General features: G+C 36.6%; 1 protein-coding gene across 2 annotated transcripts; it reads right to left on the bottom strand.

Moving 5' to 3' along the window:
• Positions 1-15,941: 15,941 nt before the first annotated feature.
• On the bottom strand, positions 15,942-53,085 carry LOC306872162 (vascular endothelial growth factor C-like). 2 transcript variants are annotated; one of them, XM_079420594.1, is made up of 7 exons: positions 52,558-53,085; positions 42,417-42,627; positions 42,016-42,206; positions 38,684-38,823; positions 23,747-23,850; positions 18,039-18,357; positions 15,942-16,990 (listed from the first exon to the last, which is right to left on the bottom strand). In XM_079420594.1, exons 1-7 carry the CDS (start codon positions 52,672-52,674, stop codon positions 16,876-16,878), a joined length of 1,197 nt encoding a protein of 398 aa, XP_079276720.1. In that variant the 5' UTR covers positions 52,675-53,085; the 3' UTR covers positions 15,942-16,875. The 2 variants fall into 2 exon arrangements, with proteins under 2 accessions (XP_079276720.1, XP_079276721.1); XM_079420595.1 differs by having other exon boundaries at positions 15,953-16,990; positions 18,149-18,357; positions 52,558-53,028.
• Between the last annotated feature and the right edge of the window lie 19,004 nt (positions 53,086-72,089).

Below are 72,089 nucleotides of genomic sequence, written 5' to 3'. Positions count from 1 at the left end.
TTTATGTAACTCCATCATTCTTGTTATGCGTCCAATCGTGGGATGGGTGGGACTATATGCTATATTTTTGACTGCCCACTCCTGCCTGCAGCAAACTATTTGGAGCCCCATCAGTGCAGCCCTCTTGTCTTGACCATGGCTTGAATATTCCCCAGAGCTCAATGTGTGCTTTTGTTTTCCATGTCGAGTGTTCGGTGTTGCTTTCTCTGAAAATGATGCTTTCATTTGACAGGTTTTTGAAACTGGACAGCAACATTAGAATGTGACTGTGGTCTTCAAAAACATGCGTGTAGCAAGGCTCATTTACAAACCTCGACTGCATATACAGAGTTTTGACAACAACATTATTTTGTAACTATTAAATAACTTTGTATTTTGATAGGCAATATAAAGCTACAATAGTTTCAAAATAGAACAGAAAAACAGTAGAACATTAGAAGAATATTCAAAAATAAGAAAAAACAACACCAACACCACCCCCCTCTCCACATACCCCCGTCGCATCTGGAACATCACTTGGCCCACCCTCATCTCTTATCTGGAGCCAGGCCTGATGTATACTATTTATATTTTGTATTATATTAAATTTGTTCCATGGTACAATTGGGTTGCTACTTATTATACTGTGTTTTTAAGGGGCTTGTTTTGTTCTTTGGCAACCCTTCACTTGGAGCATTAATCAAGAGAGGGAAGAGTTCAGTAGTGACTAGAAGGAGAGCAGCAGTATGCAAACTGAACATCAGCTACAGTAAGTGCTAGTAGTTTAAATTATACACACCATATAACCACATCATTAATTGACTCCAGGCCAGTGAAAACTGACACACCGCTCAGCCATTCATTCACTTCTTCTGCATCATTACAATGTGATAAGTTAATTTAAGCATCAAGTTGAGCGACATAATCACAGGAGGTTATTATCAGCTGGTTTCCGATCAGTGTCCGATCATTGGGAGCTAGCAAAATATAATATGCACTGTTGCATTCTCAATATTTACTAATTTTGCGTCAGATACAGGATTATGTACATTTGTTTTAACAAGCAAGTTGTTCATATCCACAGCCATAGATGTGTAAGTAGATGCCCTATTAGCAGCTGTTTCTGTGGGCTGGTATATGTAAGCCGTCTGCCATATTGGAATGTCCGTGAACATTCAAGAGCAATCTGCACTGCAACTGTAGTTATAGGCATGTATGAATATTTATATTTTTAGTAGACTTCAGAAGAGGTTTTTGCTAAACCAACAAAATACAACAAGATGCTGTACAATGTTGTTGCATCTTGAAACTCATTGATTGTTATTGTGAGTGACGACAGACCATTCCAAGATGGCCGACACGTAAACAAAGCCACTTGAAGGCATGCCTGCAACCATTAGCCAAAAAAGCATAACAGCTAATGCTAACGGAAAGGAGACAAGAGGCCGTTTTTTTGAATGGACAGCTTTTTAGAGTAAACAGCTTATCATTTAATGAATTGACTGCCTATCGGCTAATCTTCAACATGTTTTACACTAAGCAATACTTTTGGTTTGAACTATTTTTAGAGTTTACCACGAAAAAACGACATTTTATAAGAGAAGTCACTGACTTTTTGTGACAGGTGGGATTCAGTTTACAGCACTTCTCATTCATTCCTATTCGTAAACGGTGATTGAGTGTCACACAAACTCTTGACTGAAATTCAGTGACGTCAAGACTATAATGTGATTGGTTATTAAGGGGCACATGATCCAAGTTAGTCATTACGCTTTCTCCAATAGTAAGTTAAACAGACCCTCTCATCTCCCATGTTAAGACAATCTCTGACGTCCACGCATCTGGAGTGGTCGAATGTGGCATACATACATATGACCATGGAAACCACTTGCACAATTATTGTGTGTAAAAATGAACTAAACATAAACGGCGGAAAGACGCCTATACATTATTTAACACTATTTCTAGTTGTTACGACATTGACATATAAACTGTTGTAGTCAGTTAATTCATAATGCTTCCTCCAGGTTAAGGCTAGATGGTATACAGATTCGTCTACTGGGCATGCGCAAACCAATATAGTGTAATTTTTGTCACACTGTACAACAATAATTACTGTTTTTGCATTATTGTAAGGGCTAGGTTTAGGGTTGGGGTAGGTGTAGATGTTAATAAAACAATGTAATAGGTAATGATTTTGTTAACTTCCGGTTTTAGCTGTATCCCTTGTAGCCACACTCGGTTCCTCCGTTGTGAGCCTGTCTGCTCCTCTAAACAGTCTGAGTGCTGCAGTGCTTTCGCGGTTGACTGCTGCACCTTTGTTCCTACAATATCACGTTATTAACTACTCTTTTAGAAAATCGAATCCTTTGTGGATCCTCCTGATCTGCTAGTTCGTCTTTGTCCCATCCATGTTTCTTTGACAAATGCGCATTTATTTGCATGTCGTGGTATAGGCCAACATGGAATAAAAATATCTGTTACCGTTTACATTTTATACCGTGGTAATGATATATAGGCCCAACTACCCATTATATCGCCCAGCACAAATTAATTTACAACATATTAAGAGTTGGATGTTATATCCAGTTCTGTTATGAGAGCCACCTACATGCAGCATTTAATTCCAACTCTAACTCAAACACACCTGAACCAAACAATCAGGCTCTTTTTATTTGAAAATTACAACCAGGTGTTTTGGAGTGTGTTTGGTACTAAACTGCATCAAAAAGTGTCTCTCCTATGGTCATTTACTTGATATTTGAAATTCGGTGTGTAATGTAGCCAAACTCCTCAGATTACAGTGAGATAGCACTAGTTTTGGGGAGACCAGGGATTTTTTTAATGAACAGTTCCATATTCAGTCACCAGATGGCAGCACTTGAACGCTTCACTATGCCCGTGATAGTATTTCAATTGGATACACACTATGACTGAATCAACACACCAAAGCATAAATTGGTTGTGATAATGTGCCAGAAACATATAGGCCTACAGTTTCTTTGGAATTGTGTTAACATTCTTCTTGTTTTCACACAAATTGCAGGTGTGATGTAAAACTTAATGCATAACTGATATTTTCATGTGTGGACTCTAAATCTGTGTGGACTCTAAATCTAAAACCACATTTGGTCAGAGTCATTTGGTCAAAACGCACTAAAACTAATGTGGAAAAACATATCTCATCAGGTCAAATGAACCAAAATGCTATACTCTGCTTTCTTAATTGTCTAAAATATATCAGTCACACAATAGTTTTGTTTGTTTTTATTTTTATTTTTTAATAAATACCAAGAAACAGAACATTGTGCAACGTGAAAAAAAAAAAAAAAGATTATGATTAAAACCGTTTTTGTTTTGTTTTTACTTTGCAGACTGACTCATAAATATTGAGGTCACTCAGTATTTGGCTGAGGAACCAGAAGTTATTGCATAGAAACAATCATGTGATCACATCCAAATGGCATAACACTTGTTTTTCCAATCAATGGCATGACAGCATTTTCATTGTTCTGTAATATTGTCATGTTTTATTTTTATGTTGAGTGGAGTGTCCATATGTCCAGATATTCTGCTTTCAGAATGCAATTCATGTAACAGTGCATGAGGTTTGGAACAAAGGCACTCAATGAGAAAGAAAGAAAGAAACGGAGGAAAGTAACCCACTGTACAATTGCCCTTCTCATTCCTGTGAGGGCAACATTGTATCACACAAAAGATCAAGGTTTCTTATTCAGTGAGAGCACGTGAAAGGAAATAGGCCAAATATTTGTACCTGAAATTCAATTTCTCAACATACATAATAGCAGTAATTTTAGCAATTCAAGCCGTTTTGCTAGTACACATGGAGTGAATAATAAGAGGAAATACCGTCATTTGTGTGAGCCATTTGGCCCAAAAGAGAACATTCTGGACATTTTCACAAAATAAGATATTAAAATGAGGTTTAAAATGAGGTGATTGCGGTGAATAAGCGAGATTTTATGCTATAATAAAACCAAATGATCACATAGCTGGAACTTCTCCCTGTTTCTTGAAAAAACGAAGCATGTCACCGATAGATCAGAGAGGGGAGCTAACATAGAAGATCACAGGTCTTATAAATTGAAAAATCTGTGATTCCCTGTTTACCACAAACTATCAAATGGCTTCAGAAGACATGAAATATTGCACACAAATGGTATGAACTGATACTTGATGCTTTTTGTCATTTTGAAGCATGAAAGATGGTCACTTTGATTATCAGCCTTTACTGTTTTGATGATGATAGAATTTCAATAACTTTTCCTTTAAGATGTATATTTATTTTGATTCACATTAGCATATCAAAAAGTGGGGTTTGCTTATTTCAAATACATTGACCATTTTTGACAATTTCCTGTCCTACTGTAACATTTGTTTCTTTAAAAATCTACTCTCCAGAAAAATTAAAAACCTTCTCAAAAGTATAAACTACAGTCTTAATTTAAACCAGTTGTACTGTTTCATGAGTTTTGTTATATTAATGTTGAGCATGTGGTTTGGAAAATCACCTAGAATGTTAAATAGGCTAAAATTTAATAAAGATCACACTAATTAAATGACAGCAAAAAACATTTGGAGGAGTAAAGGAATAGTTCATCCAAAAATAAAAAACTGATGAGAAATTTCCTCAGGCCATTTAAGATGTAGACGAGTTTGTTTCTTTCACAAAATGTTAATAGACTGGAGTTACTTGTGGATTATTGTGATGTTTTTATCAGCTGTTTGGACTCTCATTCTGCCGGCACCCATTCACAGCAGAGGATCCATTGATGAGCAAGTGATGTAATGCTAAATGTCTCCAAAACTGTTCAGATAAAGAACTTATTTACATATTGAATGGCCTGAGGTTGAGTAAAATTTCAGCTGATTTTCGTTTTTGATGAACTCTTCCTTTAACAATAACAAATACTTTGTTACACATACTAATCATTTCATCATTTGCTTGGTCCCCAGTCCCATAATACCACACAGATTGTTTCCAACATGGACAGTTCACAATTCATGTATTTATGGAAGTGGACTGTGTAAACAGGAATTAATAACAGATTCCATGGCAGTTGATTCCTGTTCTGGAGTCAGGTGGCAGGCAGCATCCCGGAGCACAGGGACTTGTGTAAGCAGGGACACATTGTGTTGATGTCCTTCAAACAGAATGCCACAGATGCTGTTTGTGTGAATCATGCCTTGTCTCCATATGCTTTTTCTCTAATTCCCAATGCAATTCATTGTAATAGTTGCCATTATTTTGGGCTGATGTCCATCTGTGGCATTTAAGGAATTCTGCTTCGTGCCATTTCCTAGATAGATAATTTTATGCCGCTCTGTGATGTGCTGTTGTGGTTTATTTAAACGACTTTTTTAGCCTCTGTGCTACACATTCCACTCGTGTGATTCATTTATCATTGAAACACAATGCAGGTATAGCCATAGTAAATTAAATAACAAATTCCTTGCTTGGAATAGATTATTGTGCATTCTTGCTGGAGATTTCACTGTTATATGTCAGTGTTTCGGATTATAGGCTACTGTGTTTGTTTTCTCTGTGCAACATTTTGGCTGTTCGTCTTTTGTGTCTTTGAAAGGAAAATGGCCAGTCTCAAAAACAATCACTCAATATTTCCTTTCCAGCCCATGTCAAATTCAGCATACAGTTGAATACAGTTGTTCAGTGTATGAACTTGTTTGTCTTGAGGGGAGAGTACGGAGTGCAAAGGCTCCAACAAGCTTTAGAAGACCTTGCGTATGAAGTGCAAGTTTTGTGCTTTAGGAGCGTCTCAGGAGAGTGATGATATTTGCTAAACTCAAACCTTTAGTTTCCTACATGATAATGCCAAAACTCAATTTGCTACAGTGTCGGATTGAACCTTGCCTTTTTATGGAGAAATGCAAGAAATATGAACTGTATGTGTAAATATCTACATATGCGTGTATACACACACAAATGTTACCTTGAGTTTGATTGCTAATGAGTTTTGATTGAAGTCTAATCATTTTCCGTTAAAGTCATTCCATCCACCAATAGGTCTATGAGTGGTTTTATGTGTGAGTTCATTTGCTCAACTGATTTGTTCAAAAATCCTGATTCATCCTAAAACCATCTTTATAAGTAAGTCATTGAATCATTCATTCAACTGATTTGCTTAAAAGCCATGATTCATTCAGGGATGAAGCAACAGACTGGCTGCGTCCGAAATGAGTGGGTACTTCTTTTGAATAAATACTACTTTGTAACCATAGTAAATATTAAGTATATACTGCAATTATTTTGTAGTAAGTATATCATTTGAATGTGTGTAGTATGAAAGTAATCCACCTCCGTCAGTTCCATCGTTTCATACTCTCTCATGGCCTCATGGGATAGTAAATTATTCATTAGACTTGCACTTTAGAATTTCGCTTAAAAAGTAGTAGATCAAACAGGTAATTTTTGCCTACTGTTTTATGAAAACTGTGAATTTGAACATAATACATACTGTTTTTTGGCTATTCTATATAGTAGGGAACTATGCATATCCAGATGCAGCCACTGTTTTTATGGATGAATCATAGAATCATTCATTCAAACACTTTATTCATAAATGCAGATTAATTCGGGAACAAGTGATGTTATAAATGAGTCATTGAATCAGTCATTGAACCGGTTTATTTAAAGCTTTGGGCTGATTATAGTAAGTACTGTAGGTTCCACCTTCAAAACCCAAACCATACACAAAGATGTAGGCTCTACACGATTCGATTCTAATGCTGTGAGAGGACTGTTAATTCACAGACTTGCTTTATTAGAAACTCTCCCCTTTTTTATTGTTGTACGTCCAATCGAGCACACACCCATCTCCTGAAACACAAGCTAACGCATATAATGGGATTCTCAGTGACTCCTGCCTCGCCCCTTGAAAAGGTCATAAGTCGTGTTCAATTTCTATAGCAGGAAGCGTGCATGATAGTAAATAATGGGTGCTATGATGTAATATATAGTGTGAACGGGTCACAGTGGCATGAAGACTATCTGACAATCTGGAGAGCAGGGCAATTGACACCGTTTCCTTCCCTCCTCTTAGGATTTTGGCCATCCTTGAAAGAGTTTCTTGGACCCAGTCAAGACTCTTGTTATTGTCTTATAGTATCTAGGAGACAAGCTGACAACAAACTGTTTTTGTGCAAAAAAAAAAAAAAAAGTCTTACGTTTAAACGAAATCCTGAAATTATGAAATTGAATTTTTGAGCAACAGTGTTTGGATGAAAGTCAAGGTAATGATAAACGTGTATGATAAAAAATGATTGCCGGGAAAAGGATGAAATATGAGAGAAGAATTTCACCTTAGAAGCTGGATTTAATTTTAGTATGTACTTTCAGTGACATACTAGTAGACTTTGATTGAACTAAAACATAAATTGCTGTTGACACTTAAGATTATTATGGCTGATGTGGTTTGGCCTATATTTAAAACATTCAAAGAGTTTCGTCATAATGTCTCCATATAAGAAGGTGATGTTCAGTATAAATTTAAAATCCCCTGAACTACTTGATAAATATGTGGTTTAAAAATCATTATCCCCTCTAGAATTCGATGAGAAAACATAACCCTGCTTTTGGTTAAAGCTGAAATAACACTTAGACAACATTACTTATGTGCTTTGACAACAAAAGTTGCTCTGCTTTGCAATAGCAGTGTTCTGTGTCCTCTGGGGTTTAAGATGAAATCTTTCTTGAAAATGGTATAAAAGTTAAAAATTCATTATTAATATACATATACATATATACACACACACACACACACACATATATATATATATATATATATATATATATATACACACACACATATATTACAAATATCAATAATTAATTAATAAATATCAAGATTAATATTGTGATATTTAATAATAAAATTATGCCAATTTACTTAATGCAGTTTTATTGTCAAGAATTTATTTTTTAAAATTGAATTTATTTTCCTTTTTTCTTCATTATCAAGTTTTATCACCCTGACATTATTTGAATTTATGACCCCAAATAATATAATTACCTGAACTTTATGACCCCAAGTTCAAGTAATTACATGCACTATAATTGCATAATTCTATATATTTTTGAATAAATGATTAGATCCAGACAAGGATCACTGACAATCATTTGGAATCAAAATGTGATTACAATCAAAGGGTTTTTTGCTACCAGGCTTTCAGACAAAATGTGAACCAGCTAAAGGCATAGCAGGTGGGCTAAGGTGGTCTGGCTTAACTCAGTTGTTAATGCAAAGAAATCGCTTTCAACGAACCTCTCCTCTTGGCTAGTTATTTTTTATTTTTTTCATTAAGCCACACAGGAGCTCGTCTCTCACATGGAGCTCAGTTGTGAAAATGTGTTGCAAAATGGCTTTCTTCAAGAGTAGTAAATTTGAAGTGTGAAAAGCAAGACTGCGTATTTGTGTGTGTGTGTGTGTGTGTGTGTGTTGTTGGGCACCACTGGTTGTTTCAGATGTATTCAGACTACATCTGGAGTGTGCGAATTACATTTACAGGCTATAGTAGCCCCAAAACAGCCTGAAGCCATGCATTTATAGATCCTGCCTGTGACTTAGCTCATTCTCAAAGTTTTAACAACCATTGTAGACTCCAATATAGTTGTGGAACTCAGTGGAGAGCAATGGTAAGTCTCCTCTGTTTGTGCAAGCAACTTGTGAGATGACTTCAGAATGCCGGTATCCAACCAAATAGACGGAATAAGCCTAATACATCCTAACAATTCCCAGATGACACAAAGCAATTCCAGAAGTAAGGGTGAAGCTTTCTCTTTTAAGTAGGGCTTTGTGTTTATGGCTTGAAGAATGCTTAATTGTAAAATCAGCGCATACAACTGGTTCTATTTGAAAATTGTTCCAAATAGCACACATACTCCTCTATAGACGATGGAAGAATTTCCAGAATACTCTGGTGGCTGAGAACAGATGGAAATTATCAGATGGATTTAGAAACGATGGATCATATTCATAAAGGCTCCAGATAATTCTACTGTCCACAGTAAGATTATGCAGAAAGTGTGATCAATAGATTCTGCATTGTGGATGATCATGTAAACTCACTGACTTTAGTTTTGACCTTTTAAAATGGCTCAAAATCTATTTACTTTTTAGTTTATTCAATCAAAATGAATCTGATAATGATTTTATTGCACAATGATGCGACGTCTGGTAATTTCCATGTTGAATAGGACAAAAGACAAACTAAGTAGTAACATCATGAAATCTCAAATGGGACCTTTTGAAATGATTCTCTGAAATTTTAATTAAAGGGTTGTTTCAGTGAATATTAAAATAAGTTTTGAACTCTGCCCTGCCTTAATGCCATACATATGCTCAATATCATCTTTGTCGTGGTTTTACAAGATCCTGTGAGCTCAAGAACAAACACGCTGAAGCTGTGACAAGCTGGACTTGCTTAACTGTGTTTTTTTTAACTAAACATGTTATTTCAAGCAATTTTAAGCCAGCCTGAACTAGCAGAAAGCACTGTGTTATTACATGCATATACTGAAATGATACATGCCATTACATTTTTTATTTGTCTTAAATGCTTTAAGGGAATTTTTACAAACTCCATTTTAGAGGGTAAATCTCCAGAAAAGGATCAACTGGATAGCATATCTGTGAATGAGAACTACACTGCTTGAACTAATTATAGGATAATATGAAATAATAATAACCATTAATGAGTCAACTGTTCTCAGAGAATAAAAAAGGGAATTTATTTTCTCAAATATTACTCACAGTCTTTATCTATGGGAGAGCACAATTTGCAAAATTAAAAATTGATCAAACCAAAACATCCTCATGCAGCCAAAGGAAATAATCAGCATGACTGTAAAAATAAGACAACACTAAACTGAGGCTTCAACTATCATAGTCTGAAATTAGACCAATTTGAAGTTTACTTTCCTACCAATTGTCAAAATATCACATTGTAGATCTTGTTGCAGGTTGAACTGGTCATTGATATTTCTGTCCAAATGTGACCATTGTTTTTTATTTTGACTGTAATCTGATGATTGGATTGGATTGGTTTAGACCACCAGTGTAAAATGTGCTTTTATTTCTTGTTGTTCCATCCTTATTCTCCTTGAAATTAACAAAGACCTGCTAAAACTCCTGTATCTGCTAGAAGCTTAATATATCCACTGGATCTTAATGCACGCTTGTTTATTCTGGGCCATATTTTCCAATTATCACAGACCTAATCTGCTTTGAAATCTTATCTTGATAGATTATAACTATTTTAGGCTCTCTAAAAAGAAGGAATGTCATGTTTAAGTTTAAATGAAATGCTATAGAAAAAGTACTGAGAAAGATAGATGGATTCTGAGAACTCTGTGTCTATAGCAGGGCGTCTTTTGACCCCTGGCTGTTTCTTCACAGACGTACATGGGGTGGCTTTAATTGTTGAAAGGAAAAACACCCTCCCGACTTGCCAATATCCACATCCTCTCTTTCTTGCCCTTTCGATTAATGTTTCATAATCACTTAATGGTTTCCTTTTCCCACACGCTAAAAAAAGCAGGCCCATCAGGGCACACTGATGCTTATTCTGGCCTCTCTTGTCAGCAAGGCCTCAGCGGAATTCATGTCAGACCGACTTGCTGAGGAGATGAAGTTGGGTGCTGTTTAGTGCAGACAACTAATTTTTTTGCACCCAGAAGCTTCTGTCATTTTCAAGAGATGAACATTTAGACCACAGCCATCATCCTGAAACTTGTGTGGGATACTGTGTGTTGGGGTCGACTTGTGACTGATTGATTCACTGAAAGGCAGAGACGTGGGAAAAAAGCCAACGTCCTCCTTTTTCCTTCGTGAGCTACTCCAGCACCGGGTGTAATTTAGAGGAAGTCTTAATCTTTTAGCAGAGGAGTGGTTGGGAGGTGTTTACCTTCTTACACTTGTGTGTTTATTGTGGTGGTTTGGTGGTTTCAGGCAAGGAGGAAAATGTAGGAGGGGGCGCTCTGGCTCGACTAGCTGGCCAGGAAGAGGGTGAGGTGCTATGGAAGTATTTGCATCCTGTAGGTCAGGTTGACCAGGCTTACTGTACTATAATATGGACTGTTTCATATGACTGTACTTAGTAACACGCAACTTTGAGTGACAGCAGGACAACCATAACTCCCAGTGCTGCCAGATCCTTAAAAGCAGCCAAAAGGCCAAAAACGGTGACCCCTCAGGAACTCAGTCTGAAATATCTATGATTTATAGCCTCTGAGAAAAGAGAAAGAAATAGGGTCTGTTTTCCGGGCCAATCAGTCAGTCATTCCATGTTCTGCCTCTGTGTATTTGCTCTTGGGTCTGTCAGGGACATTGAGAAGCAATCGTTCCATATCTCAATCATTTGAAGCGCACACCCAGCAAATACAGAACAATCCTCTAATGTTATTATATGGTTCCCCTTTCATTATGTCTTTCGAACACCAACTTCTAACGTTTTGGGAATGTTATTAGTAAGTTTTACTGTTTATAGCCATAAACTAACATTGAATGGGAGTTTTGTGTGTGTGTGCGCGTGGGTGTGTAAAGAACATATAAAACATGTTCAGTAAAGGTTCATTTTAATGTTTCACATTTAATACTAAAAAAGCAACGTTCCTAAATGTTGCAGAGACATTTTCATGATACACAAGCATTGTAATATAGGGATCTCTCTTAATTTAGTATATATACATAGATTATAAAATATAGCCTACATATGTGACCCTGGACCACAAAACGTATGTCCCACGGTTCTATTTCTGGCAATAGCCAACAAAATGATAAATTTTTCTTTTATGCCGAACATCATTAGGATATTAAGTAAAGATCATGTTCCATCAAGATATTTTGTTAATTTCCTACCCTAATAATGTTTCACAACTTAGTGATATGCATTGCTAAGGACTTCATTTGGACAACTTTAAAGGCGATTTTCTCAATATTTTGATTTTTTTGCACCCTCAGATTCCAGATTTTCAAATAGTTGTATCTTGGCCAAATATTGTCATATCAAACAAACTATACATCAATGGAAAGCTTATTTATTCAGCTTTCAGATGTATAAATCTTAATTTAAATAAATTGACCCTTATGACTGGTTTTGTGGCCCAGGGCCACACATATATATATATTTTTTTTCACATATATCTTTTCATCACATGACTCCATGTAAATATCACTATATCAATAATCTTCAGAATTTTTTCTACCTCATATTACTGCTATTTACATACCCTGTATAACTTTTTGCACATTCCTCTTATTATTATCTAAGTCAGCAACATACTGACCTGCACATTTATATTTATATATACTGTATATATTTTTTTCTACTTTTCTTTTTCTTAATATTTGTATACTTTATAATTGCACTGTCCTTGGAGCGGACCTGACCTACATTTCACTGCTGGTTATACTCTGTATAATTGTGTATGTCACAAATAAAAATCTTGAATCTTGAATCTTGATATATGTAAAATATACTAAAAAAGGTAAAAATAAAACTTTTTAGCCAGATGCGATTGGTTCTAGTTAAAACGCTTTAATGATGGATTTGTTTATTTAAAACACACAGATTTTTGCTTCACACACTGTAATTGTTGGATTGTAATTGACTGGAGTTGTGTGGATTACTTGTGGGTTATTGTTATTTTTATCAACTGTTATAATATACTGAACATAAACTTGACACCTGGAGTTGTGGAAGTTATTTAAAGCATAAATTCACAGGTTGGACATTTAGACAAATGAGGACAGAACTCAGTTGATTGCCAGACCCGTAGTAACGCCACAAACAGATTCCACAATCAGCTCTGAAAATAAACATTGGATTTTCTCCCAAGGTACATGCAAACAATGCAGGCCTGTTGGTGTCATGTGTGGATAATGTACCTGTAGGCAGTGATATCCCTAACCAATTGCAGCTTAATTTTGTACATCTGAATCCATATTAAAATCATGCACAGGTGAGTTAAATTACATAGCACCTAGTTCGTGATAGGACAGCACATATAGCAGAGTGATCCCAACTGCAATGCAAAACCTGGCAATGCAGCAGACACCTAAATGATGCCAGGTGCATGTTACTGGAGCCCGCTCTGGTGTAAAATACAGGAATTATAGCTTTTATGTACTTGATGATTTACTTGATGACCTTTAGCTGAGGTTCACAGGACCACACACGGGAAAATATATTTCTTCAGCAGCGTAAAATATTTCTGCTTATTGACATGTTCTGGCTACCACAAGTTTTTCTACGCATAATTAAATTTATATTACTCCGCAGATCTCCATAAATTCATTGTTGTGCTGCATTTCGGTCGCCGCTTATTTTTATTTACATTGTATAAATTGTTACATTGTATCCACCATTGTGCCCATACCAAAGAAAAATAAAATCACATGCTTGAATGACAGCAAGTGCTTTGAGAAACTCATCAGAGACTACATCTGCTCTGTGCTGCCTGACTCACTGGATCCCCTACAATTTGCATATCGCAGAAACCGTTCCACAGACGATGCTATTGCCTTCACCCTGCACACTGCTCTCTCCCACCTGGATAATAAGAACACCTATGTGAGAATGCTGTTTGTGGACTACAGCTCAGCATTTAATACCATAGTGCCTGCCACACTGGTTGAGAAGCTCCAGACTCTGGGACTAAACGGATCTCTGTGCAGCTGGATCCTGGACTTCCTGACAGGCAGATGTCAGGTGGTCAGAATGGGCAACAACACTTCATCCCCGCTGACCCTCAACACTGGTGCTCCTCAGGGCTGCGTCCTCAGCCCACTCCTGTACTCCCTGTACACACATTACTGTACAGCAACACACAGCTCCAACGTCATCGTCAAATTTGCTGACGACACAACGGTGATAGGCCTGATCACTGACAACGATGAGACGGCCTACAGAGAGGAGGTGAGAACCCTGACTAAATGGTGTCAAGAGAACCACCTCTCACTCAACATCGATAAGACCAAGGAGCTGGTGGTGGATTTCAGGAGCAGAGAACACACACCCATCACCATCGACATGACACCTGTGGAGCGAGTAAACAGTTTCAAATTCCTCGGTGTTCACATCACTGAGGATCTCAAATGGTCCGCTCACACAGATGCAGTGCTGAAGAAGACACACCAATGCCTCTTCTTCCTGAGACGGCTGAGGAAGTTTGGAATGAGCCCCAGCATCCTCAGAACATTCTACACCTGCACTGTGGAGAGCATCCTGACCGGCTGCATCACCGCCTGGTTTGGAAACAGCACTGCTGGCAACCGCAAAGCTCTGCAAAGGGTAGTGCGAACTGCCCGTCACATTGTTGGAGGTGAGCTTCCCTCCCTCCAGGACATCTACACCAGGCGGTGTATAAAGAAAGCCCAGAGGATCATCAATGACTCCAGCCACCCGTCCCACAGACTGCTCTCTCTGCTGCCCTCAGGAAGACGTCTCCGCAGCATCCGATCCCGCACTAGCCGACTGAGGGATAGCTTTTTTCCTCAGGCTATCAGGCTAATGAACAGTCAAAACTAATACACCCTACAGCACACTCCACCTTACAGTATACCACGCACTGCACTTTAATTCCATACAGTTCAAACTGGACTACCAGTACACTACTGCACAAATACAACAATCTTTTTGCCAGCACTGGATACCATCCAATGCACATCCATGACATTTGCACATCCGGTTTATATATAATCTGCTGCATCTTCGCATATTACTGTGTGTATATAACGTAGAATGTGTACTACATACTGTGTATAATGTGTATCGGTAACTGTATGTCTGTCTAATAGTACACTGTGTGTACTGAGTGTACGTATGTGTATATTACACATTGTCATCTGTATAAGTCTGTACGTATGTATGGTAATGTCTATATGTAAATTGTTTCTGCACTGTCTGGAGCACGCTCTCAAGAATTTCACTCACGAAGGCACATGTGCTGTGGTGATGTGACAAAAGTGATTTGATTTGATTTGATTTGATTTGATAAAGATGCTAGCTGGGACGTCTGAAACTCTAGTCCTTTAAATGAATGGAACAAGCCACTCATTTATTTACATGTCCGTACTTGTTTTCGTTTCTAGTTCATTGGAATATACAAGCAACAGACGAAACCCCAACATTGGCTACATGTTGAAATGTAAACCTCATCCTCATTCACCACTACGAACAAGGTAAGCAAGCCAAAGCAGAGGGGGAAAATCAGGCTAGACATGGCTTTCCCCCTATTCTCAAATACTCATATCCACTGACTGGGCAGCTGTTTCTAGTTATTTCACGGTGATTCACTGTGAGTGCACACATGTTATTTTTATCAGGTCTCTCTTGGGATTGTGCAGCGGATGCAGATGGCTATAGAACAATCTGTTGCAATCCAGGTTACAGGGAAATCCTCATTTCAGATGGAAACAGATAAATGGTGCACAATTTTACAGCATAAAGTCCATGGTAGCATGTCAGAGTATGCAGTGTTAGAGAAGGAAGAGGTAATATAGTGCAGATGCAAAAGTGATGCGACCTTAGATCTAAAGAGCCTTTCAGAAAAGGAGATGAGGTGATATGAGTGCATATATATATATATATATATATATATATATATATATATATATATATATATATATATATATATATATATATATATATATATATATATATATATATATATATTATATAATATATATATATATATATATATGTGTGGCTTAGGTTAAAACACGAGGGAAGGAGGCCACCTGCTGTATGAATATGCTTGAAGACAAAAGATGTGCTGGATTTAGCTCCACAGCCTGTTTTTGATCCTTCCCATCCAACGACTGAAGATTATGGTTTCATTATGGAGCTACAGGGGAGTTCTATGGAATGAGAAACAGTGAAAAATCACACGCACACTTTTGGCAGACACAGACACAAGAACTGGGATGGAAGCAGAGGTGATTTATTATATTTACAGTGTCAAGCTGAAACAGTGGGCGGATACCAAGTGGAGTTGGGCCAATCACATTGCTCCTATGTACACATCCACTGAGGTCAAAAGCCTTAAAGACCACTGATCTCCAACCTTGAGGTCATACATACACCAATTTCTCCACTTTATACTGCTTTTAAGGAGGCAGGTTGGATATGACGTTAAGTGGAATCCATTAATCTGGAACTGCATAAATGTAGCACCGGTTTTTAAATTGTCCGTATCCAGGTTAATGTGCTGTATTTCCCTGTTCAAAGTCTTCGATATTGTTGGTTGACTTGTGTAATGGTCTTAGATTGTCAACAAGCAATGCTTCCAGCACAAAAAAAACATGTCTTTGCTGGCTTGCACTGTCAGTTTGATATAATTTAATCTGGAATGATAGGTGCATATATTTGGTAGTCAAAACTGAATACATTTGAATCATGAGCAGTATTATTTCAATAAGATAGTCTAGCTTATAAATAAGTTAACAATATATAATACAACTTTATACTTTATTTTACGGGACTTAACATGATACAAAAATATTGATCACAGTGTATTTTTCTTCGCAGAGATTCAAAATGAATGCTATGAACCAGGGAGTTTCAAAACATTTCATGACAATAAATTATATAATCATTATCTGACAAATACGTATAGACAATTCAATTAAGACAATGAAAAAACATGGCTCCAGCCTTTAGAAATCTCTCTCGGTCCTTGATAGCTCACCCCATGCTCATATGTGGGGTTGAATGTGGACATTTCTTGTCTCCCGTTACTTGACGCTAGTCCACATGACTAGCATATGGGAGTCAGATAAGCAGCAGCCAAACACAGCACTGCTCTAAATGTCAGCGAGTCCGTCAGCATTCAGCGCCACATGCGCTTAGGTGTGTTTAGTTCAGTCTCCCCCAGTATGTGGGTATACAGCGACACAGTTCTTCACTGAAATACTTATCATCATTACATCCTCTTTTCTTGGGGTCCACGCTACATGGTGACCTGACACAACTAAGAAAAAGAGAGGGGGAAAGAAATGGTATTACTATCTGATATCGTCACTGTAGCATTTTAAGTGCATTTTGTAAAGAGCTATTAAAATAATAAAAATCAACACCATTCACAGTATTACTTATATCAAGTTGATCAATGTGAAAAAAAATGGAGGAAAAAAAGATGGAACTAATAGAAATATACTGTAATTCTCTTACACTTTGACAAGAGGCTGTGAATTAATATAAACTGTATTGTTAGACAATATGGACAAATTAAACATTTACTAACACATTTCCACAAACTGTAATATTTGAAAATAAGAATTCATTTTTTGAAATATATTAGTTAACATGAACTAACAATGAACAATACTTCTACAGGATTAATAACCTTAATGTTAATTTCAACATTTAATACATTTTTAAAATCAAATTGTCCATATGTAACATTACTTAATACACTAACACGAACAATGAACAACTGTATATTTATTGTTTTACATAAAGATGAATAAATTCTGTAAAAACATTGCTTATTGTTAGTTCATGTTAGCAGATACATTAAATAATGCTAATAAATTAGACCTTATTGTAAAGCGTTACCCCACAAACTTTAGGCTCTACCATACACATTCGATTCCTGCTGTCCTGTGCTGCTACATAAAGCATACATCACCTTAAAATGAGGTAATGGTACAGGGCCTTTGGGGTTGAGAAACAAACTAATAGAAACTGAGTTTTTTTATATCAGTTGCACAGGTCAGAGAGGGACTGTTTAGGAAGCCAAGCATTTATTCAATATATAACAGTGTGTGAATTTTTGGAGATATAATCAAATAAGAATGGGAAATGATGCGAGTAAATTACATTTAAATTAAATTAAAATATAAAAATGGTAACTAAAATTAAAAGGAATTGTAATGGCTGCCCTGTCAACATAATTTATATACTAAAGTGAGGCAGAACCAGCAACATGGACTCCAATGGCAGACTAGTACGACACTCTCAGTATCTGAAGAGACAATCATTTTACATCTGACAAATAACAGCAAACTCTTTCTCACCTGCACGTGGCCGAATGGAACCGCCTTCCTTTTAAGAAGCACTTGTTAGGGGACTCTGTGCATTCACACACACATTTGGTGCGGTTGAGAGGCTGACTACTAGGACACACCTTGGCACAGGTGCACTGGCAGGTGTCCTTGTTGAAGCTCTGATGAGGCCTGCAGGAAGAGGGCTTCGCTTTACACACACACTGGCAGGTGTTCTTGTCCAGGTAGCGGTGAGGGCCACAGCCTGCCATTCGCAGCTCTTTTTGGCAAACACACTGACAAGTCTCCTCATCCAGCTCTTTGTCGGGGCCACAGAAGTCTTGATCAACATCTGCAGATGGAGACAATAAGAGAAAGTCCTTATTTGTGAGGAAATCGTTTGTCAATGCTATGGAATGCCTGGCCGATTCCCAGAGCGTTATGCAAGTAAAGAACAATGTCCAGCATGCACATTTGTCAGACATGATGAATCATTTATCAATACAAACTTTCTACCCAGCATTCCTTATGCTACCCCCAAATGCCTAAACAGATGATTTTCTTTAACTTGATGAAAACATTACATTCGGTGGCTAATTCAACTCTACTACAGTATATTTCTTCCTTTGTTTTGGAGTGTACAAACTAATCATGACCATATTATGAAGAATCGAAGTTATGTAGGAGGAGTTTATAAACGGCCATATAAACTTTTAGTTAGCATATGGTGGCTATACATATATGCAGAGAACCTTGCAAAATAGACTAAATGTTATATTATTTTAACCAGAATGATTTTAACTGTAAGTTGTTGTCACATTCATGGCATGTCAATGGTATTTTTGTAGTGTGGTTTGCTGTTGCCTTTTCAAAACATTTCTCTTGGGAAACTGCTCAGTTACGGTAAATAAGAAAAACTACATTTGGTTTTCACTGGAAAGGTACCATACTGGTCTGGTTTTGTTGGAAAAAGCACATTTAAAAAAATGTGGTTTTTTCACAACACAGCAGGATTTTTTTTAAAATGTCACTGCGGATTCAGCTCAAATATATGATTTCACACAATGTATTCCCTATGAGAGATATGGGGTTTACCTCACTTACCATACTTTAGATTCAAGTCAGCATTTATATTGGTTAGAATAACACTGAGAGCACATTTCTGCAGGTGTTGGATTTAGATAGTTGTTCTGAAACACTTTTATTCAGTTTTATTCAGATGGACAAATGGTTTTTATTAGAATATTAGGATATTGGCTAAATGAGGTTGGATATATAATTTGCTTCACTGGATTCGAGCAGATCAGATGCATTCTGTGCAAGATCATTTTTGGGCACCAACTTTTTTGGGGGCCAATGAGATGACACTCACTTTGTCTGGACCCATTAAATGTTTTAAAAAATATATTAAAAACTGCATTTCATACTTGCAATGAATATGCATTTTTTTTCTGATGAATAATATATTTGTAATTTTTTTTTAAATTAATTTAGATTTTGATGGGGGCATAAAGTTATATATATTTGGATGATACAACTGTTTTGATATCATGAAGAAAAAAGAACTGAAAAATGGTAAGGTTCAGGTTATAAGATGTCATGAGATACAACGTAATAATAATAATAATAATAATTTTGGCAAATAATTATATTGTTACCTTCAAAAATACACTTTTATACAAAGTGTAAACAATGTATCATTACCTTTACACTTTTAAAATCAATAAATGTAAACATCTTCATAAAATGGTAAAAAAGGTGGATTTTTTTTATGTTTTCTTGGACACCCTTATTTATAATTGACACTTGAACAATCAAGCCACATATCTTAAAAAAAAAAAAAAAAAAAAAAAAAAATCCATTCACACCATACAAATACAGAACAGAAGAAAATACTCCATGCTGCAAAATGCTGCATCACAAGCACCAAATAAAATATTGGGTATTAGTAGTGAAAGTAAGCTGACCCACAAGATAATGTGCCATTACAGTATGCATTATAAAGCTTTTCTGTCACAGACTGCGCCAAGTAAAAGGAGATGTGAGATATTTCCATGAAGCAAGAGAAAAAAATAACAATCCTGACACAATAAAAATCCTATTGTGTATGCTTTAGCAAAGATTCATTTCACCTGTTTCACTCCCCAGCTGCTACAGTGGAGCTGGACGCAAATCTATTATTCCATTTCACTATGACAGTCAACAAAATTGGCCAGCATGCTATAGCAACATAACCATCCACACCAAATCAACCTGTCATTTCAAATTTAATATAGTGCCCCAATATGTGTGCAGCTGTTTTTATCTGCACTCACACATGCACTGTGTATTTATGCCTATTTTAGCCTTAGGGTCTTCTGACTGCAGAGCTTATGGATTCTTATGCAGTGTGCATAAACCAACAGACTTCTGTATCCACATCAGTTTTGACCTGTCATATTTACTAAGCGAGAGGAAGACAAGTATTTCACTACCATCACACTGAACCCGATTTATCATGCTCCACTTGAACAAGAACTCAGGTTTGAGATTAGATAGAAGGGTGAGAATGAATAATTATCCAATTGGGGATGTTTTTGTTTGGCTTGAATGATTGCCACAAAGCTGAAAGCAGCTATAATGGCAGCTTTCCTCTCTGCAGAAACTGAACCGTGTTTTTGTAGGCTTTGTTTTGTTGACATGTAGTCAGGCCCTGGACTGCCAGGGGTGTTGATTGCAGAGTTTTGCTCTGTGATTGCACTCTCCCTTCATGACAAACTATTTCCTTAATTCCAGAGTGGACACCAAGGTTGCACATTCACCACCCATCCTAAGAACAGCATATTTATTTATTTCATAATACATATTTAATAAATAAATTAATGAATAAATAAGTTCACTCATTTTAGCCACTGCACATTTTGGCATATTAATACCATATATTTGTTTGTTTGTATTTATTTATTTATTTAGTCATTTAGCAGACGCTTTTATCCAAAGCGACTTACCAGTGTTAATTTTGGCAGGCATTTTTGATTTAGTCTCAGTCTTTATCTTGAGATGAAAATGCTTAATAGTCTTAGTCACATTTTAGTCATTTGAGTATTTCATAGTTTTAGTCTAGTTTTAGTCAACAAAAAGTCATTGCATTTTTGTCAACTTTTAGCCATTACTTTTAGTCAAACTGCAGTTACCAACATTTATTTTGGTAGCTATTTTATATGTAGTATTCAAACAAAAATAGTCATTAATACTTCTCTCTTTAGACCAAATCAATTAAGCTTAGTCATGAGAAATTTGAATCAAGGATTGAATTTGGAAAAACGGGAATATATTTTCATTTTTTGGTAGAGATATAAATTAAACTCATTTTTCAGATACAGTAGGTTTACTTAAGTATACATTTATTTAACATCTTTTGTTGGTTAACATTTATGACAGATAATTAGGAATGCTGTCCATTTAAGACGGAAGGTATGTATGTAATAGCCTACTGACATACATTCAGTTTTCACCCACCTGTTTAAGCTCACTTAAACCATAACAGACTGTATTTCCGTGAGATACTCTACATGATAGACATTTGGACTGCTGTGTGTGTATTTGAGCACTGAGAACTGATCGCGCGCTGTATGAGAACTGAAGAAGTGGAGCGTGCGCGAGAGAGAGCACTTCTATCAGCGCGTTTCCGTCTATCGCACCTTCACTAATTTTAAGTTAATCGACAATGAATTGTGACTCCCGGGAAAAACGGGACGTCTGGTCACCCACTCCCTAACCCTTCGGGTGCTGAGGCCATTGTTTCAGATCGCTATAGTTCGCGTTTTGGTAGGCTATCCGTCCACCGCGGCTGCCATGCAAACGCACCTTATCCAATGACAGAGACGCACATTTTGAAAGACAAGACCGTTAACTTAGCCTATAGGATGTATTTTGAATGTCCAGTAGTCCTAAAATAACATTTTAGTCCCGTCTCGTCTTGTTAATGAAGACGCGCATAAATTTCGTCATAGTTTTTATCATCAGATATTAGTTTTAGCTCGTCAACGTCTCGTCTTAGTCACAGAAAAAAGGTTCGTTGACGAATATTTTTCGTCGTCGTCTTCGTCAACGAAATTAACACTGCGACTTACAAATGAGGACATAAGAAGCAATCAAAACCAACAAAAGAGCAACAACGTGCAAGTGCTATTACAAGTCTTGGTTAGCCTAACACAGTACAGATAATTTTTTTTTTTTTTTTTTTTTTAGAATAGAATAGAGAGTGCTAGAGTTAGAGGGTCAAGTAAAGATGGAACAGATGAGTTTATAGCCGTTTCTTGAAGATGGGTAAGGACTTGGCTTCTCGGATTGAGTTGGGCAGGTCATTCCACCAGATGGGAACAGTTAATGAAAAAGTCAGTGAAAGTGTTTTTGTGCATCTTTGGGATGGTACAATAATGCGTCGTTCACTTGAAGAACGCAAGCTTCTAGAGGGCATATAAGTCTGAAGTAATGAATTTAGGTAAAGGGGTGCAGAGCCAGTGGTGGTTCTGTAGGCAAACATTAATGCCTTGAATTTAATGCGAGCAGCTATTGGTAGCCAGTGCAAATTGATGAACAGAGGTGTGACGTGCGTTCTTTTCGGCTCATTAAAGATTAATCTTGCAGCGGCATTTTGGATTAATTGATTTATATCAATTAATTGTTATACAATTGCACTGTCCTTGGAGCAGACCTGACTTACATTTCACTGCTGGTTATACTCCGTATAATTGTGTATGTGACGAATAAAAAATCTTGAATCTTGTATATCAATACATAATATACATTAAATAAATAATTTCTGATTTTATTACTGCATTTAAACAGCATTTATTTATTAATTTTCATTTAGCTGTAGATATTGCATTTAGAACAGCATATAATACCAATTATTCATTTATTATTATATAAATAAGGTGTAAACAAACACATTTCTGTTTTAGTTAATGCATATAATACCAATTATAGCTTATAAAAGTCAAATGTAATAAAGTACAATAAAATTAACTGCTTTAGATTAGATATAAAGAATTTCTTTGAAAAGAATGCCACAGTTAACACTGAAGAGGTCCGTTATAATTTAGGTTTCTTCTAAGGTGGCCAACGGACTTGCCCAATAGAAATAGTTTTGCTCAGCAAGAACAAAAATTTGAAGGAATAATGATTACACTCTCTCCACCCTCAATACCACGACTGAGGTGAGACCCTTGAGCAAGGCACCGAACCCCCAACTGCTCCCCGGGCGCCGCAGCAATGGCTGCCCACTGCTCCGCGTGTATGTTCACTACTGTGTGTACACTTGGATGGGTTAAATGCAGAGCACAAATTCCGAGTATGGGTCACCATACTTGGCCACACACCACTTCCCTTTACATGCAAAGCACAATTTTCCATAACATACTAAACTGCTTCAAATAATTTCAGCGTGACTCATGATATCTGAGAATCCAGACTTAAATCAACATGCCATAACAGTTAATATAATAAGTCTACAGATGTTTTTTTTTTACTTTTATATGGATATATTCCTGTAGTGGTGATTGTCTGCCAAGTTATGTTCCAATATTGCTGAATGACTTTAATATTCATCAAAAACTTAAGTTAGTAAAGAAAAGAAGTTCTCTCATTGGTGAAGTCCCTCTTTCAGTATAGGTTTGTTTCTCTTTCATACAGTCACACTCAGACTCACATGCAAAGCACTGAATTGTAAGGTTGTAAACATGTGCATTAGCACTTACCAGAATGTGGTTTTGAAAAAAGGGTGTCAGGCAGTGGCACACATCTGCATAAGCGATTGTTCCAGCTGTGATTATTTGGGCATGTTTTATTTGCCACATGACATCTGTAGAGGAAATAAGTGATTAGCAAGGAGACAGACGGTAGCGTGGGTTTAAAAAATCCACAATAAAAGGCAAAATAACAATAGTCTCAATTCAATAAGAGCTGACTCACATAAAAAAAAAATGTTAGCTGTTCACTTAACTGTTATAGCTCAGAAACTGATTTCTATACATAAGAGGGTGGATACATCTCTTTTGATCACAGGCTGTATGTCTTAACCTCACTGCAAATTAGCCTGTTAACCTTCTTTGATTCAATAATAAAAAACCCAAACTTTCAAAGAGGACATGGAAGATGACCTCTCTGGCTACAAATAGATTTCAATTTGATCACTGACTTCATTTAAACACACCTCAAAGGAACTGTCCTGAAAGAGCACAACATTTTATACTGTGTTCTTAGTTTGGCGTGACTCTGGCAGTCTGTCAACAGGATGGAAGAGTCAGAGTTGTTTCAGACAGAAGGAAGGAGGGAGTGATGCTATCAGAGTCCATTGCTGTCCTGCTAACCAGTAACACATGGTGTAGTTGGCATGGAGGTCTTACTGAATGAAGTAGAAGCACACTACAGTCCTTTAAATCATGAACAGTACGGATCAGATTCTTACAAATAACTTATTCAGATGCCACAAATACTGCAATATATTTTAAGAAATCAAAATGTTCTGAAGTAACAAACAAAAATTTATTTTTGCTTCAAGTGTTCATATGGATGAATAGCTAGTTGCCATTTTGCCAACTAACACATAACCAGAAACAAGTGAAGCAATATTATTTCAAACAGGAAGTTTTTCCATGAAAATGGTACGTGCAACGTAATCAAAAAACGAGACATGGTTGAAGGACACTCACAGGAAGTGATTGGCATACAGTGAAACAGATTTTTTTCCCATATAAAGTTATAGATGTGCCAGGATCTACTGCATGTAGGAGTGGAATTTGCCAGAGTCCCAATATAGCAATTGTAATTCTTTCAATATTCTGCAATATTGCGATTCATTTCTGCAATTCAGTGCGATTTATTAAACTTTTAACCTCAAAAAAGCATATTACACATGCTTTTTCTTCCCAGAAACAGTTAAAAGAAATTAATAAAAAATAAGAATAATCTCAAAGGAGAAATGCATTCTGTTATAAATAAATAAATTAATAAAACCTTGAAATAAAAAAAACAACAATACTAAAATATAAATGTCTAAATCAGTACATCAATTTAAAATTAAGATCAACAACAAACTGGCACATCTATCTTTTTTCCATTTAATTTATTTTCCAACTCCAACATCACCTACTATGAAGATCCAAACTGAAGTCACAGATGAGCTCAAGCTCATCTTCTTGTCTGCTCCATTATCCATCTATCTTCTCATGGCCTCAGATTTTAAGTCCAGGCTGCAGCTACTGGCCAGTGAAATCACAGGCTTCACCCAAGATAAACTTTACTCTGGCTTCTCTTTTGTGAAGTGATATGAATCTCCAAAATTGGAAAGTGAGTGTTACGCTAAGAGTGGATCGACACTGGTGTGAAGCGTTGCTTTGCTTTTCCATTAAGTGCGGACTGCAAATCGTCTGGGATTTGATATTGCCTGTAGGCAAGAAAAATGATACAGAGCAACCCATTGAGGGGAGTCCTGTTCTATTAAACTGTGTGAGGAGGTCATTTTTAAAGCCTCTTTGAATTTCAAGGCATCTTTTCCATTTGCATTGACTGTAATCAGTGTATATGCATATGGTTTTAAACATCTGCAATGCATTTACATATATCCACAGCTGTAAGGCATCTATAAACTTCAACGACGTGTGGCCTAAGGAGATTTAGTTTTAATTAAGACTTAATCCGTAGATTATTCGACTATCGATGTTGGAAGTCAAGCCATAAAACATAGATTCTAGCACACAATATTTTTTAATTATTATTAGTACATCAATAAATCTAAGAAACTGATGTAAGAGTAACACTCTGTAGTTAAACTGCCACTATCCATACAGTCCAGTGAAACTGAAGCGCCAAGAGCAATGCTTTTCCTGACGCCTAAAAAGACTCCATCCACTAAAAATGTCATGTAGTGGCTCACTATGAAGAGAAGCTGGCGAGAATTCTGGGAAAACTACAAACAAAGAATGATGTGTTTAAAATGGCTTTCTCTCATATTTAAACAAATAGCATGTGCATATTTTCAGCATGGGGACAGTACGTATAACTAACATGTTAAAAATGTTTAGCCTAAACATTGAAAAAAAATAAAAATAGCCTCAGACATCTTTGACATGTCAATTGTTATTACTAATGTCAATTAAATTATTAATTTCACTGAGTTGGATACAATTAAAACACAAATACACAAAAGCTGAGGTTGTATTCAGTAGAATATGTGATAGATAAAACAGTATTGTTGATACAGTACATATAATGGTAGGGAGAAGAGATAACGGTTTTAAAAAATTATTATTTATTTTCATATTATAAATCACAATATCCAAAATTCTCAACAAAATAAAAATATTTAATTAACTAAATAAAATGAAAAACTCTAAGTAAACAACACTAAATACGACTGAAACTGGACATATTTTAGGAACAGTTAAATAATTGAATTATGTGTTCTAATATGCTTTGACCACAGCATTTAAGTTTATTATTACCAATGTTTCATTTAATAATTATTTCTGCTATCCTTACACAATGGCTACTTCACTATGAAAAATGACTACACAATTACCAAAAAAGCTTTGGTACAATCAAAGCATATTCTTATTAATTCTGTATAAACATTTGTAGACATCCACGTATATTGCAACCTCAATCATTCATGGTAGCATATTGTACACTGTATTGCATAATGCAAGTTCAGTATTGATTACAAAGTATTGCTGTTTACTTATAAGGCCCTACATGGTTTAGCTCCTGTGTATTTATCACGTTACAATCCATCATGCTCTTTAAGGGCACAACATTCTCGACTTTTAGTAGTACCAAGAATATCAAGATCCACAAAAGGAGGTAAAGCAATGAAAATTACTTCTGATAATATGCACCCATTGTATGTTAAGTTTGAACTTTTGCCTTCAGTTCGACGATTTAGGATGTTTAATGTTTATTAAATATAGGGGGGGGGAAATCTTTTTTACCATGAGCAGTGAAATGCTTAAATGAAATAGTTTCTTTAACACTTAGATCTTGTGTTGATATGTTTTTTGTCTTTCTATTGTTTGTGAAACGCATGTTGAAACTCACTGAAACAGAATTTCCCCAAGGGGATAAATAAAGTACTACTACTACTACTACTACTAGAGCGTTTTCACATTTGGCTGCTAAAATCTGGAATTGCCTTTCTGATCATTTTTTGGCTTAGACACACTCTCCTGGTTTAAATCTAGATTAAAAGGCACATTTCTTTAGCCAAGAATTCACATAATGCATCTCATAACCTTGTACTATAGTTATATCAGATCAAATTTACAAGATTATCTTTTATGTCATGTCCCTATATGTGACGCTGAGTTGTTGTTGTGAGTATTTTTCTGTTTTTTTGCCGCCCTCTCGTTTTTTTCTGTATGTTTTTGTTTGGTTAGGTAGTGTAGTTGAGTTATGACGTCTTGGACGTTGAAGATTGTTTTCTTTTCACATTTTTCTTTTCTTAGTTTAGAATTAGATTAAAATGGGTTAGCAAGATTTCTTTTGGTTCTGTTGTTTTCTTTGTTTTGGCACAGTCCAGGCTCCCTTCATTCTCCCCAGTTCTCCAACAGGCCGAGGTTGCCGGTGGGTCTAGTTTTTCTCCTTTTATTTTACATTTAAATTATTTTGCGCAAACACTTGTTACAGTCTTTAATAATAAAACAAGTTTACTTGATTTACTCTCTCTCGTGTTGGTTACTATCACTCACACAGACTGTATGTTGACATTGCTCCGAACTGGTCTAATGTTCCCCTTCTTAGTCACTAGACGCTTAACAATCAAAGAAGGGTCGTAACACTTTTGTTTGAAATATTATGAACAGCAGCCAGCAACATTATTTATTCTCCATTTGCTTTTCTGTTTCTATCAGGATGTAAATAAAGTTTATGCCAGCTCCAGTTTGGATCCAGCCTATCACAAAGATTTAGTTGACTCCAACACCCGGGAAGAGATGATGCCAACCCCTTGTGATGACTTCAGATGTCAACTCTGAACCAACAAAAAAAAACTTCAACTCTTTAAAATATTATTTAGATTTTACCGTGGATTAACTTTGAACACAACCAATCACAATTTCAAATTTAGACCTACAGACCCCTCGCTCACCAAGTCTATCCTAAAGGAAATACCACTCATGAACAAGTCCTTGAAGAGCAAATTTGTTTCTGAAAAAAAAAAAAAAAAAATGTGGAAGTGAACGATCAGGTTGGGGCCATTCAGACCCATGCTATTTATTACTTTGTCACCTCCCTCCCTCTCTCCCTCCCTCCCTCCCTTTGTCTTTACCACCCTCCAGTCTCTCCTCCTCTCTGTTTTTGTGAGTTTAAGTGGCTCGGGCATAATGTCAGGTGCCCAGTCAGATCTGGCTTCAGAGTTATCCAAGGAAAAAACAGTCTCAGATGTGGGTTTCCCCTCTAGATCAGAGAGACACGAGACTTCACGGTCTGCCCTCAACCTTTGCACTGGAAGATATGTGTATCTTTGTGCAAGTGTGTGTGTTTGTGTGTTCAGTCTTTACACCCTGCTGAGAACTGACTTGGATGTAACAGCTCCAGTTACAGGTCCACTATCATTAACCTCCCTTGGCTAAAAGGTGAGAGGTCAGGACCAGTTAGCATGACCCAAGGCTGGATCAGGTCCAGCGAAGGACCATTCTCATGCATAGATCAGCCTTCCTGTCTGGCTGTCCATGAAATCACCGCTTTTCCACCTAGACAGCATGGTTGATATATTACCCATGTAGAACTGTTTGTCATTAAGGGTTTGTTCACACTGCACACAAATCTGAATTGGGTTTAACATCTGATCTTTAGGATTGACTGTCCACATTGTCATTGGCAAATGGTGAAATATGATCTGTTTGTTTGTAGTCAAAATGCAATGTATCTGCCTCACTTGTTATAGTAATGACAGAAAATAGCCAATATTTCTGGCTGATACGGAAGCCAATAATTATTTTCATGTTATAACCAATACAAATAAATTAAAATTCTACACTATTTAGTTGGCATCAATTCTCAATAAAAATTGAATTACATAAATAATAAATTAAATACATTCAAACTGTTAATAATAACAATAATTTTAAATGCTAAAAATGAATTTAGGCATCACAACACTAAAATGTACAGCATGAAAAATGGATATTCATTTGGAGATTTTCAAAATATTTAACAGTGCTATTACATGATTAAATTAAATTAAGAAATTAAATGATAATTAGATGATGGAAAATGACGACAATGGCAAAAATATATGTCTGGCTAATTCATCCATTTATTCTCCCCATCTACCTCATAACTTGCACTATATGTCATAAAACAATGTATATACACATTTTTTTATATCTATTTATAAACCTGTTATTTGCACTTCTGGTTAGATGCTAACTGCATTTCATTGGCTCTGTACTTGTACTCTGCACAGTGACAAAGTTGAATCTAATCTAATCTAAATGTTTCACAATTCTCTATATGAAGATAATGAGACAATACTGTGAATTTGTATGTCAAATATTAGAAATTTTGAATGAAAAACTAACTCTGATTAACCTATTTAATGCATCATGAAGATGCATTCCATGTGGTTTAAACCTGGTTTGTAAAAATCAAAGTTTCTTTGCTGAATTTGAGTTAAATACACTACAATATCAGAAAGGAATGTCAGTCTGAAGGAATATGATGAAAACTTGAGCAACCACTGAATAAGCTTGTTTATGGCAACAAAAGCAACAGTAGGTGTAACTGACGCAAGTGTTGATGTTGCACCCCTACTGAACACAGTGTGTGTTATGTATTTGATGACAGAACAAGTGTTTTGACACAATGCACTGTAAACACCATTACATGTCAGTCCGCTTTGCATTCTAAACTTCAAACATACCATGCAAGCTAATCAAACAGATGGCAGCATAATTAGTGTTGCGGGTGTTTACTTAGAAAAAGGGAAACAGGATGTTGAATATCAGAACCGTGAAATAAAGCAAATTGCCGACTAGGCCCGAAATGGTTCACCGGTAAACTACACGTGCACAGGGTTCTCAATGTGTTTTCAATTGCCATATGCTCAGTGGCATAAGACAACACATTCCTGAAAACAGAGGGGGCAGTTAAAAAGAACTTATGATATGGTCCACGCGAGGTGGAAGACAACCTACTGGATGACTAACACGTGCACTTGCATAATGCAAAATAGAAGACTCCATTTAGTCTAGCAAGGTGTCAGGAAGATAATATATAAGCTATGATAACTTAGAGAACACGCTTCTAATGCGACTTCACTGCCATACACATCCATAGGCTACATACTGTAGAGACAAATCCGCATTCCCACCTCTACAGTAATTCAACAAGCCCATATGTTGTTTGTTACACAGAGCCGATTCGTTCTTTGCTGGGGGCTGTCTGAAGAGGTCTGCAGCTCAACTGATTTACATTTAAAAGTCTAAAGAGGATATAAATATCCTTTTCCATATGTTAATGTAAACTATGCTGCAAGGGATAGTCAGCCTGCACTCTGAATCACATTAAAATGCCAAAATGAAGGTTGGCTGTTCCAACAAAGATATATTTCACATCAACCTCTTCACTCTTTATTTCTCAATGCTGACTACTTATCATACCTACAATAATGGACTTCTAAATGTTCCAGGAATAAAAAAATGTGCAAGAGATTGAAATCAGTTGCTGTAACCAGGAGACCTTCAGATCAACAGAATAAAGCAGTATTGGCGGTATGAAGGTAATTTTATATCAAGATAAAAGTATGCATTATCGCAATATTGTTATTTTTGCGGGAAAATCGTTTGAATGATGTTTTACATGAGGAATAATTGATGACAGGCCAATGACATTTTTAGAAAAATAATGCACACCTGATGTGGTAACGCAGCCATGATATGAAGCGAAGAAAAGTGGTTCTTTTGCTGTTGTATAGGTTATAAGGATGTTTGAAATAACTTAAATCATCTGACAAAGTGATTAAGTAAACCTGCCTGGAACCACATTGCCTGTGTGTTTCCTAAAAAAATAAAATAATTGCACGTCCTTAGAACGTTAATCAAACAATCAGATTCAAGCATTCAACATCCCCCCATAGTATAAGCATTACAATGGTGTAATTATTATACTCCAGTGAATTAAGTATTGTTAAAATATTCTATTTATATTTAATATTCTCATTATGTACATTTTTTGATGCACTACGTCACAAACCACCAAATCAGATTATTCATAACAAATAAAGCCAGTTTTTGCATCACATTATGCAACAATTGAGCTAAAACATACTGAAAACAAATTGAACAAATTGAAATTGAACATCTATATTAATGCACCAACCTACAGCACTGCTTGCCAACTGTAAACAGCCTACAGTTAAATCAGGTTACACTGCATCAAAACACTGAATTTTTATAGAAAATATTTGTATATTTTAATTTTATTTAAAAAAAATATTATTGTGTTATATTCCATTTTACTTTCTAATTCCTATATGTTAGCATACTGTTTGTACTTTATTCTGCACTGGAAGCTCCTGTCACAGACAAATTCCTTGTGTGTGCAAACATACTTGGCAATAAAGCTTTTTCCAATTCTGAATTGAGCAATTTACATTGCAAGAGCCCTGCTATGATACTGTATACATTGTAGATAAGAATTGAGCTTGCATACTATAAACATTGCATCAACAGAATAATGGTGTTTCGCAGCTCCCTCCAAACTGACTATGTATAAATAACTATGTCATTCATTCATTCTTGGTGTGTTAAGTTCTTTCTGGAGAATTTGTTATATAAAAGAACTTAGTAGTTTACGAGAAAGAGTGGAAAAACAATAGTAAAATCCTGATGAACTGATGAAAAACACACACGCATATTGGCATATAAAGAGCAGCTATAGGTCAAAAGTCATTAGGTAACAGTCTGAGTTGTTTATGATAGCCCCGGTGATGTCTGAATGTTTCTCCTCCTGAAGAGCCTCTATTTTCCTAACATAGTGAATCATCACTTCCAAAACAATACAGAGTGAGAGAAAGTGAAACGCAACCATGAGCCAACTGCTGATAATCACTACCAGCCCTCTGCCATTTCATTGCACAGGGGTTGATAACACCAATAGGGTTTATATGCCATGTTACACTCTAGACCACACATCTGAGGTCAAACACGTATGCTTTCTCCTTCACGGAAAACAGCGAGACTTTGTTAACACCTTGCGGTCCAAAGCTGGACGCTTGAAGCGGACCACCCTGCGTTAAACCCCCGGCGGTACAGACTGTCCTCGTCTTTATCAGATGGCACAGGTTTGGGCAGGATTTTTCCAAATATAAGATTACAATCGAGCTGAAAGCATTCAAAGCTGAACTGGAGTGATCTTGAATTAATCTGGCCTTGGAGTCAGATTAAATGAAAAATTTATCTTATTCCAGAACAAATTCAGAAAGCATACTGTGCAACATGGACAAGATTACAAGACAGCAAGTCCCCAGCCCGGGTGTTGACCTTTACAGCTGTAAACAATTAAAGAGACAAGCACAGTAAATGACGTCAGCTAAAGGTAAAGCTGCACGTCTGCACCGAAATCTCCTTCTCTAAAAAAAATGGCATCCTCACATGCGCAGATGTTATGCTGACCCCGCTTGCGTGAAAGCACGAGAGGAATGAGGAGATGAAGCCTCAGTGTGTCCAGGAAACCAAAACAACATATAACACACTTCCACAGTGCAGGTCGCCCTAGGAACACATCTGCTTTTTCTTATGCAAGGCCTGGCTGTGCAGGACCTAGTGGGGGGATGATGCCTCTTTCCTTTTCACTCCCCCTACTGCAAATCACTTTGACAGGGGATGGCTGAAGAAAAAACAGCACACATAACAATAAACAGTTCTTTTCTCCAGTTCTTCACTGAGAGACTCAGGGTTGCTTTTTAGCATTTAACATGTTTGATTTGACATGCAAACATGCATGATGAATAATTAAAGGGTCATTTCACCCAAAAATGAAAATTCTGTTATCAATCAGTCTCCCTCACGCTGTTCCAAACACTTGATACTTTCATTAATCTCATACAGAGAGCACATCTCATAGGGTAATAGAAGATGAAACATGCTTGCTTGATGCCCGAGAACCAATTGGGTTCATGTTCGTGTGTCATGAAAACACATTTTAGTTCCTACAAGAACCAATGTGGTTTATTCTCACAATTCAAGCAAGTATCATATTTGATGTGCACCATAGATGTGGCCTGATCGATGTTTATATCTGAATAAAAGTGGGAAATTAATCATGTAAATGTGATAATGACTCTTCAGGAGATTTCAGAAGCTTAAACACCGGATTCATATGGATTACTTTTGTCTTTATGAACTTTTTAAAGCATCACAGTTTTGATACATTAGACTTTCAAATGGAGGCAAAGAAATTTCTCAGGATTCAGTAAAAATCTCTCTATGTGTGACCCTGGACCACAAAACCAGTATTAAGTGTCAGGATTTTTGAAATTGAGATTTATACATCATCTGAAAGCTGAATAAATAAGCTTTCCATTGATGTTAGGATCGGACAATATTTGGCCGAAATACAACTATTTAAAAATCTGGAATCTGAGGGTGCAAAAAAAAAAAATCGAAATATTGAGAAAATCGCCTTTAAAGTTGTGCAAATGAAGTTCTTAGCAATGCATATTACTAAACAAAAAAAAAATTCAAAAAGTTTTGATATATTTACGATAAGAAATTTGTAAAATATCTTCATGGAACATGATCTTTACTTAATATCCTAATGATTTTTGGCATAAAAGAAAAATCGATTATTTTGACCCATACAATGTATTTCTGGCTATTTTTTGGGTGAACTAACATTTTAACACTTTAATTTATGGAAACATTTAGAAATTTTGGAGACATTCGTAAACACAATCAATGAAGTTAATGTAGTTAAACTAGCAATGCCCTGAATGCACTGTACAGCACCAAATGCACAATGCAAAAGACATCAAGCAAAAGCTGTCAACTAGTTCATATTTATTTACTGACACCACACCTCCTGTTCCATTTGACAGGGAACCAAAAGTAATCAAATGTTGAACGGCAGCAGCACACGGCATGTGTAAAGGCCAATTTCCGAAGTGTCACCCCTCTTTGCCTTTCCCATCATGGCCAACATGTCACTCTGTGATGCTTCCCCTCCTGTTTGCAAACAGATCTCTGAGCAATGGAGCAACAAACTGGCTTTCATTGCCACACATGTGAGATCGATAGGTTTCCTCTACACAAAAAAAGCAGCCGCTGTTTTCGCACACAAAGCGTGCATTATTAACAAGTCTTTTTCACTCCTTTTCTTTCCTTTTCTCATTGCGTGTGCCAGTGAGTCACAGTTTAGCATGTTGGCTTCTGTCACGAACAGGCGAATGGGCTAATCCTTCGTTCTTTGAGAGGATAAAATGGTAAACATTTACACAAAGTATCTGAGGGAACAACGCAGAGCTGAAAACAGGGACTGTGCTTCATTGCAAAAAGTACTTAGAGATAGAAAACAGATGCAGGGTTCCAATTCTATTCAAGACAGTATTTTGCAACTCATTTTGTTTTTCAACACCTTTAATTATTGGCATGCAAAATATGTCTCCAAAGCACAGCCATCCCAATAACCGCAATATAGCACAATCTCCATTGATTTATTGCTTTTATACAACAGTGTTAAGTATAAAACAAAACAATTTGATGGTTTAGTAGCGTTTCACTGGAATTCATATTTTATGGTCTAAAACAGGGATTCCCAATGTCTAGGGAGCTCTCTTAAACTACTTTTTGGGGAACAAATTAAGATTTATGATCCAATTATATATTTTGACCTCAAAGATGTGTTTTTTTTTTTTTTCATTCAGCTGTTTTGTCAAACTTTTTTGCTGCAAGAATGCATTCTTTGCGAACAGAACCCTAATTAATAATTAATATAATAGCCTATTGCTAAATACTAGATGCAGCTTAAAATACAACAAAAAAATATTCAATTCACTTTGTGCTATCGATATCTGGTAATCACATTAAAACAGCAGTCAAATATGCATATAATACCTAACTCTTCAGTTTGTGCACTCAGTTATTAATATACATGCAAATGTATGAGTTTCATGACAATCTGAATAAACGGTACATTAGATAATGATTAAACATTACATAATATAGAAACGCTAAACATGCTAAGTTGTATTATGGAAAACTTCAGCTCGGCTGAACAATCGAGCTGATACAGCAAGAAATTTGAAAATAGTTTTACTGTTGATTCATCTTCTTTCTCAGTTCACAGTTCTCGCCATGTGTCTATACACTCTGCTCTATGCTCATTAAAATGACTCCTCTATCTCTCACTGTGGCAGCAAGAGATATCAGAAATAAAAAAAATGGGTTTGGGACTAGAGAAAAAAACAATTTCTCTGGTGGCTAAAATGCAAGGCCATCAGTGTTTCTCTACACTCCAAAAAGTGATAATTTGACTTGACTTAAAAAAAATTAAGGAAACCCCTTGCCTTAAAATGATCAAGTAAATAATAATTAAAAAAATTAAGTTAAGTGAATTGTCAGGTTCACTTAACTTATTTTTGTTATTATTATTTACTTGATAATTTTAAGGCAACCGGTTTCCTACATTTTTTAATCACTTTTTACAGTGTATGTATCAAATTAAGCATTTCAATACACTGAAGAAGATACAGTGTGCTCCACAGTGGGAAACAGTGATTTGACTTGAGGTTTTGCAAGCAATAAACACTCTCTTGCAGAACTACCGTAAGCTTGTACATACAGTGAGTCAGAGGGGCATTACATCCTATATAGTCAGCTTAAAATGGTTAACTCTGAATATCTAGTTTTTCACCCATATTGTAAATAATATGCATTGTATTGAGCATAATATGCATTTTTCCTCAGTCAGAAATACCTTAAATTAATCCCATGAATTGTGTACTTCAGCATAGACAGTTAGATACCGCCAGCCAAAACGAATAAAAAAATTATAATAATTTGAACATTTATTACAAACAACATTTATGGTGTTTACATCAGGCCACAAAAAAATACATATGATTTGTAGCTCACTTGTCGGTCCCGATTAGTTAATCAAGTCTGCACACTGCATGGTAAGTTCATTAAGATTCCCTACTGGGATTTTCCTGCCTGACAAAATTCCTAAAACAACAGATGAACAGGAAGTTCTCTATCAGCCTTAACAATGGGTGGCCACACCACACCACCAATATGAAAGTCAATTTGATGAGCTACTGTACGTCATTGGGTGCGCAACTACATCCAAAATACACACATCAGTGTAGCCACATATCCGCTGATGAGATGCTAAAGAAGGCCAAAACAAACAGGGAATACAGTAATCAATTTCTTGAATGTCTTGGTGTGATAGTTTACCTCTTATATAAGTTACCCTATCATCTGTTGCTCCCACTACATCAGAGTGCATTTTAACACTTCAGCACTTACTTTCCCTGGTTGAAAAAAAAAAACTGCATATACTGGTTAGGTATGTTTTGAAGCATGGCTGCTGGTTTGAGCTGGTTTAAGCTGGTCATGCATGTATGAAAGACATCGTCAGAAAAAGTATGCTCGTAGCTTCGTAACGTTACAGTTGAACCACTGATGGCAGATTGACTATTCTGACAGTGTCTTTCATACTTTTCTGGGCCTTGACAGTGCAAATGGTTTGGCAGTCAATGGGACAGTCACAAGCCTCCCGGTTTTCATCCAAAATATCTTAAATTGTGCTCTGAACCTAACCCTTTAAGGTGCGGTCACATTACTGCAGTTTTAATGAAAAATTAGGTCTGTTGTCAATAGCGTAGCGATGTATGAAGCACAGATCACACAGAAGCCACTTCCAAACCAAGCAGATTTTTGTTGGTCAGTACTTTCTGTTGGCAACCACATAACCAACACGTTGCAAAATCTAGATGGGGAAATCTTTCGCCCTCACTTGAAATTACCTATCTCATAGATTCCTATTGAAACGACTGGATTTTGTCTGAGAAAATTTGACAATGATAAATGTGACCGAATCTTTAGCAACATGCCAACTTAGTCTCTTATGCGGAGTGGAAAAACCATCAAAGAAAAATTAGTTTTTATATTGATCTTCACAATGTCATTTTTATGCACGGTGGGGCACGACGTGGTGTACATTTATCTAGGTTTAACGTTTAAAAAATGTTATGCTTGAACTGTTTTAGTATATTATCTATAGCTTTTATTTTAGGCAAGTCGTGATGATTTGAGAAGGCTAAATTGATCAAACATAGGGTATGATTAGCTCACCGTCTGCCACTGGCCGCTTGGTCGTTACTTTAAAATAAGAAAAAAACGTATATTTAACAAACCAAAAATGCTCCAAACATTTTTCTAAATTAACTTAATAAAAAAAGAAACAAAAATATAATCACTTTGCATTACATACAAAACTGAACCATTTTAATAGCTGAAAGTAGTATAAGCCGTTTTGGGAGAAGGGGGAAAAAAAGACAGGCTTGGGTCGGCTCGGGCCGGTAATTCTGATAAGCTGCCGGACACAGGCCAGGATAGGGCCTGAACGCCTCGGGCCAGGGCCGGGCTAGGGCCTATATTTGAGGCCTGTGCAGGGCTCTATACACAGTTACTATTATTAACATTTTAATAAAACGTTAATTGAACACAGAACCACAGCAAACAAATCAAATAAATAAAGGCAAAAGTGTTAACATTTAGACACTTTAGTCTTTAGTGCAGGTTGGCATTCAAAAATATCAGATGCCTCAGCTTGGATGGGCTGATGCAAGTTCTCCTCTCTGTGACTATTTGTCCTGTTTTTGAGAAGACTCTCTCTGAGAGGTCCGATGTTGCAACCATGCAGGGTCTTCCTACAATTACCTTATGCTAGGGCTGGGCAAAAAAATAATATATATTTCTCTATTTTAATAGATTATTATTTTGATGAACCAATATCGATTCTTAAATCCCAATCGATGCTGTTTTCAATTGATGAATGCACAGTACTGTACATATAGTATGCCTTCCATCCAATAAATCGGAATAGGCTAAGCTTTGGCTTTGTTACTTTTGATATGAAATACAGTCTCAGATTTCAAATTCTGTCCATTTTATTAGGAAATTCAAGCAATAAAGTTTTGCCGGTCTTTAATGTGGCGTGATAGATCGCTATACACACCTCAGATCAAGCGATTCGCTTTACTAGTGGGTAGGCCAACTCGCCTGCACGTAATCAAAGGCATAACAAAAGACTCGTGACGGTTTTATTTTTGTTCTGGATGATCCAGCGCTCTGCTGCCACACTGGAGCGCACTCGCCACCAACTGGACAGGGGTGGCAATTACAGTTATGAAATATAATAGATCACCCTCAGTGTAATCTGTCAAAGTAATGGAGGGCCTTCAGATTTTTCCATCACTGCCAAAAAAAATTCTGTCAATGACGGAACATTTTTGGTGAACGCAACCTCTGGTCTACACTGATATTCTATTCTAACCTCTCCATTATTCAAAGCAACAGAGACATAAAATAATAGTACAGATTTAACACATCAAAACCTTTCATCAAATTATCAAAAATCTTCATATTTTAAAAATAGTGCTTAGGGAGATATGAAGGAGTGTGAACACTTACTCTGGTAAGGCTCTTCGAATTATTGAGTGCTGCTGTCGGTACAAATCCTGTTTTGACAAACAGCTGCAGGAAGTGTGGTTGGCGAAGCTTATGGTGACTGGCTTGGCCCCATACTTCATAGGAACAGTGATTTCGAACAACTGCAGAATGAAAATGGAAGAAAGGTCATATTTTCAATTAAATCAAAGTGAGGTAAGATGTGAAACTGCATGAAGGGTTATTTTAAGGAGTTGCTGGACGTCAAAATGAATTGTGGGCAGTCAATTATATCTAAATCAAGATTAATGAATGGATTTATGTCTAAAGGAGTTGTGCAACTGTGATTGCGCAGAACCCTTCTGTGAAATCAGTGTACAGACACAACCGCAACTACAGTCTGATCAAACAAACTGGTAAGGGGAAATGGGTAATAAGGAACTCGTGCAAGATCATTTGCAAGGCAGGCAAATACTGTTAGACCAATAAATCAAAACTTCCTCCTGCTATGAGGAAACATTCCAAGGAATTTATGTTGAATGTGCAATTGTAAGTGGTAGTAACGGAAATGTGCTCCTAAAATGGCCAGATACATATAGTTTTATTTCAATGGGGTTTTTTTTCATAAATGACAATGATGAACATCGTTGATTTTGTATGAGTATGATTTTTTTAACTGATAGTTAGATTGAGAGCATATTAGGAAAGAAGATGTGCTTTCAAAGAACAGATATGCCTAAAAGCATTATCGGTTCTGAGTACATGATTCAATGAATTCCTTAAAAGGACATTTTATACCAGAAATTAAAATTCTATTCTGTCATCATTTATTCACCCTTATGATGCTCCAAATGCATATGACTTTATTTCTAATGTGGAACATAAAAGGATAAGAATACTTCTTCTGAAGAATACTCTGGTCAAGCTTCATAAAATTACATAAATGCAACATAAAAGTAAAATAAAATAGGTTCATATGAATTGTCTGCTATATTCCATGTGTTCTGAAGCCAAACAACATCTGAATTTGCTGCTAAACTTTCCCTTCAGTGCTATGAGTGTTAACTCACCACTTTTAGGATACTTTCATGGTGATATTGTTTTTGAAGTTTGAAGGCTTCAGTTGACGTAATTGTAATTTCATGGAAAAGAACATGAAAGTCACACAGGCCTGGAACAGCATGAGGCTGAGTCATAGATGACAAATTTAATTTTGGTCTCTATTGTCTTGTCTACTCATCATGCACTCTGTGCAGTCTCTTTGAGATTAATAGTAGCTGCTATAGACCTAGAAACTTCATATTCAGAACCATGGCAGTAAATTCTTTTAGCAGGACAAACAAACAAGTTTCCAAAACCTTTGGAATGCTAAACCTCCCATGTCAGCTCCTGTTGGATTAACAAACCACTCTCAAGACAAGCATAAATTAATTGTGTTTGATGAGAAAGAGAATTATGGGATGTTACAGCCTCACCCTGACCCCACTGGTTGGCTCGCTTCACCTCTCCCTTCTTCTGTGTTTCTACACAAAGTCATGTAGCCACTTTCTAACTGCATAGCTACTGTACATCTAAAGACAACTGCTTTAGCATTCAAAATCTGTGAAAATGTACTGTATTGATAAGATCAATCCAGACTGCAGAAACACAGTGTAAATTTAAGAAAACTATTTTAAATATATTTAATGGGCCATTAACACATAATATTAATCAAGAACAATGGAATAATTAACAACCCATTTCTCCTCTGCGAAGATTGAGTTAGTGAAATACAATAGGTCAAAATCTTGGGAAATACACACTCTTTGTCTTTGATGTTCGCAGGACTCTATAATTTAGTTAAGTGCTTTTACCAGGACAAGTGATCCCAAAAGCTTCACTTGCTCACCCTGTAAATGTGTCAGCCCACCAGTCTTGATGATAAAAACACTTTACTGCAGTATTAACAGTCTACTAGGCCTGAGTATTACGGAGGTGCAGGTGAAACAAGGGTCAGACGAAAGCAAAAGTCCATTTAATGTGTTTTCACTCTCTGTTCGAGTCTGATGACAAGCTAACAGGTTCCCTTGTCACAGTTGTTTCACAGATATTTCACTCTTGTAGGCATTTTTAAAGTCTATGTTGTCATTACATTACATTGTGCTTAAATGTAAATAGCTTAACACTAATACCAGTAATTCAAATCGCAACCATATTAATCTAATGAATACTTTACTCTTGACCGTCATTTCGTCAATGAAACATGAAGCTTGTAATTTCATAATCCAAATCTTACTAAGATGTTTTGAAATATCTTCATATTGCATTCACTGTTCAGGCTTTGTGCCCAGAATGGGAGTTTTACGTCTCTGGCTCAGTAGCGTGGACATGGAGACCTTGACCTGGCGGCTCAACTGGTGGGAGGGCGTCATGGTTTAAATCACATGAGGAGAACCCATTGCCTGCTAAGGTCAGCCCACCCAAAATAAGTGGGTAATTAAAGGAGGCCTTCTTGCAAATAATTCACAGCCATGACCTCCAAACCCCTGCTTCATCCACAACTATTTAAATCAATGCTTAACTGATCATCGGAGTTCTGTCTACATTGGGAGTAGGCTTTAAAACAAAAGCAGACATTTTTGATTGAAGATTATTCAAGTTTACTATGTTATTACATAGAGGAATGGATTTATATATAAGGTGTTAGTTAAGGGTATGCAGTGAAGAAATTACCTGTACATTTATCTGTATTTGATGCAATGGAAAATAATCTGCATCTGTATTCAGATAGAACCAGATGTGAGTGAAGTTTAAACCAAAAGTGTGCTGAACCTAAGACTAGATCTACAACATTATTCTAGATACATTTGAAAACAGCATCTTTGCTTCAAAACACTCTCTGACCACATTACCGATTTCAAGTGTTTTCCAAAAGTTTCACATCTACACTGAAACATAAAAAAAAAAAAAAATTAAAATAAATATCATCCGAGATGATATAAACCTAAAAAACTCAAAGTTCTTCTGGCAGATTTAATATTTTATCATCTTTGCAGGACTGTGATATGAAGAGTTTACAAAGTAACATATCTTTAGCAACAGCATGAAAGTAAATTGCACATAATTGCAAATATCTACCTGTACAATATGTGTAACATGGCTAAACATGCTTAATTTTCAAATACATTTTCAAACATGCAAAATATTTGAATACCTCCATTTTCACATTCAACACTACAATTTGAAAACAACATTTTCAAATGTATCCACTTGGGAGAGTGCCTTCAAAAAGCTCAGTTTTCACAGGATAAAGTGTCCATCCCTCCATCACATAAACAGATTTGTGGATGCAGACACAAGCTGAAAGCATCACTCACCGTCTTGCTGATGTATGAAGTGCTCATGTTCTTGCACACTTGCTCCTCACTGTTACAGCAGCCCCCACATCTGTAGACAGACACGCAGGGTGGTTTATAGAAGGTGTTTGTAGCTGCCCCAAACTCTTTCCCCACATCTAAACAAACTTGGCGTGGCATGCACAGGGTGTTTCTCCACTCTGTCTGAATACCTGGAGGAAGCGCAGCAAGACAGGAAGAACAGACACATTAAAAAAGGCCAACAGTGAAATGCATGGATTTGTATGCACTGCAATTATTGCAGATCACGGTCTGACACATTCTTGGCATCCTAAAGAAACTTTGTCTCAGGATTGTCAAAAAGTCTTGTCTGTAAGACAATAATGACAGTCTGTGCTGGTCCTAAATTAATAGTCACTCACTTGTAAAAATTTCAAGATTGATGAAAGCAGCCGCATAGGAGGCCTCCTCCGACCTTGTTTCTGTGGAGCTGTGATCTTTGTGAGGAAAGCGTGATCCCATCTTGGAACGACACTTCAGCATGCTCCAGTAGCTGGGGTAAACTATTCTCATAAGCTCGTCCACGCTACCCGCTGAACGCAACTGCTCCACCAGGTCTGGCTCTGAATGCTCCTGATAAGACAAAGAAACAGAATAAAACTGGGAAAAAGCAGCTTGTCAGTCTATACTATAGGGAATTATAGTATAATTCCCTCTCCACCCTCAATACCACGACTGAGGTGCCCTTGAGCAAGGCACCGAACCCCCAATTGCTCCCCGGGCGCTGCAGCATGGCTGCCCACTGCTCCGGGTGTGTGTTCACGGTGTGTGTGTGTGTGTGTGTGTGTGTGTGCATTTGTTCACTACTCACTGCTGTGTGTGTGCACTTGGATGGGTTAAACGCAGAGCACCAATTTCGAGTATGGGTCACCATACTTGACAATACGTCACGACTTGACTTTAAAATTGTTCCGTTACACGATTCATATTTACTTTTTCACAGTTCTGTAAACTTTTTCCTTGGGGATGACACCACAGGTGTCACAAATCAGAAAATTACTCTTCCTTAAGAGAGTTACACCAGAGTAACACTTAAAGATCTTTGTTTATGTTATGTCAGTTTTGGAATGAGCGTGAATGTAAATGAGGGTAAGAGTAAATGATGACAGTGTTTTCATTTTTGCTTAACTACAGCAACACTAGCGTTACACTTACAGAAGAGAGTTAAACCAGAGCTAGACATAAGCTGAAGAGGGCTTGATCAATGTGCTGGAACAGAACATTGCCTTTCCACTACAACAATTAGGCATGCCATATTGGATATATCCCAGAGTGACTAAGAGAAATATCCAACTGTTTTTATTGCATGTTTCAATCTCTCATTGACTTATAAAAGATGGGTTGGGACTTTACTCACTGAATCAATATTTGAAAATCTAATCAACGATCATAAACACATGCAAACTTTTCCATTGTTTTATTATCACTAGACAATTAAACAGCACCACTTAGGTTATGCCGTTTGCACCTCTGTTTGTACATATCCTAAGCAGATGCTTTCTTACTAACAAAATGCTATTGATTTAACCATTCCAGTAGCAATTTATGTTGTGTTTAATCAAGCTGATGCTACAAAACACAGTTTACTCATCAGATGAGGTCTTAAAATGAACAGCTTGCCATATCATGAATGTGTGGAAATTAAGTCTGAAACTAAGACGCACAACTCATGCCTTAATTGATGGAGTGGTCAGAACTCAATGGTCTCTCGCGACCCAGACAATTGACAGTATTGCTTTCTCAGTAAACCGATGGATGTGATCCAGGGTTGCCTGTGAAGACAGGGCTATGTTAGACACCTCAACCCCCCCAGCACAAAGTCCCTGATGGAAAATGATACTGCTGTCTGGGACATTCCAGGAAACATGCCCAGTTTACCCACATGGCTGATCATGACTGCCGATAAAAACGTGCACCCTCCCCCACTTGTGGAGGTGTTAAAAAAAGGGAGAAAACACAACTTGAATTGAACCACAACAGAATTCTGCGTTACCCTTTAAGAGGGCCAGTCTTTGTATTGGCCCAGTCTGCATCACTTTATACCTTCTTGTTGTCGAAATCTCATAAGGCAGATCCCCAAGTTTACAGCAGAGAATTTATCTCAAATGGTAGGAAATAGCTTCTCTTACTTTTACATTTTGTTATAAAACCCATTATTTACATAAAATATTTTGTCTGGATAAGTGCAAGCAATGATTTTCTAGTCCTCCCGACTTTCCCGACATTTTCAAAGGAGATCCTCAGAACAAACAAGAGCATTATAGTTGGACAGTTTGAAAGTATAAACTTGAAGGCCAATTTTCATGATACAGGACACTTTACTTCACCAAAATCCCACCCTTAACAATAAAAATGTAACCATTTACGCGAAATATGACTTTAAGGCTTCATAGTTTCAAATGTTATCATAAAACATAGCTGAACAAGATTTTAAACCCACATTGTTACCTGCAAACATTCAGTTGCACCGAACACCAAGGAAAATAGCTCTAATCGTGGAAAGAGGAAAAATATAATCCTTGTAGGAAATGACCGCTTCTCCCTGCATTCACTCCCTTCTGTTTATTCAGGAAACTCAAATACCACAAAAAGAGTATGAACAAGACTATTGTATGTGGCCTCTTCCATGCCTTTGTTTACAGTGATTCCTGAGATAACACACTGGTCTGTTTCCTAACAGAAACAATGGAGACTGAGAAAATGATGTGTGGTGTTCAGCATACAGACACATTCACACGTGAGTCAGTCCCAAACTTCAGGTTTGGTAATTGTAAAAACACAGATACAATGCCCTATTTTTATGTTTCAGTGGCAACTAAAAAAAGAGACTGATGGGAGAACGATACAAATGGGAACCATGAGGTCTGAGGGCACTTGACCCAGAAATGCATTCATTATTTCCCTATTGCGATCTAATTCAAATTAGGGATTAGTACAAAATAAAACAATAATAATAATAATATATTATAAATGATTATTTACTAAAATACTGCATATTTTATCCACATTTGCCTGCCAGTCTCAACAGTATCATGTTAAATTCACATTTAAATTTAATATAAATATTAAATACAGATTGCATCTAACAGCTTATAGCCATTTTATTACAGATAAAAAAGTTGTAAAATTGTAAGGACATTTTAAAGTTAAAGTGAGAATGGCCTCAATAAGGGATTGCATTTGTTTCAGAAAGACACTGATTCATGGGAAGTGATGAAATGATGACCTGATGATAGATGCATCAGTGGTCAGACATGATGAATCTATAATTTTGTGTGATGTTAACCAATAAAAAAATAAATAAAATCCTTCACCTCTAATGCTAGAAAGTATGTCTCATTGAATGAATCACAATAGAAAGCAGCTGGGTTTAACACTTAGAACAGGATGCCATGTCCACTGTAGCTAAAACAAGATTTGATGCCATGCACACAAGGGATCCCAGCAATGACGATGACCCCATCATGACTGCTATTATTTTAAAGTTCAAACTTGAGTCAACAGTTTGGTGCCAATTATAAAATGTGCATCATTAGACAGAAGGATAATTTCAGACAACCCCAAAGCAACTAGCTTCAGACAACTAGATCCTTTTTTGGCAATGAGGTTAGCGTTTATCCTCTTAGCTGATACCAGCATCCGGAGCTATTTTGGATGAGGTTTCTGGAAGGCACCCTCACTGAATAAATTCCTTTAGTCTGAGTCTTCATATTTAGGCCAGGTTTATACAGTTTCATTTTCATTACAGTCACCCTATACTCCTACGCTAAAACAATCAAAACGTCAGCCTTCACAATTTCATTTTTTAAGGAGTTCACATTTTCATATTCTCTTTAGGTAAAGAGATTTGCTTGCTGCCAATTACGTAATCAGGCATTTTTTTGATGTACTTGCAAAAATACAGTTATTTCAAATGTTTTTCAGCAACAAAACAGACCATTTAATTTCATGACTTCTGATTTCTTACACAGATAAATTAATTTCATACCTAACCAGTCTGTAATAAAATAAAACAAGCCTTTTTGTTGCTCCAAAGGCCTCTCAAGCAATTACTTGTAGTTTATTATCTATAATGGGCAGTTATGAGATTGTGAATAGAGGACCAGACAGTTCTAAAGATTATAATCATAACAGTGGTTAACCAGATTGCTTCTGCACACTTACAATCAGTACTAAATAAATAAAAGGCAAAGTTAAAGCCATTATTGTACTCATTTCTACTTGTCTAAAAAATTGTCACTGGGGAGCATTACAGACATCATCACAGAACATCACACATGCTCAGTGAACTCATGGACACTACAGCAGTGGTACATATGCACAAGAACACGTTGCATCTGTTCCAGACATACCTTTCATCCTCAGTATTGGACTCCAGAGAGCAGGCTTGGGAATGGCGCTCTGCTCGCTGAACTTGAAGGATGTCGTTGAAGTCTGCTGAGGGCATGTCTGGGGCTACGTTGGCCGACACTCATGAGGAGAGGAAGAGGATCTGAGATATCATTAACCCTCTAATGATCTCTTAGAAACCCTAGAACTGACTGCGAGCTTTGAGGCTTTGACCTTGGGGATAACCAGTTCCTTGGAGAATAAGTCTGGCAACAAGTCTGAAGAGTAACTGAGACCCTCTTCGACATCCAAGCTTCCCACATTTCAGAAAAAAAACAATCCTAATCTGTCCCGTTTTCCTGAAGCAATTGAGATGTTCCCCAAGGTAGAAAACTCTACTATAAGCTCATGAATGCTATATTACAGTCTCTCATATGATTTTAAACTAACCACTGGACTCAGTACACACACGCATGTGCTCTTGAGACCTGGAAAAAAATATTTTTCCAGTCTTAAGCCTAGTATCTGCTACATCCATTAAAATGACCTAGCAGCACTGGATACAACACAGAGCGGGTAATAATAATGTCAGTGTCTGAATCAGTACATTCAAAAACAATATTTTCTAAAACATAAACAGCTAATAAGCTCCAGCGCAATTGCATTGCAGTATTTACACTTTGTTTTGCGCTATTGCTAAATACGCAAACACTAGAATTAAGTTGTTTTTGATTGAAATGATATCAGTTTCCACATTCATTTGGCTTTGAATCTTAGCGAAAATGGAAAGTCAGTTCTGTGGCAGACCAAGTCATTACATTTTGATAAAAGATTATAAAGGCAAACAATTTGTTTTTGGAAAATTTGGAACAGCATGCACTGATGAATCAAGAAAAATAAGACCAGGAATGTGCATTAGGAAAATAAACAGGGTTAGAGTCCCATAAGAACCTCTCTTCCTTTTTTAGAAAGAGTTGCTTTCTTGGTCTGATCCGTTTCACGTGTAGAGGCGGGCATGTGTCAGGATGCAATTACTGTGCACTTCTGACGCGTACTTGGTTAAGGTTTCTGTGGTGCAATAAAGTTATTAGCCTGCAGGGTTGCCCACTACTCAATAAGACCACAGGGATATTAGGTCTGATGTTCTGTAACCCAAATCTTAAGCTCTCCAAAACACAATAGAGCTCTACACGAAATCCCAATGATACTCCCTGTAGGCACAAAAAAAAGCTACACAGTGGGGGAAGGGGGGGTTCTTGTTTTGGCATACTTAAAGAATTATATTAAGCAAATATCCTACCTGAACAGAAAGTGTCAAGAACGACATTAGTAAGGTTTAAGCAGAATCCACTCCACGAGTATTCATACGTCTTGGCATGTGGATTGCACATTTCTTGTGAAGTCTTAAGAACGCTTAATATTAATATTCTTGTGAAGTCTTAAGAACGCTTTAAAGGATTAGTTTGTCAAAAAATTAATATTGTGTCCATTTACTCGCTCTCACATTGTTCCAAACCTGTATGACTTTGTTTCCTGTGTGGAAAGCAAAATCAATTAATTTGCTGATATTCCAAGTTGCTTTTCCTTACACGGTTTCTGCTTCAGACCCATTTTCACAGAATGGAAAAGAGCAGCTTGGACATTCAGCTAAAATATCTTCTTTTGTGTTCCACATACATGTTTAGAATGACATAAGGGGGATGACAATTTTATTATTCAGCATTCTTTTAGTAAATATAGGACACTAATACTCAAATTGTAGGATTTTTTGGCACCTAGCAGAAAAAAAAAAAATTTTTAAGAGTGACTTACACAATATTAAGAACACACATTTGCTTCATGTAGTATAATACAACTTTACGATTCATCTAATGCACTATTCTCGTCTCCATTTTCCAGAAATGATAATATTTGTGCTTCTACATTGGATGATACATTTGTTTCAGAAGAGACTTTTTTCCTGGCCTCAGCCTACATGTATCTGTTCCTTACTCTGTCTCACTCCGACTAAATTAACGGGTGAATACACAAAACCTGTTTTATCCTTTAGAGCGGTGATCCCAGGGGTTTAGAAAGATTTCCATTTCCTTTGTAATTCTCTAAATCTTTGTTAATCTGTAAGTCTTTGCTACACTGCAAGTCTTGACTTCTCATTGAGATTTGTACAAATGATTGCATATCCACTTGTGAGTGATATTTCTTGCTTCTATGGTATTTTAAAGTGTTAATGACTTAGTTTTTTGCCAAATTCCCCATCTAAAGTTGAATTAAAAAATAAATCTGCCATTTCTTCTTAAGGAAGGTTTCTGCATGACTGCCCACTGAACTGTCAAACAACCCATTTCATTAAAGGCAGAGGAAGCATGGTGAGTTTTTATTTTTATGTCACAAACATGAGGTGTCCAATCTTGCTCATGGAGGGCTAACATCATGCAGAGTTAAGCACCAACACACTTGTTTGGAAGTTTCAGAATTAGCTGGTTCAGGTGTGCTTAATTAAGGTTGGAGCTAAACTCTGCAGGATGTTGGCCCTCAATGAACAGGTTTGGACAACCATGACATACAGTACATTATCTACTGTTTGTAGCTTAAAAATTAATCATTGTAATAGTGACCAATTTTACAATATTACTGATAATGCTAAAGAGTATAAAGAAATGCATTTCTGATTTAATGGAGTACTTAATGCTTACTGATAGGCCTCTGGGGGTACAAGACAAAAGTTGGGAAATACTACTTTATAGTCTACCACCAAGGGTCTAGTCTCCACACTTCAACTGTTTACCCTCCCAGAGTGGCCACACACTGGCTAAAAAGTGAGTGATAAGTTTTTTCCTAGAAGGTGGCAGGTAAAAAAAGATTTGTCTGCTCTAACACAGATTCCAGTGCTTCTCCTTGCAGACGAAATTTTAAAAGCAGTCTGAGATCTGAAAGAAAGTGTCAAACACACACAAAAAAGTCCCCCAGATGCTTCAGGCACACTGCTGGGCCACAGTCAGAGCTGAATTCCTCTGCTGAAGGGGACTGAGACTTACAGCCGGTTTACAGACAGCACAGAAAGAAAGAGACAAACGGTAACCTCAGAGTTACAGCTACTCAAATTGAATGTACGATCACTACAGAACTTTAAATATGTAAAAACTAAGAAGTATCTGTGTACTCGTTTATCTGCCCATGAGAGTGTGACTGTTTGAGGAGGTACATTTAATTTGGTTATCCTTAAATACTATTACAAAGACAAAAGCTATACTCTCAGAAAAGAACGTTACAGCGAAAAAGGACTTTCATATTTTCAGTCAACATTGGATTCCATTAAGAAATCTCTCAAGCGTATATGAACCAATTAGGCAACAAGCGTCTACATTAAACAAGCAAAGCTCACTTGCCATATTTTCAAATTGATTTGAAAAAACATCAAATCTGAACTGACATTAAGCCTTAAACTATATTAAGCCTTTTTCTTTTACACATGTACAGTAACTGATGCCACTGCAGCCTCATCTAAAATAGCTTGAATTGAACTAAACCTCACATCAAATCACCCACTCATTTTTTCATTCAAGAACTATGCTGTACTTCCCAAAAACACTTTGAAGCCTTTCAACCATATCAGTCCTTTTCTAATGTACAGCATTGTGCAATTAAAATAGGTTTTAAGAAGTAACAGCTATTGAAACACCCCATTTACAGTAGTTGCCAAATTCAAAGAATGGTTGAACTGCTGACCTCCCTAAAGACTTGATGTCTTCCTGCTTATGTCATCATGACATCTGACTTTCCCTGCCCCCCAGGTGAAAGCCACTCTAAAGTTGTGAAAGTGTTGAAAGGTGGTTGTGCTATTTCTGAAGTTAAAGGATGAGCAGATCTGGCAAGGTCTGGATTGGCTATTAGAGTAGAAAAGATAAGAGGCAGATGTGGGTAATCTGTTCCACCTGTGCTAACTTTCCTACCTGGGAAGTACACATGACCACACACTCACACAGGAGATGATGTCCCTGGGGAATCCCTTAGTTATCACCAAAGGGCAGAAATAAATAAACATTGTTTGGAAAAGCTCTTTTCCTTCTAGCTGGAGGTGCTTTATCATGGGTGGTTTATTCTCAGGCATTCATCACTAACCATAAAGACACTCATACAGACTGAAATATAATGCTTACTTAAACCAAAGTGTCTCAAGAGACTTGCAACATAGCAGCTAGCTAATAATATAAAATAGGCATTCCTAAAGCAGTCAACATCCCTGTTAAAAATGATGGAGTTTCTATAAAGCCACATGACGAAACCAAACGTCAGTCCCAATGAATGAGGTCAAGACTGCAGCAGAGCCATTAAGACTACAAATCAGTAGTCCTAGCACCTCATGCGTACTCCCTAAGCACCCACAGTTCCCAGGTGACCCCTTCAGAAAGATAGTCTTACTTGACAATAACTCTCTACATGCACAACCCTAATGATTTACATTTAGAATTACTCACAATTACTCATGAATTACAGGACAGCTTTGCCAAACAGATGAGAGATGGCCATGATGGAAAAGTCCAAGGGAGAGAAATAAGGTCAGTATATTAGTCAGCGCTGACTGATGCCCAATGAATTAAGTCACTCATCCCATACATTCATATAGCATAAAGCCATATGTGCAATTACGGAACAATTATTCAATTCCATGGCATAAGCACAAGACAAATATCCCCCAAGTGGACTGAAAATAAACCATTAGAAAATCAGCAGCTTTATGTTGCTTTCGCACTTATGATTGACTTTCCCTACTCTCTGTGAATTCCAGCTAAATGAATGTTAATAACCATTGAATTTCACTGTGACCCAAAGGAGTTTAAAAGAGAGAGCAGTGAAAACAAAGCAAGTCTAATTTTAGACAATCATGATTAGTGTACAGCCCATGTCGCACATTACCAATGGTAATCATTTCAAGATCTTGTCAAGATGTCCACGTTGCTGCGTGTAGCATATGGTATCATTTATACACTGCACATAGTAAAATTCCAAAGAGTCCACTGCTGCTGTATATGAAAAGATAGAATGCTGTATCAAAGTAATCATGTATAATGGCTGTGTGAGCCAAAAGCAGTACAGAGACTAAGAACTAACAGACATCTAATCTCTTGTATGCAAACAGGTCACTTTGGAGCTCCCCAGGTAAGAAGAGACATTAAAATGAATTGCACCAATTGAGTATATTGATCATGATGTACATGATCAAATTAAAATATTTAAAATCATCCCTCTTTCTCTCTTTTCTTTCTTTCTCAGTGAGGAGACAGAAGAAACAGAGCAAGACTACTTCTTAAGTTGTTGACCCAATGACACCTGCTTCTCTTTTTATGGCAATATAATTATGCTCTAAAATAATTTCCCTTTTAAAACAGTGATGTGTGAATGCTTAATACAAAAATATATACATTCTCAGTTTTACTTCAAATGTGAATAATTTTCTATCTTTTGTTCCAAAATGATGCCCAAATGTTAAATAGTTGAAAATGGTGAATATTCTAGAGGTACACCGTGTTTTCAACAAGCCTGTTGAATTTGAACAAAAAAGAGGGCAGTCATATATAATGATGAGTAAGGTCAAAGGTAAGCACCATGTGACATTATACCCTAAATCAGTGGTTCTCAAACCTGTCCTGGGGACCCCCAGCCACCACAATTTTTGTATCTCTCTCTCATTGGCCACACCCATTTCAAGTCTTGTAGACTCTACTAATGTGCTGATGAGTTGAATCAGGTGTTAAATGAGGGAGACATACAAAATATGCTGTGGTTGGGGGTCCCCAGGACAGGTTTGAGAACCACTGCCCTAATTGGTTAAAGTCTTTTAAAGATCTGTCCAAGCTTCAGAGTTTGAAATACCTTTTTGAATTTTACAACTTTTATTCACGCGTTTCTGCAAAGGTATCTTAATAAAATGAATCAGGATGTAAATCTTGGTTAAGTACTACAACAATCTAGTCACCACCAGCGCCAGTGATGTTGGCTGCTGATATGTTGCCTCAATGCTCCAAGCAGTACTAAATTTTAAAATAATTTTAGAAACATGTATTATGAGTTTCCTTTATGCTAAATAAAGGGCAACAAATCATCACCAATAAATGAAGCACTAAACCAATTTCTCTACACAAAATATGACGTGGAAATGAGCTTGCCGGTGCTTACCATGGCATCCCCTTGATCTTGGTCATAATCATAATCATAGTAGTCGTGACTTGACTCCAAAGCAAGATTTGCATAAATCAATGCGAGACAGAAGACAGAAATTCCAAATAAGTGCATTTTAGAAGAAAAAAAAATCTCTGAAGTCTGAGCAGAGTCTGTTGGAAGTTCCTCTTTTTTCAGCTTTCAGCAAGAAAACTCTTGTCCTTACACTAAAATAACACCCATGTATACATCCAACATTTTAAGAAGGCACTTCGATACTGGTCCATGGAATGCACTGTGATCTCGTCCCTTCACAAACGGCTGTGAACATCCACTCCGTGCTGAGAGAGTGTGGAAGTGCGCGGAGCGCTCAATGGCATGTTTTATTCAATTTCACGCTGTTACTTTGGATCCTTCTCCTCCCCCTCTCAGTTTTCCCCAGCCTGCCTCTCCATGAGCCGTTAGACACATTCCGAGACATCAAGAGAGGAATATGAGTCGTGGCACGCGCCTTTCTCAGGTGTCAACGACAGCACGTCATTGTGCAAACGCACAAGCGCACTGAATGAACCTCTACGCTTTTTGTGTAAGGTGAAAGGTCAAATAAAGGAATAGTTTATCCCAAAATGAAACATCATTTACTTACCCTATGTTTTATTTATTTATTTATTTATTCCATACAGTGGAACGGGGACAGGGACGTTGGGGCTTCAAAAACTGACGTAAGAGCAACATAAAAGTAGTTAATGTGACTAATTATTAAATTAACTGTAAACCTATTCCTATGTTTAAGAAAATTATACAAATTTAGTTACTGCAACATCAATTTAAACTGCAAAAAAAATAAAAAAATAAAAATAAAATATATATATATATAATTATAAATAAATACAATAAATGAAAATAAATAAAAATAAAAACAATGAATAATGCAGCCAGATTTATGGACAGTTATTTGGGCCTCTCTGCTTGGGACTAGGTTAATTGGGATGACTGTCAAAAAGTGGAATAGTTTACCTGAATTCACCCTATGCAAAATGAGCTGCTTTGGGGAGGTTTCAATTCTGTTGGAGGGTTCTTCTGCATAGGGGGTTTTAGCCCTCAAGTTCAGTGAGTGCTCTTCTAATGCTGTGGAATGCAAGTCCCACTTGAGTCATTGTGTTCCATTCACCGCTGTCAAATAGTTGCATTTAATTTTGTGATCTTCTCAAATACTACTTTAAGTAGCAGGCTAAACATGCACTGTCAAATGCATTCAGTGTTAACACTAAAGGTCTAGTTTGAATAGGCTCAGGGCTAAGGGTTTGTGAATGATAACCTAATTAGCCATGACACTACTGAATAATTCAATGTGAAAATACTCGATAATGCACGATCACTGGGATTGTTTTCCAGGGGAATAGACAGAGAATGTTGCTTTTGTTTGCTATTAAATTACAAAAATCTATAACAATAAATGATTATAACAAATTGATGGTGAAAATGGCCAAACAATTGCACATGCAGATGACGTAGTAATTCCAAATCATTGTAAATTACTAACAAAAGGCTTGTCAGTCATAATTGGCAGTGGCCAGTTCCTTTAACTACTTATTTGACTTCTCTTGCTTCCCTGAATGCTTTGATTGGTCTAATACTAAAAGGTCAAAGTTCAGACTGGTTTTATAAGGATTAACAGGGGTCGCCTTTGCTTTGAAGTTAGTAAACACATTACTTCATTGGAGAAGTTATAACATCATCAGCCAGGCGTCTGGAGCTGCTTTAAAAGTTCAACCACAACTGATATCATCTTATTTAGAAGGCATTCGATTTCCTCATTAGGACTATTGACATATTTAGGTTTAGTCCCAAAGAGTTTTAGAAGCTGGCTGTAACTTTCATGCTTTTGTTCTACATGGCCGTTTACATCCTTTTACATTTTTCCCTCTTTCAGCCCACACATACCAAGTAATCTGGAATCAGTGTCCTTATTTAAACTCTCTGTGTTTTGTCCTCCAGAACTCTTTTCAAATGAAAGCAGCTTTATGTGGGATTTGTTTAATGCCTTTATTATAAGAAATTACTGACCTTACCAGTTGCAAACTGATGTGAGGATTTTATCTGACATTATTTGTTTCTTTTTTGTGAGCTTTTTGTGACACATTAAAGATGATGCATTAAAAAGATGCATTTGTTGCTGTAGTCTATGGTTCCCTTGAGAAATTATCTTTATAGTATAAAAAACTAAAGCCAATATATATATATATATTTATATATATTTTGTTGCCTCTTAAAAAATAATAATAATTAAGAAAATTACATTACACATATTCACTTAAAGGAAAAAACATGTCTCTGTTAAAACAGATTATGGGATGTGAAATCAATAGCTTAAGGAATTTTATTAACATTAAATGGTTCTTCTCCCATTTTCCTCCTCAAAATCTCGGGTATGCTGTGCTTCCCTTGCTTCCCCTGATGAGCTGCCACTGGGGATTTGTAATATAGCTGGTATTTAGACGAAGTGCTTTAAACCTTAGCACAGTTCTGTATTACACCTGGTCCAAACACAGGTCCACTGACTTCAATGTATGCCAACTATGAGCTATTGAGTCAGTCTGTGGCCCTAAAAAGGAAGGCACCACCATAGGAATTTATGAGGGTCCTCATGGCACAGTGACCCAGCACTGTCTAACACTTTTGCTTGTCTGCTCATGTGTGCACAGCTTGTTCCCACACACTGGGAATTTCTCTCGCCGGAACTGGGAAACAATGCGTGTGGGAGTCCTGTGACTGAAGCCGCTGCTTTGGGAAGCGCTGGACCCTGTTAATGCTGGAATCTGCGGTGTCCCTTGCGTTTCAAACAACGGCTGTACTGGGAAGGGTAGATCGATGAGGATAAGATGGCGAGGTCATGGGGGGGGCAGGCCTAATCTTGCACTCTCCTGCATTCCTTGGCATCCTCATTGGTTTGTTTGTAATAAATTATAGAGTATTTTGACATTGAAGGCCTACGGTTATGGACATACATACTTCTGCATTTAGTGTTTAATTTGTACAAAGTTAAATTAAAATGATTAGAAAATCCAAATCTTATTTTTTGAAAATAAATAAATGAATAATGCAGTTGAGCAGATGTCTCCACATCAAAAAATGACACAATAGGACTGAGGACCAAGAGGAGGGCCGTGTTCTAGAGAATAAGATGGGAAACGTGTTGTGACTGAGATAAGGAGTGGTTTTAATGCTTCTTTGTTTCACAGTTGACAGCTGACACAATTAATTAACCTACAAATAAGGAAAATGGCCATGCACGTCTTGTGTGGTCTTGCGTGTGTTAATATACATTTGTTTTTGATAAGAACAGTCACAGCTAGCTGTCATGTCACTGGAAATTATTTATAAATAAAGATACAGTTGCCTTAAATAAGAAACAGTTACCCATAGCAGAAATCATGTTGGTTCTTATATCACCCATATCACCAAACTTATGAATTTTATCTTGATATCTGTTAATTTTTTTTTTTTTTAAATAAAGTAATATATTTATTTAGCAAGGTTGCATTAAATTGCTCAAATGTTACAATACGGTATTGATGATATATATATATATATATATAACTTAATGATCATGTAACACTGAAGACTAGAATAATGTCTGCTGAAGATTCAGTTATGCCATCACAGGGGATAGATTACATTTTTTAAATATATTACAATATAAAATAATATTTCACAATATTACTGTTTTTACTGTATTTTTGATAAAAAAATGCAGCCTTATGGTGAGCTTAAGATATCATGATGGTTCTACTACATACCAATATACTGTATATACACAAATATATACAAACAGCCATGAGAGTATCAGTATGTAGAACCAACATGATATTTGAGAAAAGACTGACTTTCAAAGTTTTGGCGGAATGGAATAACAGAATTTAAATCTAAAACATCAAAATATCTACGATTTAACAGGTATGGTGATCGCCACTCCCTTTGAGAGAAATAATAGTACATCCAGCAAGACACCTGTTACCCTTCTCTCCCTGTGTGGGGTATTTTGAGAAAGTAAGTCCTACAAAACTTAATTTCATGGTCAAAACACTTTCAAAGCCCAGAAATTCTAAAATAAAAAAGAAAATGTAGTCAAAAAACCCATACTATTCATATCAAGCAATGTTTTGACTTCATAAAAAGCGTGCAAACCACTGGTTTAGACAGTTACAGGCTTTAGTGGCATTTGACCCTCAGTTCATTGACATATTTGTCGAGCAAATTACCTTCACTGAAAAGGTTTTCAAAGTAAGAGACCAGTGAAGTGACCTCTTAAAAGCGATCTTTTACACATGTAAAAACATTCCTGCTCACACACACACACACACACTTTGGCATTCGAGAGACGCTGAAGAGTGAGAGAATGGGGCCAAGACAGAGACAGAAAGAGAGCGAGACCTTCCACCTCTGGCCTGCTTGTATTCGTATGGAAATAAGTCTTCTTGAGAAGTTTACGTTAAACTCTGAATGAGGATTAACATGGCTCCCGCTTCACTAAACAAAGCAATTACTGAGCACACATCTCCCTCAGCCTGACCGGCTGTATAAATATTGCCTGTCCTGCTACAAACAAATTGCAAAGTCACAAACAAATTGTATTTCTTAGTATAGAGTAAATGAATTTAGCACAAAATGTACTAAGAAAAAAATTCTCACATCCCTCATGACATGAGATGTGTCTATTTATATGATGTGTAGGCTAGTATAGTTCAAGGCCACTAATGAGACAACTGTTTACTTCTTGTTATGAATGATATGGGTGCAAGCAAATGGTTGACAAAGACTGATATATTTTTATCTCACAAATGTGAAAAACTTGAAAGTGTAGTATCTCAAGTTTACCTAAATGTTTATGTATACTAACACCCACAGAGACCACACTATGTGTGGAGGAATGACTCCTTAGAATTTCACAATGATAATCTGTAATCTGTCTAACAGACAGATTTGTCCAAACTGGCCCTTTAAGCTCCGCTGGTCCTATAAAGAGGGCCAATTCTCTCCATGTTAACGTATATTGAGACTTAATCTGTTTTCTTAAGAATATAATCAAGCAAGCCTTACTAGTTCTGATGCAATAGGAGTTTATGTAGCAGCAGACAGTTCCCATGGTGATTATTCATGACCTCATCTCAAACTTGCTCTTTTACATCTTGTACCGTGCATGCTCATTTCTCTTGTATATTTTTTTTATTTCAAAAGTAATTCTTACAAGTTCAGTTTAATAACTGGATCTTCTCAGTCAACATAAGAAGTATTTAGAGGACTGTGGGTGAAATGTCTGTTTGCATTAAGGATAACAGTCTCTGATGTGACTTTTTTTGGAGAAAGTTCTCTTCTTTTGAACATGACTCAGGGGAAGCAGGTTTGACTTGGCGTAAGAGTGATAAGACTTTTGGTCAAAAAACGTTATATGTGTGTCATTTGATAACATTCTTAGTCAGAAGGAAGACTTTCAGAATGTCACATATAGAGAATACAAATGAAGAGAGTCTCTTGGGCATTTGGTGTTTGACATTTACAAAATGAGCTCAGTTCTTTAATGTGTTTATTGCCAGATAACACTCCAGGTCAACAATTATCTTCATTAATGACTTTATATGGAACTAACACAGTCTTAGCAGTTCAGAAACAAGGTTAGACTAGGTATGAGACGATAACAGAAGTCAGTGATAGAGTGATTCCTTTTTACAAAGAATTGTTTTTTCTGCACTTCACATAAAAGTTGTGTAACCGCAGTGTAGAAATATGAGGGGAATATTTTATGAAATCAAATACAGTGCTGCCAAAGAAAATTATTTTGAAGCAGAAAAAAAGTGTAGAGGACAGAAATGCCAGTAAAACTGATGACAGACTAGATGATTTTGGCACCAAGTTTCCTCAAAGCAAAGTCTTTTGGGTCCCAATCCCAGCTGTATCAGCATGGCATCTCTTATTATTATATGACTGACATATCATTGTGGGGTCATGATGTACATCAAAATGAAACCAGAGTTGGTTTAAAAGTCACATATACAGCTAATATAACCTCTAACCCATGTGTTTCAAAGCCTCATGAGCCAAATGTGCAAAATAAGTGGTTTGTTCCCTGATCAGGGGTAGATATGGGTATATAGGATGGTGTATGGGCTTTTTAGTCTATGTCGTGGGAGTGGTAGCAACTCATTTGCAGCATTGTGGTTTCATTGACTAGTTATTATCATATGGGAACTGGCTGTAGAGCACCTGCCAGTCAAACAACAAAACCAACTGTTACTCTTCAAAAGGCTGAGGTCAGATCACTTGTGAATTAAGAAAATGACCCCTCCATACTAGCTGACGAGCGAGAGAGAGAGAGGGAGAGAGGTGGTATGTTTCCCATGAACGTTTGCCAGGTTCTGTCGGACTAATCCACTGGGAGAAACAAGCCCAGTGTGTTTCAGGGCTTTGGTTAAGTAATGAGGAATTCTTGCCTCAGTCTCTAATAGGAGAAAATGGGCTTTCTTCTTGTCCTCAGGACTGCACAGACTGATGTCTCAACCTGCTTAGTTATCCGAGAAGCAAGCTTTTTAGACACTGAAGAGCGTGTTTATTTCACATTAACACAGATAAGTCTTTGTCAAATAACAAGCTTTAGATTGGCTCATGTAAATAATAGCCAAATTCAGGCGTGTAAAATCTACATGTAAGCCACAAAAACACTAAATGGCCCAACTAGATGCTTGAGGTCCAATCAGCCTTAATATTTCTTCTTACTACTCATATACTGTATCTGCTGCTAGTCTCCAATAAAGTATGCACCCTTCATCAAACTGTCATTTTTGCGTTTTTGAGAGCAGAGCAGAATGATTACTCAACTATTAAATCAATCATGTTCATATCGGTGTGTGTTTTATGACTATTTATGAAATTTGATGATGTTATTCTAATACAGTGATACCATGATGCTGGTACATGGTCTGATGAAACCTCTGGCTTAGGAATTGACTCGACCATCATTTGACCCCCTAATGAAATCTAAAGAATTCTAATCTCTGAAATGCATACAAAGACATATGAAAGTCAAACAAAATTACTATCTGTCAAAACAGTCATGGTGCTCTTCATTACTGTGATAGCTCTCAATGATAACATGACCTCATTACCTTGGTTTGGTAAACTACAGAAATAGAGCACCTCGTTGGGACAAGTTTTGCCTTTTAGGAAGATGTAAAGCATCAGAATACAATTTTAAGATTAAAGTACACATTCATTGTGTTTTCAGTCTATAATATTCTATTTTAGACTGAGTCAGTATCTGTGTGTGATGCATGAAATAGGATTAGCTATCTAGGTTTAGTGTTGGATCTGAATCTTTTGCATAAGTAGACAGAGTCATCTAGATTTTTGGTACAGAGCCACTATTAGTATTCCAAACGAATGAAATCATCCACGTCTGTTTTTATTTACTCTGCAGCATACCATATGTAGAGGTCCTCTGCTGTTTCATGGCTGTCTATTTAGTTTTAGCAGGATTAATGTTATTCTAAAAAAAAGTCTGCATGAGTGGCACAGTAGGTGTACTTGAAACATGGTTATATCAGAGCCGTGCTGTGTACAAGCCCTGCTGGGAGGTTCCTACTTATGAGTTTGGAAATCACAATTACAAAATAATTCAAGTGATTTTGATTGGAATACAATGGAATCACTGGAAAAATTATAAATGTTCTCTCTCTTTTTTACTTTTTTATTGATAATGCAATATAAAGAAGTGCAAAGCTGTACATTTAAAGGCCATAGAGGATTATGGAAATTGCAGTTTGCTCACACAGCTTCACCAGTACATAAAATATGCACAAATTAAATTGTAATGTCAAGATTCACAAATTAATATTTATTAGAATCAATGCCCAAGGAAATTGAGTATATGTGTCATATGTGCCATATGACACATATAATATATATATTCATCTCTAAATATCCAAACGCTACACAATGATCACATATTTGGTGTGACACTGGTCTTAGAAATATGTAAACTTTCAACAGAGGTCTTGCAGGAGTGGTGTATTTTTTTTAACATAAACGTCCTCTGAAGAGGCACTGTTTGCCAACTCTGCTCTGGTGTTTTGGGAGAGATGAGTGATTTATCATCACCTCCTGATGACAGCAAGGAGGTACACTTGTGTAAAGCTTTTGAGATTTTAATTCTCATAAATTGGTAGTTATGCAGTTTCAGCATGCTGAACAGAAAAGCTGTCAAGGCCTGGATTTTACAGGGAGCCACAGAACGGAAACTTCAGGCCCCAGGTAGACCCAGAGTTAATGCACACAGAGGCTTCTCATTCTGTTCGGCAAGTCTTCATCTCAGTCAATCATCAGTGCATACTTTCATCAAGTTTCATCTGTAAAACCGGTAAATACACATCATTTATGTTCAATATAAAACTCCTTAGTTTGGCATTTGTAGACACATTTTGCAGTTTTAGCCATAGGTAAATATTGATTGACTGTAAAAATTTCAGAAGATCTTCTGCCACATGATCAAAAATACTGACAATATTTACATATATGCAATATTATTGAAAATGATTCCATTTACATTTTTCCAATTTGGTACTTTTTACTGTAAACAAATTATTGAAAATAATTACTTTTCAATGTTCAATCAAATATTTAAAAATATATAACCACCACATCAGGAAAGTCATTTTAAGGGTCAGAGGCTGTATTATAGAATATCTTAATTCTTAAAATTAAATTACCATGGTATGATTCTGAGTCTGGATTTTTCTGTAGAAAGCATTATTTTGGAAAAAAAAAACAAAAAAAACATGTCTCTGCAGAAGATAAAGGGAGCAAGCATTGAGCTAATAGGTTTGATCCTGGAAATTTGCTTTAGTTCTTGGAAAACACTCAGCAGTAAAGACAACATGGATCCTGGATCATTTTACATAAAGTAGGTATATTTTTTGGCATGAGATTCAGTGGTGCTTTTGATCCAACAAAGGCTGAACATTCCATTTGATTTGTGTACTGTGTGGTGCTGCTATATTTGACTTCTATATTGCCTCATGTAGAGAGACTATATTACTCTAGTAAAGTAAGGGGGATGAAACAAGGGGGAAGTTTGAGATTTAATGTTCCTGTAGTCATACACCATTTAAAGCACATTGAGACACAAACACAAAGCCAGATTTTTCATGTACATATGTCTGCTTAAGGCTCTTGACCCTTCAGATACCAGGTTTGTCTGGAATCCTCTGGTGGTTTTGCTTTTAATTTTAATAAGATTTTAATAAGTATTTGCAGATGGAATCATTTGTGTGGAATCATTTTAGGCAGGGGTGGCGAACGTCGGTCCTGGAGAGCCGGAGCCCTGCAGAGTTTTGCTTCAACCCTAATCAAACACACCTGAACAAATTAATCAAGGTCTGAATGGTTACTAGGAAGCTACAGGCAGGTGAGTTTTTTGAGTTGGAGCTGAACTTTGCAGGGCTGTGCCAGGCCCGGAGTTCACCACCCCTGATTTTAGGTAGCTATCATTTGGTCAATATTAAAGGGGACTTCAGTTATATTCAGCTGCAATTTTGTGGCCAATTTTGCTAAAACAACACACTCAGCATGTACAAATAAATGCTGTTATAAACATACAATTTTAGCAAATTTTCCTGCCTGTTTTAAGTCTTTTCTGCTTTTATTTAATCTGACATTATTAGTATTCATTCTCAAAGCATTTAGAGAAAAATCCTACAAATATGATATATGCATAAACAGTGAAACATATTTAAAATATCCGTTGACTTGTTGATTTGTAGCATGCCACCCACCCCTGCTACACCCCCGCGATTTTTTGCCAGGATGCACTTTATGTATTAGCATCATTTGCTCAATATATTCACAATTAGACTAATTTTCTGTTTAAAAAAGAGAAACGTTTTGAATTGTTTGAAAAAAAATTTAATTTATGGATATATGTGATTTTGTACTGGGGCACAAATATTTACTCTGTAAATGAGCTATTATGTGTGATACAAAATTAAGTTCACAAGTTGAAGTTTACCGCATCGACGCTACACGCGCCCACAACAGGGTTTGAGGGAAATATGGCGCAGGGCAAATTGACATGGCTCGTGGATTTTTTGTGTGCCTTTTTTTGGAATCATGCTTTCACACCTCATGTGTCTCATTGATGGTTTTAAACGTCATACCAGTTTGGAGCTACATCAGGGTAAGTAACTGAAATGATTTTATTATACATTGCTTCTGCAAAGCAGTTATTCACTGAAACAAAAACAATTAAAACAGTTTTACAAGTCAGTGACTAAATAACTGCCCATTCCAGGCTGCTTACTATGTGGCTTTTATTGTTCTGTTTGGTCTTTTGTGTCATTGTGCATGGACACAGTTCATAAGACACAGCTGTTTGTAAACAAAAAGATGAACATATGTTCCAGGACGATTATTTAGTTTTTCCTCTGAGGCAAGGCATGTTCCACAGCTGTGATGTCTTCATCCTATTTACAAGCAACATTATTGCTCACTTTTATTGTTTTCGTTTTGTTTGAGTGATCTATGAATTGAATAAAATTATTTTATTTTTGGCTAGGATAGATAACAATCTGTACCATGTCCCTTTGTGGTATGCAAAACACTTCAGCTTTTGTTCATACACATTCTCTGCTGGAATTTACCCAGTATTTCTCAAGGAGTGGTATTTTCTGTTTTTGTTTTTCAGTGGCATATCTGTACTTTGTGCTGGTGGGGCCAGGCCCTACCAGATGGTGCTATGACCCAAAATTCATTGCATGAGCATATTTTTTCTGTTAAATAAAGTTGTTCCATTCCTGCAAAATTCTAGTTGAGAAAGGCCATATGTTAAAGGAATAACCCCAAATATTTGAGTAAAATATACTGGCCACTCTGCACTCTGTTTACATCTTCATCAGAAGAAATTTGAAGAAATTAATCTTTACATCACTTGCTAACTAATGGGTCATTTGCAGCGAATGGGTGCCATCAGCAGGAGATTCTAACAGCTGATAAAAACATCACAATATCCACAAATAATCCACATGGCTCCAGTCCATAGATTATGTCTTGCTGCATGCTTGTAAGAAACAAACCAATCATTAAGGTGTTTAAACCATTGCTTCTGCTGAAAATAGATAAGTCCATTATCCATAATAACACTTCTCCCAGAGAAAAAGTATGTCCCCTGTTGTTCTTTCACATTAACATGTTAGAAATGTTTTGGACTGTTTTTCTGTTTTTCATGTGAGTTACTTATGGATTGTTGTGATTTTTTTTTTGACAGTTGTTTGGACTCTCATTCTGACGGCACCCATTCAATGCAGAGGATCCATTGGTGAGCAAATGATGTAATGATAAATTTCTCCAAATCTGTTCCAATGAAGTACATTTTCAGCAAATTTAAATTGTTTCTTTATTTAAAGTGAACTGGCTAGTTTTTTTGGCATTGGAAAAAAAACACCCAAAAACTAACTGTGTCCAAAATGTGTTGTGTAGACTAAAAGTCTAGATCCACAAACTTAAAAGGAAAACTTTGAATGCAAGATACAAACCACAAGTGGTTTTTATTCCTCAATAAAAGTTTTCCTTTTCATAATTAGAGTGTGTGGACCTTTTTGAATGTTTGCCGTTGAATTTGGCATTGTCTGCTCACATGATAGAAATGTATTGCTTTTACTGACATCATAAATGATTCTGTGATTATGCATTCCTTGATAGGGAAATTATTAAAAATGACGTAATCCTAAAATATGATTACCTTCATAGTTTCTGAGGAACATTAAATTCTTTGGACGTCAACCACAAGTTGACTATCAAATTTGTCAAAATTTGCCTGTTCACATAGCTCAACGCAGAATACTGACCAGCAGCCCATCTTTTTGCATCTCTACCATAGACCCCTTTTCAGATTTGACAAACCTCTCCATAGCAACAGGAGCATCAATAGACCCGTTTCACCTCTTTATTCTAACACAAGCCAGACCCCCAGCGAAGAACTTAGACCCTTATCCTTACATTTTTGCATGAAGTCCAAATCAATCAGCTCTGTGGACCCAAGCCAGCGAGAGTCTCGTCTCGCATTATAAACCGTGTCCACAAAACACAGATCTTATGGTGTACAGTTTGTAAGAGGACATGTTCAAAAGTGAGCTTGAGTTATTTACGAAAAAGCTAATAATTGAGTACAAGGTCTGCTTAGTCATCCAAAGCTTGTTTTGAATACAGAACAAACAAAATGTTTTCTTCCAACTCAAATCAGGGTTTAATGAAAGCATTGTTGCTATTCAAGGTCAACAAACTAAAGTAGTTTCCACCCCTAAATGCCTAGGATTTTTAAATGATGACCGGATTTCCTCTAGGCCCCATATTCAGAATTTGTGTGTTTAGTTGTTTTCTGAAACATTCAGCAGTGCTGCCCATTTTGGCCTGGTTTGATATTTTAAATCTCAGTGGGACTCACTGGAAGTCTGTGGTGAACGTAAGATCATAAAACAGCTGTTAAGAACATAGGAATTTGCAATGGTATAATGACGAAAATATTGATACATTTTCAAGCAGGCTTTTTTACTGTACTGTCACTGAAGTTTGTACTTTCTGTGCCACTAACATTACCAAACTGGAAAAAATGTTTTACTATGCAAAGCTCAGCCTACTGTACAAATGACTTGCTTACAGTTGTCCCAGGCCTTAAAATTCTTTAACATAAATGTTTTTGATCATAACTGATCTTGAGGACCAGGTGTCTTGATTCTGTAAGATATGTCGCAGTATGTATTGGTTAAGCTTTTTAGCTTTTGCCACTCTAGACATTTCACTCTTTTGTGGAATTCAACTTTTTTAATTTTTTGTGTGCTTGGGTACAGTCTGGTAGGAAAAAAGCAGGAATGCCATTACTCTCCACTCATTTGGAGAGGCTTCCTCAAGGACCCTTTGGGGATTCATACCACTCTCATGACCTATGATGACTGTTCTTTGGACCTGATTGTTTCTCAAGAAATATATAATTTTTTTGGCTACGGCATCCTGCTTCTCAGACATAAAGCTGTTGTTTATTTTCTTAATCATAAAGACTAGTGCACCCTTTAAATTACTTCTAAGGATGGATGTAGTTCCTGAGTTGATGTAATGCTTACCTATATGTTGTGCAGCTGGTGCTACAACCCGAATTCCGCAAATGTTGGGATGTTTTTTTTTAAATTTGAATAAAATGAAAACTAAAATAATTTCAAATTACATGAGCAAATATTTTGTTCACAATAGAACATAGATAACATAAATATTTAAACCCCAAAATTTAAAAATTTTATGCATAAAATGAGCTCATTTCAAATTTGATGCTTGCTATAGGTCCTCTTCTTTTTAAAAGAGTTTGAATCGAGGTTATGAGTTTCTGGAGTTTTGGTGTTGGAATTTTGTCCCGTTCTTGTCTGATATAGGTTTCCAGCTGCTGAAGAGTTTGTGGTCGTCTTTGACGTATTTTTCGTTCAATGATGATCGTTTAATGATATAGGTGAAAAATCTGGACTGCAGGCGGGCCAATTCTGCACCCGGACTCTTCTACGATGAAGCCATGCTGTTGTAATAGCTGCAGTATGTGGTTTTGCATTGTCCTGCTGAAAAACAAGGCCTTCCCTGAAATAGACGTTGTCTGGAGGGGAGCATATATATATATGTATGTGTTTGTGTATATATACTGTATATGTATATATGCATGCATGCTTAGGCTTGGATTCTCTGGCTAATAAAATTAAGATGTAATAAAATTTAATTTAATTTTTATTTTGAGTGAAACATGCTTAATGATCTCTGAAAAGACATCATTGACTCCCACTTCCCACAGAATTTAAAGAAAGTGCTCAGCTGTTGACATGTCTCAATGTGGGGTTGTGAGGTCCACATTAGAGGATGTCTCACTGCTAACAGCCTCAAAAGCCCTGGCCTCTGTCACTGTTGTTTCTGGGGACAACTCTCTGACCCACTGAGAACTGAGAATGGAATTTCTGTGAGACATAGGATTGATGTGTTTTTTCAGGACTATTTTGTCCTATTGAGTTTTTTTTGTTTTAATGGATTATTTTTCTTCAGTGATATTAATTGTGTTTCACATGTTCTTTGATCGGGAGGGGGAAAAAAACAACAACTGAAAACTGTGAACAATCCCTTAATCATTAAGGAATTATTCATAAAGCAGGGTCTCCTAAAGCACTATTAGGGTCTGGTATTTGCTCACACACATTGACAAATTAACTGCTGTCCAGTCTACTTAAGCTTGGTTACCACTATGACATTTCCCATACATTCAGTCCTGTTGCGCACTGCCAAAAAAAACTTAGCCAATCTTCCACTGACAACCCATGACAGTGGAAATTGTACTGTTTTAGAGCTAAATGGCACTCAGATTTAGACAGTGGCCATAGTTCCATGGTGAGATTTTTGTGTGTGTGTGTGTGTGTGTGGATGTGTTCATGCCACTGAACCCGGGAGTGCAGACTGAGTTCCTCTGGAAAACCTTGTGTATGAATTTCTCGAATGATCAGAAGCACTTCCTGGACAGTATCAAGAGAGAACAGTTTAAAGTACTGAATTGTGCTCAGTGTTTTTCCCTTGATGAAGGTCTTTGCCTGTCTGCTTGATCTAGAGTGTGTGGGCAGGACTTGTCAAGCCATATCAAATGGCATTTTATTTTATATAAAATGCCATAACCCACGTGATCATTAGAAATGTCATTAGACAATGACATTTTCAGTGTTTCTAAAATGCCCAAAATGCCTTTTTTGGGATCTCATTAAAAACAAGATGTTGTGGAAAACTAGCATTACACAGACTTTGGAGCAAGTACATTGTAGTAAATCCAATATAATTTCTATTACTTTTGTTATTCTATAAAATAACATGTATACAGTATTTCTACAGGTCTTAAAAAGGTCTTACAAAATGTTAATTCACCCTTCCACAAATTGAGGTCTTAAAAATGTAGAAAAAGTTTTAGAAAAAAGTAGAACGTTTTAAGTTCATAGCTTTAAATGTTGCATACATTGCAAAAAATTATATCTTTTTTTAGTATTTTTGTTTTCCAGTACAAACTTATAAACAATCAAGATTTAGATATAAGTATAAAATAAACTTGTTTTGATTTAAAATAGATTTTTCCTAGCGTATTGGCATATATTTGTTCTTGTTTTAATCATGAACACTTAGTTAAGACTTCTTAGCTTATGTTGTGGGGCCTAATGGATAGAGAGTCAGACTTGTAACCCGAAGGTTGCGGGTTCTAATCTCAGGGCCGGCAGGGATTGTAGGTGGGGGGAGTGAAGGTCCAGCGTTCTCTCCACTCTCAATACTGAGGTGAGACCCCCAGGCGCCGCAGCATTGGCTGCCCACTGCTCTGAGTGTGTGTTCACGGTGTGTGTGTATGCGTGTTTGTTCACTACTCACTGCTGTGTGTGTGCACTTGGATGGGTGAAATGCAGAGCACAAATTCCAAGTATAGGACAAACATGCACATAATAGTTGTGTTCATAATAGTTCATGAAATAAACTGGATATAAATAGAAAATATTAAACAAATAAAAGTAATTAATTGCCATTAATTTCTAAGGGGAAAATAAAAGAAATATATAGAATAAATTTGATTTTTTAATAAAAAAAAATTTTTGGACTGTGGGGAGGTCCATAGTTGTAAGTTTTGTCAGATGGGAGGTCCACAGTGAGACTTTGAAAACCCCTAGTGAACTGTCAGGCCTTAGTCAAAATGACGGCAATGGAAAGCAGTGGCATGCAGACCTCCCTGAATGATAACAGCTGCTATATACTAATTTGCAAGGTGATGAATGAATTGTCTGCAAATCCCGAATAGGTTAATACAGCTCTATGGCATATAGCATTAATCAGACATTGTCACTTAAAGATGCTTTCCAGACCTATATGAGAATAGAAGGAATGGCTATTTAAGATATGCAGCATTATAGATGCAGTAAATAAGATGCTAGCTATCTGATCTTCTTGAGCTATCATTCAGTAAATGTGGTTTGAATTATTTTGTTATGCTTATAGTAACTATGGTTGCACACACAGCTTTTGGCAGATTTTCATATCTGTCATATAATGTAAGCAAAACTTGATAGCCACCTCAGGACAATGACAACTGAAGTGGATAAATCAGATTTTCGTATGCAAAAATTAAAAAGCGCAAACTATTACGCTTACAAGAACATTGACGGCTTTTGTCAGAGCTGTGAAGTAACAAGGACATTTTTATGAGCTGCTGTGTCAGTATGTTTAGCTTTATTTAAATGTTAAGCCACATCTTACAACAACTTTAAGCTGCCACATTTCAGCATTTCATTATTTTTAGCTTGAGCTCCACTTATGCTAGTTAAGTTTTCTTTATTCCAAAACTGTCATATTTTGGTAATTTTTCCTGATCATTTCACTTCCCAATTTAAAAGATGCTGCTGATGCCTGAAGAAATGTAAATGCTCCTTTTACATGTGCAGTAGTCAAGTCACATTTATTTATATAGCGCTTTATACAGTACAAATTTTTTCAAAGCGGCTTCATATTGATAGAAAGTGTTGATGTTGTAAAAACCATCAAATGCAATATGAAACAAATTTAATTTCAGTTGTAAAGTAGCTCTACAGAAGATATAGTGTCTTTATTCAGCTCAAGTCAGTTCAGTGTTCCAAAATTCATCAATTATGAAACAAGTTAAATTCAGATATAAGCGGCTCTACAGAAAGCAAAAGTGTTATGTAGTGCAATTCACTTAAAATTTTGTTTGTATATATAGTGTCTATTCAGTAACATTATTGAATATTAATTGTCTTTTTAAATCCAAACTGTGTAAGCCAAAGGCAAACATACAGTACAGCACTTCATTACATTCTGACATTTTCTGCTCAGATTGGTGAGGGTTGCTGGCTTAGGTCATTTAGGCAGTCTCCTTGGGTGGCAGTGTGTTTGTGCCTGTCTGCTTTCCTCCTGCACTGACGTTGAGTCGTGACAGATGGTAACATGTTTCTGAGCAGTTTATCATGTTGAAAATTATCTTATCTGTGGCACCATGTGAGCTGACTTGACACTGCTCTGCTATTTGGAAATTCAATAAATAAAGGATCATTTGATTTCTTTTGATATGATCCATTAATTACTTAAAATTATATCAATAAGTAACATAAGTGGGCATATGTCATGACAAAAACATTAGCCTATAATAGGGAAAAACCTATTAACTTAAGTTGTTTTCCTCTGTCTGCTATTACAGCCACTTCAGTTTTGTTTACAGCAATTCAGTCTTTTAAGAATGGTGACGTAGTAAGTCATACTAAAATCAGCCTAACTTAGGGCATGAGAAACTTGAAAAAATAAAAACTTTCAGAAGAAGGGAATCTTTGCCCACATGGAAGAAATCCCAAGCTGTTCTGAGCTCCTGAAGGAAACCATCTGTCACAAGTCCACAAACAGCAATAATCCAGAATGAGAAAAGTGATCAGTGTGGATTTGAAGGTGGTTAATAGGTTCAATTTCTTGACTAAAACAGGAAGGATTAGTGGTCGCATTAGAGTCAGAGTTCCAACATGGTGTGAATTATCCAAATGCGGTCTGGAGAAAGGACAGGATGTTTGCTTTCTTATAGATCAGATGTGTTCAGTAGAAAACTATGTCTAATAAATGCAGTGGTGGTCAACCTTGATCTGGGTCTAAATAAACTACATGGGAAGTGAAAGCACAATGGAAATGAGCAGTTTTGTTTGTGGATGGGGCTTTAAAAATGTAAACTATGCTGCCATCTCCTGGTGTATGTAGGTTGTAATTTTGTTGATGCCATTGAATGTACAGTATATGAATGTAAAATTACCTTTATATTTGCCAAAAACTAGTTCCATTTAAATAAAATATTGAGTTTAATCCAAGACGTTAGAAGGTGACACCGTGACAGTGAAAATTTGGGAAATTTGTATACTAAAATAGACTACTTTCCCACTAATTTAATAATTTTGATGTCAGATTAAATTCATTTCCAAATACTGTTGTGCTTATGTTTGATATTTTTCTTTGACCCTGACATTATGCATCATGAAACCAGTAATACGCATTTAAGGTGTTAACATATAGGCCTATGTGTTGAACAATTTAAAACAATGCAATGAAATCATTTTAAATGACAAGAGGAAAGGTAGATTTTTAAGTTTAGACAACAGATTTACATAGGTTGTGCTCTCATTTCACACTACTCATGAGAGGGGGAATGCTCTGCTATTAATTTCCATGCAATTGCTACACTACGCTGCCTGATACAGTAGCACACACAGCGGAGAACTTAAAATTAAATCACTCACGGAGAAGTCTTGAGAGCGGTTTGTAAGTTCAGCTTCACTTACTGAGTGAATCACATTCCAAATCCTGATCTTCTTTCATCTAGCGCTCCAAACATGAAACAGCAGGGTTTAGGCAAATGCATTTGGTTGCTATATGAAAAATATTTATGAAAATAATGGTATGTCTTTTCATTATAAAAAAAAAACTAAAATAATAAAAAAGAATTGACAGAGCGGACTGCTTTCACTGTCGTGCAATAGAGTTTAACTAATGTGTGTTATGTAGTGCTTAAAGACATTGCCATAGAAATGTTCCTTCCTTAGAGACCAATAGCTGTAAAATAATACAATTTCATTCTTTGACCTTAATACCATTAGTATTATTTATTTTTTTTAATAATATTTTTTAGTGTTATGTCTCATGATAAAGAGCAAGCAACCGCACGCACATCAATCTCAAATGGGTGCTTGACTAAAAAACAAGCAGAAGCATATTAAGAATGCAAAGTCGGCAACACCAAAGCTCCAAAAATATAAAAAAAAAATATTAAAAAACTATCGCATAGTGTGTGACGTTTCGAGGACGCAGGCTCTTCATCAGTCTGTTGGTGTTGCCGACTTTGCATGTCTCATGATAAAGCAAATGCTTTGTTTGTTGGAAGTTTGCTGTTCTGTGATTAAAATTCAGGCTAGACATAGGGATGTTTTACAACTCATTAACATGGTCTAATTTAATTTTACTTCATTTTACTAATTTCATTTTTATCACCATAAGTTATATCACTCACTACAGATTTAAGTAGTTCCTATTACCTATAGGCAATTCTTTATATCTCTTTTTCCATTTGCAGTCATCTGTGCTCTGGGTAGAGCGCCTTGAGGGTTAATATTTTACATGTACATGCTTATAAACACCCGTGGTTGAAAAAAGAAAAGAAAAGCTGACTTTTTCATTTTCCTCTTCTGCACCATTTGCTTCATAATTTCTGCAGCAAGTGGAAGGGATTCCTTATTAGACGCCTCAACTAATCAGACACTAAAGGACACAAGGACACTTTGCCTGAAAGCTGCAACTTCAGGGAAAGGACATTGATTTTAATTGAACATGGAAACCTTCCATTTGATTCTGCAGTTAATTTTCACAGCAGGAAACACAGAAGGGCATACACAGTGCTTAGTTCATTCAATTTGCTTCATAGATCC

The sequence above is a fragment of the Barbus barbus genome (assembly GCF_936440315.1).
Source record: "Barbus barbus genome assembly, chromosome: 7".
Lineage (NCBI taxonomy): Eukaryota > Metazoa > Chordata > Actinopteri > Cypriniformes > Cyprinidae > Barbus > Barbus barbus.
Note: the sequence above shows the minus strand (reverse complement) of the source record. Positions and strands in the feature narration are given on the sequence as shown.

Coding starts and splice junctions, on each gene's coding strand:
- LOC306872162 (XM_079420594.1), bottom strand. CDS start 52,674: ATGCACTTATTTGGAATTTCTGTCTTCTGTCTCGCATTGATTTATGCA. Junction 42,207..42,416: donor CAATCTTGAAATTTTTACAA/GTGAGTGACTAT, acceptor CGCTTCCTCCAG/GTATTCAGACAGAGTGGAGA. Junction 16,991..18,038: donor TTCCATTCGGCCACGTGCAG/GTGAGAAAGAGT, acceptor TCTTTTTCTTAG/TTGTGTCAGGTCACCATGTA.